The sequence below is a fragment of the Schistocerca nitens genome, chromosome 7 (assembly GCF_023898315.1).
Source record: "Schistocerca nitens isolate TAMUIC-IGC-003100 chromosome 7, iqSchNite1.1, whole genome shotgun sequence".
NCBI lineage: Eukaryota > Metazoa > Arthropoda > Insecta > Orthoptera > Acrididae > Schistocerca > Schistocerca nitens.
In genome coordinates, this window is record NC_064620.1 from 312,478,962 (window position 1) to 312,551,050 (window position 72,089).

The window sequence follows — 72,089 nt, forward strand, 5'->3', positions numbered from 1 at the left end:
GCAGCTGGTTGAGATGCCGGCTCACCTCACCAGAGGCCCCCAAAACCAGATACATAGCGCGGCCGAGGCAGCGAAGAATGCGCCCTTCAAGCCAACGCCGTGAAACTCGATAGTGGCGGTAGCAGACAACGTCGCCTGGGGCAAAAGCAGGTGTCTGCCGCTGCACAGGAACCTGATGCGGCGAATGTAGCAAAGACATCAATGTTCGATGATGACGACCGTGGAGCAACTTAGCCGGCGAGCGACCATCTCGGGGCTGAGAGCGATACGAGGACAAAAAGAGAAATAACGCGTCCTCCCGAGAATGCGACTCTTTCAACTTACACATCTGTGTCTTGAGAGTCCTGACCAATCGTTCAGCGGCACCGTTGACTGTGGCGAAAACGGCGCGGACGTCAGATGTTGAATACCATTGGCCTTGCAAAATGACTGCAATTCTGCGGACATGACTTGTGGGCCATTGTCGGAAACAATAGTCTGTGGCAGACCTTCAATGCAAAAGATAGCAGATAATGCTTGGATGGTGGCAGATGACGTCTTGGAAGACATCCGGACAACAAAAGGAAAATTACTGAATGAATCGACCAGAACCAACCATCGAGCATTCCAGAATGGACCAGCAAAATCGATGTGTAAGCGTTGCCAAGGGGAAGTGCTTTTGGCCATGCAAAGAATTTCCGCGGTGGTGCGGATTGTTGTTCGGCACACGCCATGCAAGAAGAGCACATATTCGTAATCGCAGCATCGATTCCGAACCAAGTACAGTGCTGACGAGCAAGTTGTTTCGTTCTCACTATACCCCAATGTCCTTGGTGGAGAAGCTTTAAGACAGAGGACTGTAACGAACGTGGGACCACGACCCTGGACTGATCATTATCAGAACGCAACAGCAAAACACCACGTCGAACAAAAAGTCTCTCCTTGTGAGCAAAAAATCGGCGAACCAACAGATCCCCGATCCGTGACTTTGACAAGGGCCATTGCGTAGCAACAAAACACAGAACGGTAGCAAGGACAGGGTCAGCAGCTGTGGCTACACGACGAAAATCAATCGGAAACGATTCGACCACATCATCGGTTTCCGCATCAATGAACATGCAAGCAAGTTCGGACGAATCAAATGCTCTATCCTCAGCAACAGGCAAACGGGACAACGCATCGGCGTTTCCGCGCTTAGCAGTGGACCGATACAAGATATCGTAGCGGTACTGCGAGAGGAAAATAGACCAGCGAATGAATTTCTGCGCTGTACGTCGAGGTACAGGCTTGTTCGGATGAAAAAGCGATGTCAAAGGTTTGTGGTCTGTGATGATGGTAAAGTGACGACCATACAAGAAATCATGAAACTTAGTAACACCAAATACGAGAGCCAATGCTTCTTTTTCGATCTGTGAATAATTTCTTTGCGCAGACGAGAGCAATTTCGACGCAAAGGCAATAGGGCGATCATGCGATCCATCTGTGTGCGCAAGCACAGCACCGATCCCGAAATCCGATGCATCCACCATCAACAAAAGGGGTTTCTGGGGATCGAATAGCGTAAGGCAAGTATTGGAAAGCAACGCCGATTTCAACTGACGAAAGGCGCGTTCGCATTCCGTCGTCCAGACGAACGGAACACCTTTACGGCGTAAGTGATGAAGCGGAGCTGAAATGGAAGAGGCGTGCGGCACATATTTGTTATAATAATTAATTTTTCCCAGCACACTCTGTAGCTGCTTCAAATTCTGCGGCGAAGGCAAGTCTTGTATGGCACGGAGGTGCTTGGTACTGGGATGTATGCCTTGGGCATTGAGTACATGTCCCAGATAGGGTAAGTCACAAGCAAAAAACACACATTTGTCCTTCCGCAAGCGAAGACCATTTTGTCGCAAGACCTGAAATAATGTTCTGAGATTGGCACGCAGGCTGGCGTGAGGTCTGGAACAGGACAAGGAATTTAGACTAGAAAAAAAAGGATGTAGCTGGTGGAATACTAAACTTTAATCCATTAATGTTGAACGTAGCTCTTGTCTGTACATTATTTACAATATCAATAGTAACTGAACATGGCGCCTTGCTAGGTCGTAGCAAATGACGTAGCTGAAGGCTATGCTAACTATCGTCTTGGCAAATGAGAGCGTATTTTGTCAGTGAACCATCGCTAGCAAAGTCGGTTGTACAACTGGGGCGAGTGCTAGGAAGTCTCTCTAGACCTGCCGTGTGGCGGCGCTCGGTCTGCAATCACTGATAGTGGCGACACGCGGGTCCGACGTATACTAACGGACCGCGGCCGATTTAAATGCTACCACCTAGCAAGTGTCGTGTCTGGCGGTGACACCACAATCATAATATAGTTCGCAGACCAAATCGCTATTGGTAGTGGTTAAATGAGTACTAACAGTTCGTAAAGCTTCATCAAAGTTCAGTACATGCCTAAACACTGATGTGAAAAACAATCAGTCGATATCTTCACAATAATAACTGTCAGAGATACTGATATGCTACTCATCCTATACAACGTGTAAGAACATTTACTGACATTTAAACCTCAATTTAAACATCAGTTCATTCATCTGAGCTATACGAATCCCCATTTAAAGTTGCTCGGATAATCTTGCTTCAAGCCAAAACTATCCAAATTAAAATGTACTTCTCCTAACTGAGATATCATAATATATCTTCTGAACATTAACTTTATATAATCAATCATCTACATACCCTTATCTGACAGAACAGAATTTTTATGTTCATATTCGGACTTCAGATACAATAGTAATAGTACTGACACTACATTTATTAGCAAGACTTTTTAATAATTAAATTTCACTCGTGACAATGAATTTCCATGTCACCTGTCGCCCACCAACCGTTGATTGGACTTGAATAGCGCCTGGTACAACATTACTGTGTCATCCAAACAGCACCAGAATCCTTGCTGAACTCAACTGCAAAATTGAGCAAAACGAATGTGGCAACTTATAAGACTACAATCTGAGGAGCCTCACATCTAATTATTTTGCCATCTACTGCCAAAAAAACGTAATCATAGTGATTGAGACAATCGAGAGGCCACCAACATGAATTGTGATGCTGGATACAGGCATCCAAAATCTTGGCTGCCAGCAGTAATCAGTATATGGCCAGAGTGAATTAGTTTACATTGTGAAGTGTGCAAGTGACTGTTGTAGTTTATGCAGGTTAACGCAGCTAAATGACAGGTAACACGATTTAAGGGACAAAATAAACTTATGCTTTATTCGCACAACACATATTAATACATCTGACTACCAAATTATATTACGTTGCCCCAACAACAAACACGGAACATGTATATTCCATAGTGTCTAATGCACACTGCGCATCATAACTTGTGCGCCACTATGCATGCTGGAAAATGTTTGTTCACATGTCCCCAACATTCTCCCTTGAACAAATATTTTTCGGCTACTCAACAGTATACATCCCAGGTTAAACCATAATGTTTCACCAGCTTCTGAAATTTGTCCTTACTGAGTGGCTTGGTTAGGAGATCAGATAACATTTCTTCTGTGCATAGATAACTGAGGATTACATTCCTCTATTCCACATGATGTCTCATAAAGTGATGCCTTATGTCAATACGTTTGGATCTTACACAGGTGACATTATTTTTTGCTAGTTTAATAGCTCCCATATTGTAACAAAATATCACAGTTGGCTTCAATATAGGAGGAGATTCTATTTCTCTCATCAGCGTACGGATCCAAAGAGCTTCTTGGATAGTGGAGGACAAGGCCTTATATTCAGCTTCTACAGTACTCAAAGCAACAGTTCTTTGTCTCTTACATGACCATGATATCAATCCTCCCATTAGTCTAAAACAACTTCCAGTAATGGAGTGTCTGCTTTCCAAGTCATTTCCCCAGTCTGCATCACTGTATCCTTCCAAATTTATGTTTCCAGTTTTAGAATATTTTAACTTATAATCAGCAGTTCCATTTAAATAACTGAATATTCTCTTGACTGTCATCCAGTGCTTTACTCTTGGATCACTACAAAACTTGCTTACTGCATTTGTGGAAAATGCAATGTCTGGTCTGGAAGTCTGTGCTAAGTACAGTAGACTTCCTACAGCTTCCAAATAGTGTACATTTTCCTTACATTTCTTGTCATCATCAGTTATTAGAAGTTTTGCATTGTTTTCCATAGGAGTAGAAATAGATTTACAATTTTCCATATTGAACTTTTCTAAGATCTTACTTGTGTACAGAGACTGATCAATCCATAATTCTTCTCTGTTGGCACTTCTTAGAGTCTTCATGCCTAAGTATTGATAATTTCTGCTAAATCATGCATATTAAATTCTGACCATAACTATTCTTTAAAAAAGTCCATCTGGCTTTCACTATTGGTTAAAATAAAAAAATCATCTACCCATATGGCCATGATTGAAATTTCTTCATTACTCCTTTTATGACATATTCTGGGATCTGCCTTTGACTGTAACATGCCTAGTTTTATAAACTATTTTGCAAACATTTATTCCAGCAATGGCCACTTTGCTTTAATCCATATATGCCTTTCTTCAAACGCCAAATTCTCCTTTTCCCTTGATAAGGTCGCTTAACTTCATCAGGTGGACTCACATATATTTCCACTTCCAGTCTTCAATTCAGGTAGGCTGTTTTCACATCCATTTTATGAATTAATAAGTCTTCCTTTACAGCCAGAGCTAAAAGGTATATTAATGATGAATACTTCACCACTGGTGAGAAAGTTTCATTGTAATCTATTCCTTCTTTCTGGGAACATCCTTTAACTGCCAATCTGGCTTCGTATTTTGGTATTGCACTCTAAGGATTTTTAATACTAAACACCCATTTTGTTCTTAGTGGCTTTTTATTTTCAGGCATGTCAACCCATTCATATGTATGCAAAAGATTGCAGTTCCTTTTCAATAGCTTTTTTCCGATCTTGGGCATTTTAACTTGCTAAAGCTTCCTCAACTGTGACTGGTTAATTTTTGATTGTTTGGGGAGCATACATTTCATAATCTGGATATTCTTTCGGTTTTGCTATATGTGAGGACCACCTTAAACTGACTTCCTCTGTTGAATCTTCTTCCTCAATTTGATTCTCGGGTAGCACATCAGCTTCCTCTTTATTCTCGTCTTCCACTATTTCAGTTTCCATCTCTGTTTCAGCACTATCACACAATATGCTTGGCTGCATAACAGTGTCATTTTGACTACTTTCCTTTATTTTACGTCTATAATCCTCCAAAAATACTACATCTCTACTACTTATTATCTTCTTATTCACAGGATTATAAAATCTGTAGCCTTTTGAATCCTCACAGTAGCCAACAAAAATATATTTTTGAGATTTTGCATCCCACTTTCCTCTTAATGGTTTTGGAATCTGAACCATGGCTTCACATCCGATGACTTTTAAGTGCTTTAGATCCGGTTTCTTCCCGGTCCATACTTCATAAGGTGTCTTGTGTCTCACAGCTTTGGTAGGTGATCTGTTAATTAAATATACTGCTGTTGACACAGCCTCTGCCCAAAAACACATCGCTTAACATACTTCTTGCCTTTTCTACAATGGTTCTGTTGGCTCGTTCTGCAACTCCCTTCTGAGGAGCACTGTAGCGAATGCTAGTCTGATGCCTGACACCCATTCCATTCAACTGTTCCTTAAACCGTCTGTTTACATATTCTGATCCATTGTCTGATCTAATTATTTTAATTTTCTTCCCAGTCTGTCTTTGAACCATTTTGCAATAAACAACAAATACGTCATTCGCTTGATCCTTGCTACTTATAAAATAAACATGCATGTATCTAGAAAAATCATCTATGAACGTCAGGAAATAGAAGCTACCTCCTAAGGATTCATTCTCCCTAGGTCCACAGAGATCTGAATGCATGAGTTGCAAGATTTCAGTAGATCTGCTCTGACTCGATTTAAATGGCAATCTAGCCTCCTTCCCTTGCAAACACACCTCACATTGAACATTATTCATTCCATAATTTTCCACCCCAGTTGCCATATTCTTCAGTAAAGTCATACTTTTCCTATTCAAATGTCCAAGTCTCCTATGCCACAAGAAACCTTTTGCAGCATAAACAGAGTGATTTCCTGTTTCAGCAGTATTTTGAACTGTATTCACTTTGTAAATACCTCTAACATTAGTTGCAGTAGCTACAATGTCACCATAAGAGTCTATCACTTTGGCGATATTCTTTACATAATGTACATCATGAGCAGTAACAATTTCCTTTTCCCCATTCACAAGCAAATTAAGATCCACTCTCCCTGCGGTTTCACACCTTAACTTAGATCTGTCAACTGTAGAAATTCCAATGTCAGTCCTTGACTGAACATCATACAAACCAGACGCAGCTTTGGTAATGTGCACAGATGCTCCTGAATCTAGGAACCTTTCTGCATGACCGTCACTCGCTTCATTAAAAAAGTAAAAAACAGAAAATGCCTTACCTTTATCGGTAGTCTTTCTCTCAGGACTACTAGAATTAACATGCTTTTTTTCTTTTATACTTAACTTTTCGTTACACTTTGAAGCAATATGTCCAATTTTCTGGCATCTGAAACATCTTATTGGCTTCTTCTTCTTGTACTTAGAGTATAAAGCCGACGCTGTTTCTTTTTCTGAAGCATTAGAATCTGGTTCATTCTTCACGTCCTGTAGAATCTTCACTTTAATACTAATGGATATTCCCGAACTTTCCAAACTCATAATCATTGGCGAATATTTCTCAGGTAGTCCAGCTAACAATAAAGTACCAATCCATTCATCCGCAATTTCAAAACCAGTATTCCTCAGACGATTGGAGGTTCAAATTATTTTATTCACATAATCATCGACGCTTTTACACTTATTCAGTCTTGTGGGTATCAGCTCATGAAGTAATCCTAATTTTCTGACTAAACCACCATCTTCAAATGCGTTTTTCAGTTTGTCCCTACCTCCTTTGCCGACTTAGCCTCTTCTATGTGAACATAATTCACTGGATCAATTAAAAGGATTAGTTTTGATTTCGCCTTCCGATTCTTAGTAGCAAAACTTGGTTCCGTAGGTGCCAATTTACCGTTTACGACGTCCCATAAGATATCCAGGTGCAAATGCGCCTCAATGGCAAATTTCCAGGTCGTGTAATTTTCGCACCCTACAAGTCGCTCTATTTGCGGTATCTGTGTTGTACTCATTTTACAGTTATTTTCTTCTTCGCATAGCGTACACCATCCAAGTTTATACGAACTTCCGCGGACATTTTGCGCAAATACACGTCACCTTAAAGCTTATTAGTTCTTTAATCCACTACCTGGGCCCATAACCTGTTGTAGTTTATGCAGGTTAACGCAGCTAAATGACAGGTAACACGATTTAAGGGACAAAATAAACTTATGCTTTATTCGCACAACACATATTAATACATCTAACTACCAAATTATATCACGGTGCCCCAACAACAAACACGGAACATGTATATTCCATAGAGTCTAATGCACTCTGCACATCGTATGTTGTGCGCCACTATGCACGCTGGAAAATGTTTTTTCGCATATCCCCAACGCTGACACATTATTAAATGTTTTCTGTGCTTGTCTTAGTTTCCCATGTAATCTATTATATTTGCAAACTATGCTGTTTAATCCAAACATGTGGTGATGTGGTGATCTTGATCGAATCTGATAGTTAAGCTAAAATTGTCGATTAAGAAACAGTATACATATACTACACAAATACTTGACTCTATATTTCTTAATTGGGCGTGATTTCTGAGGGTAAGTTTAGGTAGGGACTTCAGAGCAGAAGTTAAATTACTGTGCCTGAAATGATTACTAACTATAAATATTATGCTGTTTTTTACAATTATTTGGCTGTTTTTGCAAGTTTTTTCAGGCTAGGTTTAGCCAGGAATGTAAGTACATTGCTAATATGCTCAAGACTGAAATAAGTTGTAATGCTATTGATAACTTCAGTTTTTTCGAATAATTTGCTTCCGTTTTCAATTGTGACATCGTCTAGGTCTTGTATATATGAAATCGATTCCTGTGTTACACGTAATGTTGTTTTTTGTGGTTGGTCGCACTTGCAGTGGATATGTATTTTTTGTGATGTGTTTAGAAGTAATGATTTAATTGTGTGGGACTGAGTCCTTGGTTACTTTTTTCCTTTGCGGTTACTGACTTGTTAATTATCGTTTGCATAGCGATTTCAATTTTAATATGTATTTTTGTTCTGTTTATTGTGGAGGAGCTGATGTTTTCTCAGGTTAATTCATTGTTTTCTGGGGATGTGAGTGGTGTCCCTGTTTTAGTTTGAGTTATACACATCAAGGGACGAATACAATTGCAATTGTCTAATTTTTTCGATATATTTTAGAGGCATTTGTTTGAGCATTTTTTCCTTTGTGTGTTTATTTTGCAGTGAGGTACCTTTTATTGCTGTCATCCATCAAGGTATATAGGATTAGCATACATTATCATCTATTTTGTATTTTCGTTTGCTTTTTTTTGTATGAAGTTGTGTGCATTATTTGATTTTTTCGTTTCTTGGTGGAATGTGTATGTTATTCTTGTCTCCATTTGAGCTATATAACTCAAGAGAATTATTCGATTCCAATTTCGAATTTTATGCATATTTTCGCTTCATTTATTCCAGATGATTTCGCGCAATCTATTTTTCAAGGTCTTGGTAGCACTTGAATAATCTCATCTTTATAAACCTTTTTTAAGTTTGTCTGGATCCAAAATACCATCATTTTCGTGGTTGTACCATTAATTTCATTTTATTTGCTGATTGAAACACTTTGCGACTGCGTGTTTTTTTTATGGGTAACACCAAAGACTTTCTACAAATGTTATGTCATTTTGTCATCACAAACAATATCGACTATCGATGCGGGAGGCACCATATTCATTTTGTCTTATTCAAATGTTTTGTTTTACAATTGGCATTGTACCATTTAGAACCAATGGCGCATTGAAAACTGTATTATAATTGAATATCAGTTAATAACGCATCAATGATATAAGCTTTCAAGATATACTATAATAATCAAGGCAGGAGACCAAAATATAATGTCCAAGTGCTATTGCAATGGATAGTATGGTGGCTTATGGAGGTGAGAGGTATAGGTTTATTTACCACTTACAAGGGAACCTCCCCATCGCACCCCCCTCAGATTTAGTTATAAGTTGGCACAGTGGATAGACCTTGATAAACTGAACACAGATCAATTGAGAAAACAGGAAGAAGTTGTGTGGAACTGTGAAAAAATAAGCAAAATATACAAACTGAGTAGTCCATGGGTCGCATAGGCAACATCATGGACAAAACGAGCTCAGGAGCGTCGTGGTCCCGTGGTAGCGTGAGCAGCTGCTGAAAGAGAGGTCCTTGGTTCAAGTCTTCCCTCAAGTGAAAATTTTATTTTCTTTATTTTTGCATAGTTACTATCTGTCCGTTCGTTCATTGACGTCTTTGTTCACTGTAATAAGTTTAGTGTCTGTGTTTTGCGACCGCATCGCAAAACCGTGCGATCAGTAGACGAAAGGACGTGCCTCTCCAATGGGAACCGAAAACATTTGATCGCAAGGTCATAGGTCAACCGATTCCTCCACAGGAAAACACATCTGATATATTCTATATGACACTGGTGACGGCATGTGCGTCACATGACAGGAATATGTTGTCAACCCACCTAACTTGTACACTTGGCGAAGGGGTGAAAAGATTCTTCTACCTTGCCCGATTTAGGTTTTCTTGTGGATGCGATAATCACTCCCAAAAAAGTGATGAAAACATAAGAGTTTGTCACATAAACTGAAAATAAAAAATTAAAGTTTTCACTCGACGGTAGACTTGAATGTAGGACCTTTCGTTCCGCAGCTGCTCACGTTACCACGAGACCACGGCGCTCCTGCGTTCTCAGTCTCCTTGACATTGCATATCTTCCCATGAACTACTCAGTTCGTATATTTTGCTTATTTTTTCACAGTTGCACACAACTTCTTCCTGTTTTCTCAGTTGATCTGTTTTCAGTTTTTCAAGGTCTTTCCACTGTGCCAACTTATAACTAAATCTGAGGGGGGTGCGATGGGGAGGTTCCCTTGTTAGCATTGTTAACACATTCTGGTACTTTCGCATGAATGTAATATAATGATGTTTTGCAATATTCCATGTTATTTATATTTCTGACTGATTCAAGAATGATGGATGAAATAAATATTTTGCAATTTTTAATGTTTGGTTAGGCAGGAATATAAGAGGGCAGCTTAAATTACTCTGTCTGAAATGAGGAACAATAAAATTTAGAATCTTCTGTTTTGCAAATATTTCATTGTTCATTTCCGAATATGTGGATGATTCTGAGTGCATTGTTAGGCAGGAACCTAAGAGAACAGCTTCATTAGCTGAAACTAAAATGAGTAACAATAAAATTCATATTCTTACTTTTCAAAAATATTTAGCTCTTTATTTCTGAATTTAATTATTATTTTGAAAATAGTTGAATGTAGTGAAATTAGAGACAGGACAACCAGCCACAGAACAGGATAACATCACTACTGAACCAAATGGAAAGGGTATAAATGATGAGTCACAAGTGGCAAATATATTTAATAATCATTTGTTCAGCATAGTAGAAATTACAGGAACAAACAGTTCAAGAGAAATATCACAGCAGTATGTTGAAAAAGTAGCTCTAATAGAACTCAGTGAAATAAATATATCACCAATTTCTCTTTCTGATATTAAGAAAATCATACATTTTCTCAAACACAAAAGCTCATCTGGTTTTGATGATGTTTTCAATAGAGTACTAAAAATGTGTTCCCATATAATAATCCCTGTCTTATCTGAAATATTTAATGCATTACTAAAACAAGGAATTTTTCCAGAGAGACTCGATTGTCAAACCCCTCCATAAGAAAGATGATTGGAGATATGTCAATAACTACTGACCAGTTTCACTGCTGACATCATTTTCCCAAATTTTTGAGGAGGTGATGTATTCGAGAGTAGTACCTCACCTGAGCAACAATAACATCCTCAGCAAATTATAGTTTTAATTTCAGAAGAGTTTCTTTACTGAGAATGCCTTTTACATGTTCACCAACCAAATTTTGCAAGCATTAAATAATAAACCAGTGTCGGTAGCTATTTTCTGTGACCTGTGTAAGGAATCTGATGGTGTGAATCACAATACTGTCATAGATAAACTGAAGTTTTGTGGGATTTGTGGTATGCCCAAGAAGTGGATTATGTCACCCCTAAGCAAAAGAATGGGGAAAGTTGTACTTAGTAATCCAGTCAATGTAGTATAGAGACAGTATTCTGACTGGGGAGAAATCACATATGAGGTTCCCCAAGGCTCAGTCTTAGGTTCACTCTTGTTCCTTGTATATGTAAACAGTCTCCCATCTAATATACAACAAGTGCAGTTAGTTATTTTTGTAGATGACCCTAATATTGTAATCAGTGCAAGTATATACACAGAAACAGAAGAAATGGTTTTTTGCGAAAGATCTCACTATCAGTTTTAAAAGACACAACATATTCAGTTCTGCATATCTGGGAGTTCTACAGAAATGATAACCATAACACATGTTGAGGTAATAATAAATAGGATGGAAACTTCAAAATTGTTTACTGTTCATAGTCTAGACAAATTAAACTGGAAAACACACATTTTAGAACTCTAAAACATCTTAATTCAGCCACATTTGCAATTAGAACCGTTTCAAATCTTGGGAACAGTCAAATCAGTAAGTTGACATGTTTTGTGTATTTGTAAATGAAATTCATATTGTAATCAACGCAAGTATACACACAGAAACAGAAGAAACGTTAAACAATGTTCTTAAAAGTATCGTTGACTAGTATTTTGTGATGGGTCTCACCCTCAACTTTAAAAAGTCACAACATATTCAATTCTGCATATGTGGACATTCTACAGTAATGATAATCATAACACAAGGTGAGGAAATAATAAACAGTGTATAAAATTCAAAATACTTAAATGTTCATATGGACGAGAATTTAAACTGGAAAAGACACATTTTGGAACTCCTAAAACAACTTAATTCAACAATGTCATACGGAATAATGTTTTGAAATAGCTCATCGTCAAGAAGGAAAGTCTTCATTTCTCAAACAATTGCTGTAGGATTAATATGTGATGCACATAAATGATCATTTTGTAGACATCTGCTTAAAGGGTATATAAAATGTCTGACAGAAACTGAAGGAAAATTTTAAAACAAACTAACAATTCCTTCTGTTTTGTAGAGGAATTTCTACTACTGTGATGTGTAAAAGGTGGTGGAGACGAAATACTAACTCACATCTGAAGACATCAAAAAAAGTTTAAACATTCAGGATGTACTAATACTTAAAAATTTAGTTGTGATGTGTACGTGAAATTATTCGTTCCACACCATTACGAATTATCATGCAAATGGTCAATGGAACGTGAAACTAAATTAATAACTAACTGGCTATTTCCAAGAATATGGTTTGGCAGGACAGCTTAAATTGCTGTAAATGAAATGAGGAACAGTAACATTCAAATTCTTCCTTGTTCCAGAACCAATATCATTTCCTGCGGCTGTTGATATTGCATGTGACTTGCAGAACGTCTTGTGAGGTAAATACTATCCGTTTTTTAGGTTTAGTCATTAACTTAATCATCTGTCTTGTTGTCGCCATCTTGAAGAGTGTAATCAGCCTGTTGTTAAAATCCTTTATGATTTCCTTACTAACTAAGGCAAACGATCGCTTTTTGCGTATTATAACGTCATTGGTCAAAGCAGACAGCTGGAATCGGACGTTAATTTATTCTCGACAAAGCTGTCCCACAAGGTGTGGCGGTATGCTCTTCTGCTGAAGGCACATAACGTACTGGCCGGTCCTAACCGCTGCCAAACACCGTGGGAGCAAAACCATGTCACAAATACAGTTCGCCTCTAATTCGTCAATGGGGGTTTGTAAAATTCAGCCTTAAATTACGGTCAATAAAGAATATCATCTCCCTTCCATTCCACTTGTGGCATCCACTCATTTGATGAATCTTAAGTACACTCATTTTAAGTAAATATACTGCAGTAGTGAAGGCAGTATTAAGTGTTAAACTTTGCGACGTGCCTCTAGTTTACGCACAACAGTGAAGACTACTTGTAATAGTGGCTTAAACATTGGTAAATTTACAACATGATGCGGTTTACAGCCCAGAAAAAATTTATGGAATTTGATTGCGGTCACCAAGCCTATTAACTTAAATAACTATGTTTGCTTTTCATATTTGATCAGATTCATCAGGATTTAGCAACCGAAGTGCCGTGCCATCAGCACATTTTGCTTTTCTTGTAAGTTATTAGGCTCATTACAACTTGACACTTGCTTTCTTTTTGAACTGCTTTATTTACCGAAGTATCGCTAAACTTCCAGCCTAAGTGTACATAGGATGTATTGTTCTGTGAATTAATTTTTATTTAGAGCGGTAGCGTCACAAAATTTTCTTTACTTGCGTACAGCAGTGATCTTTCGCGGCACCCTCCAAAGATTGCACTAGCGCAATGTAAACCAGTGATAAACATCATGGAATTAGACACCGAGAGTACGACAACTTCAATTGATGACAAAACAGAAGATTTCTGCGAAAATCCTACCCGCGATACTTTGGCTGAAGGATTGATGTGTTTATTGAAGCCAACGATTGATCAACTGGATGAAAGAGTTCGCGCAACTCGGTACTGTAATAGAGATGATGGTTAATTCATAAGTGTCATAATAGCCTATCCGAAACGAACCACTTGTTTCTTTTGCCAACAGAATAAGCCAAGTTGAGTTGAAACAACAGATTGAAGGCCTCGCGGAGGAATTAAGAAAAATTTCAGATTCCCAGCAGTGCCCCTTGGATTTGGACGCCTATGTGAAAAAACTCATGACAGCGAAACAAAAAGTAACTGTCGTTAGTAACATCCTGCAGACGGCACAAGTAAGAGAAGATCGGTTTATGAATCAATCATATGTCACAATAGCATCACAGGCGCAGCTTTACTGTAGGGTACTAGATAGTATTTTGTGAAATATGAGAGGGAACGCTCAGTACAACAGATTGCAGAGGAATGGATGAAAAAGAATTTAAATTACGGTATTATTTTTTAGCAACCAATATTAAATAATTTCATATAATACAGAAACATTTTACACATCAACCGAAAGCCTAAGCTGCATAAATACGTTATAAGTAGAGCAGTTACTTCCCCCTTGGTACACACAGATGTGGCAGAATGAGCCTAGTTAATTAACGAAGTGGCTACCAGAAGTATTTTCTTTGAGCCACAAGTGACTGATTTGTTATATCCAGACACTGCCAGTTTGGTAGGCATGTTTGTAAGACATAAATTGTTGGCATTATTTAACTCTTGGGGTGATCATCAGGCCAGCAGTGTATTGTCTGTCAGTGTTGCTGATTTTTTTAAAAATATCACTCCCCTTCGTGATGGCTGGTACAGCTCAAGGACAGCTTTAAGTGTATTGGGCAATTTATATATTTTACTGCATTTTTACAACAATCTTTTATCTGAAAGTTGGTCTCTTGCAGATATTTATAAATGTACAATGTAATTCTAATCATGATGCTCATCCTTTAGTTAGTTCATTTATTAGACATTTTTCAATTATTACTAGCTCAAATTTATTTACAGTTGTTTGTTTGTAGTATGTTTGATTAAGCTTATGGTTTTACATGTATGATGTGAAATCATTCTTGATTTGTAACATGGCATTAACTTTGTGTACCGTATCATGAGCCATGAAGGTAGGCCGTTACTTGAGTGGTTGTTCCTAGAACTCAGTTGCAGGAATGGAAGTATTCTCTCTCTCTCTCTCTCTCTCTCTCTCTCTCTCTCTCTAACTTTAATTAAATTTAGTCAGATGTCAATCAGTATTTATTAAAGAGTCCTTCTGATGATGTCTGTGAATGAGATGGATCTGTCTTTGGTTTTCCTAGTATGGGAATCATTGTTTTGGTCAGTTTTAATGTCAAAGCTGTTGAGCCAGTCTTTATGCAGAAGTTGCTGAGTTGTTAGAAATATGTTCTTTTGAGGGGGTTTGTGGAGATGGGGTCCTTTTATGTTGGTGTTGTCAGGTGTATTTTTCTGTTTCCACATATTGTGTGCCGGTCACAGTCTGATTATTTTTGTGATTAAGATCAGCTTTGTCTGCAAATATTTGGAGCATTTACTTCAACATCTATGATTTGTTCTTATTTTTTGCAGGCAGATGCTACATAGTGTTTGATAGCCTGTTTGGAGGACAGAAGGGCAGGGAGAGGTTATGGTTGTTGACAAAGTAAGGGGAAGATGATTGGAGGTCTCCAATGTTTGTGTCACCTAAGCTGTCAATGATGTTAGGACTATGGGACCTGTGGTTTGAGAGCAAGTGTTCTGTTGTCCAGTAAATAGTGGTGTGGAGAGAGAAAGGCTGTTTACATTTTTGGTTGCCAGTAATTTGAATAATGCTTCACCACTAGGGTTCATATATGTGCCTTCCAGCATGTCATGTTGATCATGAAAGTCTCCCATGAACATGAACTCTGGTATTGCCATTGTACCCCTGATTGATTTGACTGGTAGGCTTTGATTGGGCAAATCATAAATGCAAGCAATTATTAGTCTACATCATGTAGGCCATATTGCTACTGCCATTAGTGTCTGTGTCATGATATTATGTGATCTCTCTCTCTCTCTCTCTCTCTCTCTCTCTCTCTCTCTCTCTGTCTGTGTGTGTGTGTGTGTGTGTGTGTGTGTGTGTGTGTGTGTGTCACTCTTGTATTTTTATATTGATTCCCAGCACTAATTACAAAGCAAATGTATAATACCAGCAAAGCATGAAATGGGAGAAGCCCATGTGCTGCATAGAGCTTAATTCTTCTGCTTCTCACACATCCCTCAGTAACTGATCAAGGAATGTTTGCTGAATAGTATTTACATTATAGAAAGTTGTTCAGACTAATTTTTAGTTATGTTTCTGGCATAAATGCGCAAACAATTTTACAACTGTTTGTGAATTTCGTTGTTAGCAAATATTTTTAAAAAATTAGCTAGCTGTGATACTTGATGGCAGATTAAAACTGTGTGTCTGGCTGAGACTTGAGCTCAGAACCTTTGCCTATTGCGGACATGTGCTCTACTGACGGAGCTACCCAAGCATGACTCGCAACCTATTCCTACAGGAGAGCTGCTCTGACCTTTGGACTGTAGGAGATGAGCTACTGGTGGAAATAAAGATGCAAGGATGGGCTGTGAGTCGTGCTTGGGGGAGCTTAGTTGTTAGAGTACTTGGCAAAGGTTAAGTGCTGGAGTCTTGGTCCAGCGCACAGTTTGAATCTACCGGGAAACACACTCCGCTGCAGAGTGAAAAACTCATTGTAATTACTAGCAGCCTTCAATGTGTCGCCTTATAGTAAATAAACAAACACTATTTTTTCCCTTGTTTCATGAATTTTGCTATGGTTACTGTACAACTCGTGTTTTGGGTCATAATCCCATTTTCAAGTACACGACTGACTCCAAAGATGATAAAACAAAGATAAACATGATGATAAGGTAAAGATAAAAATATCAACTTCTTAACGTATCAATCCTTCGCTTAATGTGAAATTACTTCAGTGATGATTTTTTGACAAATTACATATGGAATTACTGTATTCAACACTAACATGACTAAACATACCTAGGAATAAAGTTATGCATCAGCCTAAAACTTTTTATGCACTCGCAGATTGTGTCCCAAAGTTTTACTTCTGTCTAGTTGTGGTAGCATAATTGAATAATTGAATTGGGATTGCTCATTTAATAATAGGTGCAGGGATATACTCATCTGTCTTTCAATTTCTAACTGGCCAAGTTTTGCCCTGTTTTTCTCTGTGTGTAAGACTTCATCAGTTATGTATTTGGGGTGTTTGTTGAGGCAGTAGCTTGAAGATAGAATACAGCAACCATAAATTTAAAAATTATTGTAAAGTCTCCTTCACTGACACATTCATCCCGGCTTCCTCCCAACATCCTAGAATCTGTAAACATGCAGCAATCCACGACATAATCAACTGTCTCCTTCCTACCCCCCATGTTCCAAGAAGACTTTGGCCAGGAACTTAATACAGAAAAAAAAAAGCTACAAATAATGAATCATTGACAGAATTCTATGTAAAAAGATGAAGAAACAAGCCAGGTTCCTACTGTCCCCAATGAACAACAAAGACAAACTGGAAAAGAACTGGTGCAGATTACTTCTTATAGGACAAGTAACGTTTTGAAGGCAGAGGGTTTCTGTGTGCTTTTTTTATGTCCCTCAGACAATAGGTAGTGGCTTATTCAATGCAAAAGTCAACCAGCTAGCCATCATAAAAAGTGGGGTTTGTAAGATCATATTCCAGAAGTGTCAGCCTTGCTACGTGGAACAGATGGGAGGCCATCTGCACTAGGCTTGAAGAAAATCGTAGATGATGGAGACTGAGGAAGCCTGATTCAGCTTTTGTGGAACACTGCCTTAACAGAAACCACAAATACATAATAGATGTTGGGTCAATGGAAATGTCCAATTCTGTCTGCTTTGACCCGCGACATAAGGGTGTTGTGGTGTGTGATGTCATTACGGGGCAGAGTTTGAGTTGGTTGTGCTTGTAGATGTCTTATTGTGTTTGATGGTGCTTTTTTTATGTCCCTCAGACAATAGGTAGTGGCTTATTCAATGCAAAAGTCAACCAGCTAGCCATCATAAAAAGTGGGGTTTGTAAGATCATATTCCAGAAGTGTCAGCCTTGCTACGTGGAACAGATGGGAGGCCATCTGCACTAGGCTTGAAGAAAATCGTAGATGATGGAGACTGAGGAAGCCTGATTCAGCTTTTGTGGAACACTGCCTTAACAGAAACCACAAATACATAATAGATGTTGGGTCAATGGAAATGTCCAATTCTGTCTGCTTTGACCCGCGACATAAGGGTGTTGTGGTGTGTGATGTCATTACGGGGCAGAGTTTGAGTTGGTTGTGCTTGTAGATGTCTTATTGTGTTTGATGGTGCCCTCTGCTGTTTTGTGTGTATGTACTGGGTGTAATATGTTGAATTGGGTTCATTTGAGCCTTGGTTTTGGATTTGTGAAATCATTGGCAGTGTTTGTAGTTAGGGACGTAAGGTCTGGAAGCTTTTTCAGTGAGTTATCAATTTAATATTTTTTTTTTTTTTTCCCCTCACTGGTTTGCTGTTTGTGGTGCAGTAAGATGTTTAATTTATTGTGTAGCTTCTGTTGTTAGGTATGAATATGACATTTGAAATATAACAGTCCTATGTTGCAGTTGGAGATGGGGGAGGACATGTTGTCCGTTATTAAATTCCCCCAGTTATTTGGACTGATTATTGAGATTGCAAAGTGTAATATTTGTTGCGAGGACATGAGGTTGATCAGAGTTCAGTCGTCTCAGACCAGGGACGGGAAAATGTGGCGGTGTCAGCATGCATTGTGTGTGTGTGTGTGTGTGTGTGTGTGTGTGTGTGTGTGTGTGTGTGTGTGTGTCTTGCCATCTTAATCAGAATTAGATCGAAATTATTGTTCAAAATTTTGTATTTCCTATGTGTGTATTTTCTTTGATTCTGTTGGTAATGTGAAGTAAGTGAAAATAATCTATATGGCATATGCACCCCTCCGGAGGTGTCTAGGGTGCCAGAAGATATAAGCCTGTAAATTTGAAGTCCTCAGATACTTAAAAGCAAAATAAATAAGTGCTTTATGAATTGTTTCTCCTGTAATTTAATGAGAACAATTGGACTCTTGTGATGTAAATATCTGTTAATACTAGAGTTCACATTAAAGAGGCTTTCAGTTTCACTGGAACATAGACAGCCATAGTTTCTTTGAAACCATTAGAGTTAAATAAATGCTTAGTATGATGCAGTTGATAAAATCAGCAATTGAGAGAAGGTACAGTGTTGGACTTTTTTTAGCTATTGGCCAGAATCCTTTATCAGACTGAGAAACAAATATATACGCATGTGTGCATGCCTTCGTGTGCATGTGTTTGTGCTTGTTTCTCAGTCTGTTGAATGATTATTTTGTCTGACTGTTAAAAAATCTCATAGTCTACTTTTAAAAGTGCCTTCTCTAAGTGGCCAGTAGTAATTTATCCGTATTCATAGTGTTATTCCAGCCTATATTTTGTGTTAAGTAATGCGTCTAGTCATCATTAATTAGGTTAGTACTAGTTACACTTTGTTGTGAGTGTATTTACAGATGTACCCTACAGTGGCTGCTGCTGCTTATTAATTTATAACTTGACTCATTCCACAGCCCTGAAGGCTCTCATTGATAGTAGGATTTACAGAACATGGGGTGTGAATGAAATAATGAATGGTGGGATACAGGCTGCACCATGTGTGATACATTCTTGGGGGCTATAATTTATTAGTGTGTCTTGTGTTTCTGTCAATTGTTTTGTGCTTCTATGTAGTTAAAACTGATGGGCAGCGGTAACATGTGTAGAGCTTTTAGATGTAATTGAGTTCGCCACTATTTGTGGAGCTGTGAAAACATCTGCCAGTTCAGGACCAAGATACTGAGAGATAAAGTAGTGTGCAAATATTACTTACAGCTCTAGGAAAATAATTGACATTTTATTATCTTCCTGTGTTATAGATAAAATTAATTCCATCATGTCTTGCGTGCAGATAGTCAATTTTGTTTGGCTGCCAGTTATTTGTGGAAGATAATTTTACATGAAGAAAAGGTCACTATATTTCTTGCACTGGTGGGATGTGTTTACTGTAATAATACCTTTGACTTGTCGTGATTTAAAGTTAGAGCTGAACCACAGTGCCTCCAATTTCTCGGCTGATTAGTGCTACTTTCATATACGAGGTCTGTTCAGAAAATTCTGGAACTTTGACCTCAAAATTTTTCTATGCTTTCCTTTTACTTACTGTGCATGGTATCCTTCAAAACACTCTCTTCCACAATTGTTATCCTGCTCCCAATGCCATTTCCACTTTTGGAATCAGCCTTGGTACACCTCTTGCTGGATTGTGCAAAGTGCTATCTTGAATATTCTTTTATCTCATCTATCATTGCACATCTTCATCCTTTCATCAGGATTTCAACTCTAGAAATAAATAAAAGTCCACAGGGGCCAGATCTGGAGAGTGTGGAGGATGAGGCAGCACAGTGATTTCATATTCTGTGCAATAGTCGCGCACCGACAGTGAGTTGGCTGAAACCAGATGTAAACAATAATGAAATTCTAAACTCAGATTGGAATGTATACCACAGATACAAGCTGGACAGTGAAGGGGGAGGCGTGTTTATAGCAATAAAAAGTGCAACAGTATCGAAGGAAATTGTTGGAGATCCGAAATGTGAAATAATTTGGGTGAAGGTCACGGTTAAAGCAGGCGCAAACATGGGAATTGGGTGTCTCTATAGGCCCCCTGGCTCAGCAGCTGTGGTGGCAGAGCACCTGAGGGAAAATTTGGAAAATATTTTGAGTAGATTTCCCACCATGTTATAGTTCTGGGTGGAAATTTTAATTTGCCGGATATAGACTGGGAGACTCAAACGTTTATAACGGGTGGCAGGGACAAAGAATCCAGTGAAATTTTTTTAAGTGCATTATCTGAAAACTACCTTGAGTAGTTAAACAGAGAACCAACTCGTCGAAACAGTTAACGCAGAACAGGGAATCAGCGATCATAAAGCGGTTACTGCATCGATGATTTCAGCTGTAAATAGAATTATTAAAAAAGGTAGGAAGATTTTTCTGGCTATCAGAAGTGACAAAAAGCAGATTTCAGAGTACTTGACGGCTCAACGCAAAAGTTTTGTCTCAAGTACAGCTAGTGTTGAGGATCAGTGGACAAAGTTCAAAACCATTGTACAATATGCATTAGATGAGTATGTGCCAAGCAAGATCATAAGAGATGGAAAAGAGCCACTGTGGTACAACAACTGAGTTAGAAAACTGCTGCGGAAGCAAAGGGAACTTCACACCAAACATAAATATAGCCAAAACCTTGCAGACAAACAAAAATTACGCGAAGCGAAATGTAGTGTGAGGAGGGCTATGCGAGAGGCGTTCAATGAATTCGAAAGTAAAGTTCTATGTACTGACTTGGCAGAAAATCCTAAGAAATTTTGGTCTTATGTTAAAACGGTAGGTGGATCAAAGCAAAATGTCCAGACACTCTGTGACCAAAATGGTACTGAAACCGAGGATGACAGACTAAAGGCCGAAATACTAAATGTCTTCTTCCAAAGCTGTTTCACAGAGGAAGACTGCACTGTAGTTCCTTCTCTAGAATTTCGCACAGATGACAAAATGGTAGATATTGAAATAGACGACAGAGGGATAGAGGAACAATTAAAATCGCTCAAAAGAGGAAAGGCCGCTGGACCTGATGGGATACCAGTTCGATTTTACACAGAGTACGCGAAGGAACTTGCCCCCCCCCCCCCCCCCTTCTTGCAGCGCTGTACCATTGATCTCTAGAAGAGCGTAGCGTTCCAAAGGATTGGAATTTCATTATTGTTTACATTTGGTTTCAGCCAACTCACTGTTGGTGTGCGACTATAGCACAGGTCATCCCCATTTTTAAGAAGGGACGTTGAATAGATGTGCAGAACTATAGACCTATATCTCTAACGTCGATCAGTTGTAGAATTTTGGAGCAAGTATTATGTTCGAGCATAATGACTTTTCTGGAGACTAGAAATCTACTCTGTAGAAATCAGCATGGGTTTCGAAAAAGACGATCGTGTGAAACCCAGCTCGCACTATTCGTCCACGAGACTCAGAGGGCCATAGACACGGGTTCCCAGGTAGCTGCCGTGTTTCTTGACTTCCGCTAGTCATTCGATACAGTTCCCCCCAGTCATTTAATGAACAAAATAAGAGCATATGGACTATCAGACCAATTGTGTGATTGGATTGAAGAGTTCCTATATAACAGAATGCAGCATGCCATTCTCAATAGAGAGAAGTCTTCCGAAGTAAGAGTGGTTTCAGGTGTGCCGCAGGGGAGTGTCGTAGGACCGTTGCTATTCACAATATGCATAAATGACCTTGTGGATAACATCGGAAGTTCACTGAGGCTTTTTGCGGAAGATGCTGTGGTATATCGAGAGGTTGTAACAATGGAAAATTGTAGTGAAATGCAGGAAGATCTGCAGCGAATTGACACATGGTGCAGGGAATGGCAATTGAATCTCAATGTAGACAAGTGTAATGTGCTGCGAATACATAGAAAGAAAGATCCCTTATCATTTAGCTACAGTATAGCAGGTCAGCAACTGGAAGCAGTTAATTCCATAAATTATCTGGGAGTACTCATTAGGAGTGATTTAAAACTGAATAATCTTATAAAGTTGATCGTCGGTAAAGCAGATGCCAGGCCGAGATCCATTGGAAGAATCCTAAGGAAATGCAATCCGAAAACAAAGGAAGTAGATTACAGTACACTTGATCGCCCACTGCTTGAATACTGCTCACCAGTGTGGGATCCGTACCAGGTAGGGTTGATAGAAGAGATAGAGAAGATCCAATGGAGAGCAGCGCACTTGATAGATAAACTCCAGTGGAAGACTATACAGGAGAGATGCTCAGTAGCTTGGTATGGGCTTTTGTTGAAGTTTCGAGAACATACCTTCACCGAGGAGTCAAGCAGTGTATTGCTCCCTCCTATGTATATCTCACGAAGAGACCATGAGGATAAAATCAGAGAGATTAAAGCCCACACCGAGGCATACCGACAATCCTTCTTTCCACAAACAATACAAGACTGGAATAGAAGGGAGAACCGATAGAGGTACTCAAGGTACCCTCCGCCACACACCGTCAGGTGGCTTGCGGAGTATGGATGTAGATGTAGATAGGTGTAGATAAATGTGCAGGTGCATTATTGTGAGATCAAGAGCCATGAATTGTCGCCACATTCAGGCCGTTTCCCTCTCACATTTTCTTGCAGGCATCACAATACCTCTCATTAGTACACACACACACACACACACACACACACACACACACACACACACACACAGACAGAGAGTGAGTTCCGTAGGACCAAATTGAGGAGCAAATCTCCAAGGTCATGGAACGTGTCAGTTCATGAAATTGCAGCATAAAAGTAATAACAGATATAAAAGTCCATGAACCCCCCCTCCCCCCCCCCCCCAAAAAAAAAAACAAGCTATAAGTTTATGTAAATGTAGTCAACAATATAGCACAGGAATTAGCTTAATTTTTCAGGGAACTTCTCAACAGAATAGAAGGAGTGACACATGAAGAAACTCTTCATGTAGATTTGAAAGTGCTTGGATTACTGCCAAGATTTTTGAATTCTTGTAGCAGCTTATTGAAAATGGAAGCAGCAGTATTTTTTTCTGCACAAGAGTCAAGGAAGTGTGATCCAAATGCAGATTGGATTTCTGCCTAGTATTAACTGAGTGAAAGCTGCTAATTCTTTGAATAAGCTGATATTCCAAACACCTTGAAATTTGAACTGTTCAGTTTTACTAAGCATATGCCCATTCTGTGAAATTAAAACATTGGGTTTTCTTGAATTGTTTGTTAGAAACTGCAAAAATTGAGTCTTACTGTGATTTAGCATTAGATTACTTTCTACAGACCATGAACTTATGTCGTGAACTGCACTATTTGAAATAGTGCCAACATTTCACACAACACCCTTTGCTACCAAGCTATTATCATCTGCAAACAGAAGTACTTTAGAATCAGCTGTAATACTAAAGGGCATATTATTTATATAAATAAGGAACAGGAGTGGCCCCAACAGTGACCCCGGGGGCATCTCCCCGCCCCCATTTAACCATGCCCCACTCCAACCCCACATCACAGCCATTTTCAACACTGTGGATAATGACTTTCTGCTGTTGTTAAAGTAAGAGGTGAACCAATTGTGAGCTACCCCCTTACTCCATAGTAGTCCTACTTCTGAAGCAATATTTTGTGATCAACACAGTCAAATACCATGGTTAAATAAAAAAAAGAAGCTTAGTGTTCTTAAATCTTTTGTTTAATCCATTTAGTACCTCACAGAGAAAAGAGAAATAGCATTTTCAGTTGTTAAACCATTTCTAAAACTGAACTTTATATTTGATAGTAAATTATGTGAAATAAAATAATCAATTATCCTTACGTACACAGTTTTTCCAATAACTTTAGCAATCACTAATGGCACATAGAAATAGGTCTAAAATTGTCTACATTATCCCTTTCTTCCTTTTTATAAAGATACTTTACTACTGAGAGCTTTAATCGTTCAGGAAACATACCATTCTTAAAGGAAAAATTACAAATGTAGCTAGGTACAGGGCAAACATGTGCAGCATGTTACTTCAATACTCTGTTAGGTATGCCGTCATATCCATGAGCCCTCTTGTAAATATCACAGACGATGATTTCAGACATTAGTCTCAGAAAGGTATTTCCCAAGAGAGTTATATGATTCCCTATAGAAACTAAGATTTTATTTAATCCACAAGCAGTGCTCAAAAAGTGATTGTTAAATACTGTACATATATCTGACATGTCAGTAACAGAAATATTTTTACTATGAACTGACTTAATGTCGTTGACCATGTGCTGCTGACCAAACACTTCCTGCATGACTGACCATATGGTTTTAATTTTATCCTGTGAATTAGCTATTCTATTTGTGTAATTAGCTATTCTATTTGTGTACCATATACTCTTTGCCTTCCTAATAATATTTTTAAGCATCTTAGAATACTGTTTGCAATGGGATACTGTAGCTTGTTTGTGACTATTTCTAACATTTTGACATAATTCCCACTTTGTGCCAGTAGTCAGCCACCTAGGCTTCCTTTTACTGCTATTACCCTTTTTAGAACATCCTAATGGAAAGCAGCTTTTAAAGAGCATGAGATCCACCAGGGGGCTCGCCACTCTTTGGTGGGTTCGTGCTTGGCTACCACTGGGCCCCAGCCTTTGCAGCATCTTTTCCCTTCTGCGCTGCATGTCTATCCTCTTGCTATTCTTTTTCCCCTCCCTTGGGGAATACGTCTTGGGTGTTATTGAAAATGTTCCACATTGTCTGTCGCTGACATAAGAACAATCTCACCACTGTTTTTCATTCCCTTTTCCTTTCTTTGTTTCCCTTCTCCTTTCATTTCTCCACTTTGGCATTTGAGGTTCCTCTTTTTCTTCTTCCTCCCTCTGTGCTCCTGAAGGATGGCCCACGCGTCTGACGCATAACAGGAGACTGGGTAACGCGTAATTCTCCCTCTCTGGTCGACAGGTAGGGTTTGCACATACCCCTTGGTACAGGCCAGGGCCAGGGAGGGATGACTGCCTGAGCTGCTACCTTCCCAAATTGCCAATTGGTCCCTCTGTCAGGTGTTCATGAGGTGTGACCTGAGGTGTGAACAATAACTGATAGCAGGTGCGCCTCCTTGTGAAGGGGGCCCCCAGTTGGAAGGAGCGCGCCATCAGAGATGCTGGCAATTGTGGGGGATTTTCTCTCAATGAGCCAATCATCTTCAAAATCAACATATACGAAACGTAAATGGAATGAGGCTAACAATTCAAAGACCCTTCCACATTCACCACGGTTCCTCGTGATCTTTCTTACTGAAGACTGCCAGTCCTTCGCCACAGTAAATCCGTTCATTATTCAGAAAGGTGTTGATGCAATTGTCCGCCCTGTGAAATCCTGCTCTCGTTTAGGGAATGGCACTTTGCTTTTGGAGACTACTTCTGACTCTCAAGCACAACAACTGCTTGCTGTCTCACTTCTACCCTATTTGTGTCGAGGCCCATAGAACTCTGAATTCTTCCTGTGCTGTTTCTTACGCTAGGCTGCTCGATGGTCTGACTGAGGCCAAAATCCAATCTTGCCTCTCTGATCAGGGTGTCATTGCCATCAATCAGCTGATGAAAAAGGTAGATTCCTCCTTAATGCCCACCCGCACTCTTTTTCTCACCTTTGATAGTGTAGTGCTTCTGTCCAAGATCAAAGCAGGTTATGAAATTATCACAGTCTGACCGTACATTCCAAACCCAATGTACTGCTATCAGTGTCATCATTTCAACCATACTAGAACATCTTGTCGACACCCAGCCAAATGTGTAACCTGTGATAGGGATGCGCACGAGGGCGATTATCCGCCTCCTTCTCCCCACAGTATCAACTGCAATGGCGGCCATGCCGCCACCTCTCGGGATTGTCCTGTGTATCTTGATGAGTGAGCTGTCCAGGAGATACGGGTAAAGGAAAAAGTGCCTTACCCAATCACTCGCAAGTTATTGGATAGTCACAAACCCTGCATTTTCCCATCTGTTACTGTAGTTCTGTTCTTGTTACCCCTCGCTCCATGAAGGACGTGGCCACGCAGACATGCGACCTCTAATTCAGCTCTGAAGTTGTGAAAGCACCCAGTGTCAAGGCAGCATCACCATTCCCCCCTTCCAGCTGTGCAACAAGCCATCAAACTCTCGCCTCTAGGGGTGAAGCCACCAGCTACACAACCACCAGGCAGGGAAGGACAAAAGGCGTACTCCAGTGAAGACTTCCTAGGTCCCTCCAGCCAAACAACACCCAAGTCTTTCTTTGCTAACCGGAAAGTCTCGAAGAAGTCCACCTAAGGCCAATGGTCTTCTCCTTTGCCGACTCGAAGATTGTCTTCGACGGTGTTGCCACATGATATCTTAGCCCGGCCAGCCTCCATGTCACCGGTGTGCACCACCAACTGTTTATCTGCGTTGGACTCCACAGACCAACAGCACAAGCCAGCTGATGCTTCTGTGGACCTCATGGAGTAGGATCCTCCTGCTTCTGTTCCCTGTAGCAGCAACTCTAGTGTCTATGGTGTGGATTCCTCTCCCCCCTTCCTTCCTCGCTGTAGCCCACTCCATCTTGCTAAGTCACCAGCACATGCAGCTAGTAGCTAGTCCATGTGGTGGGGCTGTTGTGCACCCATCTGGCTGAGACCCTGACAACACAGGGATCACACTACTGATACCAGAGCTGTTCCTTCTTCATGTATACCAAGGAGCGGTTGCTTCCTGGAGCATCAGAACTCCCAGCGACAGCTGCTGTGCCAGGCAGTCCCGTGCTCTGACTGGGTGGCACCCATGGGGAGAGCGTTGATCAGGGTGGGTGGTATCAGGGTGGATGCTTGGTGCATGAAGCATATCAAGCTGCAAAAATCTGCCTGTTCTCAAATTGCCATCTCTTAGAATGGTGAAGGATCATTGGATGTTGCTTTGTATGATCCGGCAGCCTTCTCTTCCTGGCTACACCATGGGAGGATGGCCAGGATTGACATCTTGGGATGAAACACTTTCGCCACTGCCTCATCTGTACTAGGACAGATGGGGACACATTCACTACCACAGAGCCATTGTTTTTTGTGGAGAATATCAAGGACAAGTTTGGTGAAGTAGAGTCTCTCAGTAAGATGTGGTCAGGCTTCCTGTTGACCAAAGCTTCTTCTCTCACCCAGTCTACAGCTCTTCATGCTTGTGATCATCCTGGCAATGTCCCAGTGTCTGTTACCCCTCACCAATCTGTGAATGTGGCCCAGGGTTATTTTTCATAGGGACCTCATCGTGCAAACTGATCAGGAACTCTGTGCTAATCGGGAGTGACGATGTGTTCATTTTGTTTGGTATGTGCAGAAGAGTCACAAAGATAACCACACCAATACCATGGTCATCATTCTAGATTTCGAGGGGGATACCCACCCAGAGAAGGTCAAGGTTATGTGCTACAGATGAGACATGAAGCCGCACGTCCCACCACCCACGAGGTGCTTTTGGTGCTTGCATTTTGGACATATGTCTTCCTGCTGTACTGCGGACCCTCTGTGTGGTTATTGTAGACACCCACTCTATGAGAGAAGCCCCTGCATTCTGCCACCTTTGTGTGTCAACTGTCATGAGCGCCACTCCCCTCGATCGCCGGATTGCCCAGCTAACAAGAGAGAAGAGAAGATCCAAGAGTACAAATCCCTGGATCCCTGTCTTATGCTGAGGCTCGCAAAAAATATGAGACACTCCAACCAGTGTCACTTTCTTCAACTTGTGCCTCTGTTACAGTCTTTCCCACTCCCTCTTCCTTACCCCAGCTTGTCCCCCTCCCCCTCCCCTGTAGTTCCCACGACCTCCCATCCAGGAGTCGCTCCCCCTCTTTGGCCAAAGAAGTGCCCCCCCCCCCACCCTTCTTCGGCACCTGCCGGCTGTGGGGCTTCCCCGCACCCCCCTCCCACACCACCCTCCCTGGTACCCCTCTCCCAGACGTCTCTCAGGCCGGAAGCCTCCTACCACAACTCGGCCATGAAACACACCACCTGTGCCCACCAAGGTTGCCCACTCTCTTTCCTGGAGGCACCATCTGCCCCCTCGCAACCCGTGGCTGACATCTTATTTATGGATGTCACCCCATCTTTGTCGGTGACAACCACTGACTGAGTGACATGACCACCTCTTGGCTTCTTTGTCTAACCTGGACTCTTGCAACATGATCATCCAGTGGAATTGCAACAGATACTATCTTCACGTACTAGAAATAAAACATCTTGTTTCCTCCCATTCTGCGTTCTGTCTTGCTCTTCAAGAAATACACTTCTGTGGTGACCACTCTCCAATATTTCATGGTTATCGGGAGTTCTGTCAGAACCATGCCATCCCCAGGATAGCATCTGGCGGGTACTGCACTTTGATTCACTCCAATGTCATTAGTGACTGGATCCCCCTTCATACCAACCTGGAAACAATAGTGAACAGCGAGCAAATGACTACGGCAATTACTGTTTGTAATGTCTACCTCCCTTCAGGTAGGCCACTTCCTTATGTTGAGCTGTCTACCTTAATATAGCAACTTCTGCTTCCGTTTCTCCTCCTTGGGGACTTCAATGCATACCATACCCTGTGGGGGAGTGCCTAATTCACCATCTTATCAGAGACTTTGATTTGCATCTCGTCAATGATGGTTCCTCTACCCACTTCAGTGCCGCTCATGGCACCTTTACTGCTGTTTATTTCACGATCTCCTCCCGTGCTCTCGTGGCTTCCCTGTATTGGTCATCCCATGATGATCTTTGTGACGGTGGCCACTTTCCGCTTCAACACCTCCCTCTTGAATTGCATTGATGCAGTCATGCAAGGCATCTCTGCCATTATTCTCCATGCTGCTGTCACTGCTGTCCCTGTATCCATGGGTCCCCCTCATTATCGACAGGTACTGTGGTGGACCAAAAATAGAAAGCTGGCAGGTTGCCCCATATTTACCACTTAAAGACTAAATGCATGCGGAAGCTTAATGCTCTCTGCCTCTGGCCCACACAACTTGGAGTTTAGACTGTACCAGTCTTTTCCACCTTTACCATGCTCTGGTCTTGTCCAGACTAGATTGTGGTACTCAGGTTAATGGCTCAGCAGCTCCTTACACTGTGCAAATACTTGACATGCACCACTGTGGGGTGCGTCTGGCTATTGGTGCCTTTCCCACTAGCCCTGTTGACAGTCTCTTCACAGAAATGGGGTTTCCCCCTCTACAGATACAATGGAGCCAACTCCTGGTTTCTTATACAATCACCATTCACCAATTCCCTGACCATCCTGTGTACCCTGTCCTCTCTGCAAACGAGGGATGTCTCCCTCATGACTGCCCACGAGTGGGATTGCCAGTAGGAATGCATATCACTTCTCTCTGTCAGGATCTCCATCTCCACTCACTACCCCCTCTTGGATGGTGCCTAGACCACAGATTAGGACTGAACTATTCCAGGGTCCTTAAGGTCTCTGTCACTCCTATGGTTTTTCGGCTTCTTGTACTTGCCATCCTTGCAGAGTTCCAGGCTGCAATCATCTTCTACACTGATGGTTCTAAGACAATAGATAAGGTGGGATATGCTTTCATGTCTCCTACTGGCTTAGAACACCATTTATTGCCAGGATCATGTAGTTGTTCACAGCAGAGTTTTTAGCCATCTACAGAAACTGCCATTTTGTTTCTTCCCCATCACCCTCCTCAGCCTATCTAGTTCCTCCTTTGCATTTTGTAACTGCACCTGAAGGGCACAGATTTTATGCTCCTGCTCCTCTGTCAACTTATTTCTACTACAAATTCTGCATTTCCAGGAGAGGATCTCACTAGAATGCTTGCTGGCTTCCCCACTGCATTCCCCCCCCCCCCCCCCCAGTGAAAATACTTTGAACAAATCTCACATCGTACTCTACTACTTACCAACCTACGACAAGGCCCCCACTTCTCACTCATGGTAAAATGTTAACAGTTACTGAAAAAACTAAATTTCTGTGGTATCTAAATTCAATTACAATAGTAGAACTGTTTAAAGAATTAATAACAGTGATCTCAAATTTCTCTCTCTACTAAAAAAGCAACTACTGTTATTAATTCTACTAAACCATAACTAATATGAATAGCACAAAAAAATTCTCATAATTTCATATCTCAAAACAAAAATTCAAGTGACCACTGGAACACTCAATGAAATTAAACATGTTGAATGAAAGTTTTACTGAAATATTTCACTACAAACAATAAGAAACATCGGCTGAAAACTACCATACTAAATTTAATAAATGACTTCAACGCGCAAACAGCTCTATAAAAAACAGTGGGCAAAAGTTTATTAAACCATTATTCCACCAGAAACAGCATTGGACACTGTTAAAAACTACTAAATTTAATAACTGACTAACAGTGCACAAACAACCTTGTCAGAACTTAAGAACCGCTACATCCGCAACAGCATGCTGAGAAATGTAAGCACACTGCTAATATTTGGATGTTCGATTGGAAACTACTAAATTTAATATTAGAATACAGTGCATAAAAAACATTGTCAGCACTTAGCTTTAGAACCGCCACAACTGCAACCATATGCCACGAAATCTAAACACACTGCTCATCAGTTATGATTCTCTTAAGGGACATCTCATTCTCATTTGCGCAATTCAAAAGCTCTTCACATATTGTGAGGCGAAGGCCTTTCTGGTCTTGACTCTTGAACTGTGGGACAAATTTGGTAGCAAGACAACACATCCAAAGATGCTGTGTCAGGATTTGAAGACATGATCCAACCAAAATGTTACATTCTTCTGCAATTTCTCAGATAGTCAGTCTTTGACTGACAAGCACAATTTTGTTGACATTCTGGCATGAGCATTGTCGGTAGATGTCAAAGGGCATCCTAAGCGAGGGTCCTCTTTAACTTCCATCTGCCCATTTGTAAACTGTGTGAACCATTTGTAACACCAAGTACGGCTCAAGCACTTATCACCGTAGGCTTTCTGCATCGTTTAATGTGTCGGTGTAAAGGTTTTTTTGAGTTTCATGCAAAATTTAATGTAGACGCACTGCTCCTATAATCGTACCATCTCGAAATTCACAAACTGTATGATTCAGTACTCTACTCAATACACCACTGAACAATAACTAACAGACATACAACAGTGAAACTTCCGGCAGTTACACATTGAACACAGCCGTGTGCAGGGATGCCAACTGCGTTTCGCTCCAATAAACCACTGGTGCTAAATTGTGAATGTTCCGTAATTTCTTGAACAGACCTCTACAATAACAAGAAAAAGTATTCATTCACTGTTGTTGATGAAGAATAACTTTAAAGGTCAAAAACATAAATGTTTTTGGTAAACTAACAGTGTGGTGTTTCCTTCCTAATTTGCACATATGAAAGGATTGGCCTTTTGCATAATTAAACAAATATTGCGTACCAGTTGGCTTCACACTATGGAGGAAAAACTATTTGTACACTACTTGATACGTAAACATAGGAATGACTAACAAACCACTTACAGCAAAGAATGCCTTCAGCAGCAAGCTGCGCCTCATGCATGTTGGTTCTAGTAACGCGGTGAATGTCGTGCACAGCAAAATGGGCCACAAACAGATGGAAACAACTTCAGAGGAAGGGCAGATAGCTATCTCCCAATATGAAAAGGGAAGATCATTTTCAGAAATAGGTGATATTATTAGAAGAAGCCAGGCAACTATGCAGTCCATAATATTGAGGAAGAAATTTTCTCATTAATAATGAGAGAAGAGATTGACCATAGTAGCTAACACAAAGAGAATGAAATATTCAAGATAGGCAACAGGAGTAATCCAGAAAATTACAGGCCCATATCATTAGCGTCAATATGCAACAGGTTTTTGGAACATATATAGTGTTTGAACATTATGAATTACCTTAACGAGAATGCTCTATTGACACACAGTCAACACAGTTTTAGAAAACATCAGTCTTTTGAAACACAAGTAGCTCGTTACTCACATGAAATATTGAGTGCTATTGACAAGGAATTTCAAATTGATTCAGTATTTCAAGATTTCCAATAGGCTTTTGACACTGTAGCTCACAAGCAGCTTGTAATTTTGTTTCAGTTATCTGACTGGATTCATGATTTCCTGTCAAAGAGATCACAGTTTGTAATAAGTGGTCATCGAGTAAAACAGAAGTGATTTCTGATGTTCCCGGGGATAGTGTTATAGGCCCTCTTCTGCTCCTCATCTGTATAAATGATATAGTAGACAATCTGAGCAGCCGTCGTCAGTTGTTTGCAAATGATGCTGTCATTTGTCTTCTAGTATAGTCATCAGAAGATCAAAACAAATCACAGAATGATTTAGAAAAAATCTCTGCATGGTGCGAAAATTGGCACTTAACCCTAAGCAGTGAAAAGCGTGAGGTCATCCACGAGTGCTAAAACAAATTCCTTAAATTTTGGTTACACAATAAATCATTCTAATCTAAAGGTCTTAAATTCGACTAAATACTTAGGGATTACAATTACAAACAACTTAAATTGGAAATAACATACAGAAAATGTTGGGGGAAAGCTAACAAAAAACTGTTTTATTGGCAAAATACTTCAAAGACGCAACAGATCTGCTAAAGAGACTGGCTACACAACACTTGTCCACCATCTTTTGTAGTACTGCTGTGTGGTATTGGATCCTTATCAGATAGGATTAGTGGAGTACATCGAGAAAGTTCAAAGAAGAGTAGTACATTTTGTGTTACTGAGAAATAGGGGAGAGAGTGTGTTACAGACATGATACAGGATTTGGGGTAGGCATAATTAAAACAAGGGCATTTCTCATTGTAGCAGGATCTTCTCATGAAATTTCAATCACCAACTTTCGCCTCCAAATACGAAAATATTTTGTTGATGCCGAACTACATAGCTAGAAATGATCATTATAATAAAATAAGGGAAATTAGAACTCACACGGAATGAAATATGTGTTTTTTGCACACTGTTCAAGAGTAGAATAACATAAATTTATTGTGAAGGGGTTCAATGCACCCCCTGCCAGGCACTTAAACGTGATTTGCAGAGCATCTGTATAGATGTAGACGTTAATAAGGATGGTCAAAAAGACCATACATTGTCAGCTTCTGCATTGTCTGCATGTGTTAATGATCTGTTCAAGAAGGAAGTCATACCAAGACCTGTTCACTATATCTTAACTACTGCAGGTTATATATCTAGAGTATTTAGAAGAAAACCTCAGCAAGAACAATAAGAAATTGAGACTTGATTTTGTTCGAGAGCATATAAGCAAGAACACAAGTTTCTGGGACAAAGAACTGTTTGCAGACGAAAGTAAATTGTGGTCTTCAGTCCAGAGACTGGTTTGATGCAGCTCTCCGTGCTACCCTATCCTGTGCAAGCTTCTTCATCTCAAAGTAACTACTGCACCCTACATCCTTCTGAATCTGCTTAGTGTATTCATCTCTTGGTCTCTCTCTGCAATTTTTACCCTCCACGCTGGCCTCTGATATAAATTGCTGATTGCTTGATGCCTCAGAACATGTCCTACCAGCCAATCTCTCCTTCTAATCAAGTTGTGCCACAAATTCCTCTTCTCCCCAATTCTATTCAGTACCTCCTCATTAGCTATGAGTATGTGATCTATCCATCTAATCTTCAGCATTCTTCTGTAGCACCACATTTCAAAAGCTTCTATTCTCTTCTTGTCCAAACTATTTATCGGCCATGTTTCACTTCCATACATGGCTACACTCCATACAAATACTTTCAGAAACGACTTCCTGACACTTAAATCGATACTTGATGTCAACAAATTTCTCTTTTTTAGAAACACTTTCCTTGCCATTGCCAGTCTACATTTTATATCCTCCCTACTACTTTGACCATTAGTTATTTTGCTCCCCAAATAGTAAAACTCATCTACTGCTTTAAGTGTTTCATTTCCTAACCTAATTCCCTCAGCATCACCTGATTTAATTCGACTGTATTACATTATCCTCATTTTGCTTATGTTGATGTTCATCTTTTATCCTCCTTTCAAGACACTGTCCATTCCATTCAACTGCTCTTCCAAGTCCTTTGCTGTCTCTGACAGAATTACAATGTCATCAGCAAACCTCAAAGTTTTTATTTCTTCTACATGGTTTTTAATTCCTACTCCAAATTTTTCTTTTATTTCCTTTACTACTTGCTTAATATACAGACTGAATAACAGCGGGGATAGGCTACAACCCTGTCTCACTCCCTTCCCAACCACTGCTTTCCTTTCATGCCCCTCTTATAACTGCCGTCTGGTTTCTGTACAAATTGTAAATAGCCTTTTGCTCCCTGTATTTGATCCCTGCCACCTTCAAAATTTGAAAGAGAGTACTCTAGTCAACATTGTCAAAAGTTTTCTCTAAATCTACAAATGCCAGAAATGTAGGTTTGCCTTTCCTTAATCTATCTTCTAAAATAAGTCGTAGGGTCAGTATTGCCTCACGTGCTGCAACATTTCTATGGAATCCAAACTGATATTCCCCAAGGTCGGCTTCTACCAGTTTTTCCATTCGTCTGTAAAGAACTCGTGTTAGTATTTTGCAGCTATGACTTATTAAACTGATAGTTCAGTAATTTTCACACCTGTCAACACCTGCTTTCTTTGAGATTGGAGTTATTATATTCTTCTTGAAGTCTGAGGGTATTTCACCTGTCTCATAAATCTTGCTCACCAGATGGTAGAGTTTTGTCAGGTCTGTCTCTCCCAAGACTATGAGTAGTTCTAATGGAATGTTGTCTACTCCCAGGGCCTTGCTTTGACTCAGGTCTTTCAGTGCTCTGGCAACTCGTCACGCAGTATCATATCTCCCATTTCATCTTCATCTACATCCTCTTCCATTTCCATAATATTGCCCTCCTGTACATCACCCTTGTATAGACCCTCTACGTACTCCTTCCACCTTTCTGCTTTCCCTTCTTTGCTTAGAACTAACTGGTTTTCCATCTGAGCTCTTGATATTCATACAAGTGGTTCTCTTTTCCTGTAGGCAGCATCTATCTTACACCTAGTGATAATAAATTTAATTAAATTGAATGTATATGTAAATGATTGCAGAATTTTGGTGTAGAGATGACCAAATACTGAGCTGAATCACAATCACATTCAACCCATTGTGAAGCAAGGTGGTGTAAGAATGATGATATGGGGATGTATGGTTATATCTGGTAACATGGATAGATTTCAGGATTTAAATATCCTAAAGGAAAATCTGCAAAAAAATTTTGATAGCATGGGTTTAGGCACAGTTTACTACTTTCAACAAGACACTGGCATTAAGCATACTGTGGAAAGTGTTCATCTGTGTTGTTGTACCAAACTTCCCATGTCCTCAAGTTTCTAATGCAGTCCTTAATCCGACTGAATGTCTCTTTGGAGTACGCTTGAAGGAACTGTCAGAAAACATGAATTACAAAGAAAGACTTGTCTGAAACAATGTCTACAACAAGAATGGCAAAGTATCACTTCAGAGGCTACTAAAAATCTGTTTCATTCTATGCCAAAGAGGTTAACAGAAGTGATACACAGGGGAGGAATGCGTACGAAGTATTGTCTTTATATTTATGTAAATTATAATTTTCTTTGCATTATAATTTTCTTTGTATGACTACTTTTCCCATACTGTGTGAAGCCACTTGGTACAGAATTTTTATTTACTTTTTGCAGAAGGCTAATTTAGTTAACCCTTTTATAGGTACAGGTTAGGGAGGATACCCCATACTGTTAGTTTGCCAAAGCACATCCCTGGCTGTGATTTTTAACTCTAGTAAATAAAGTTAGTCTACATGAGTAATGGTATACGAATCCTTTTTCCCATGACTGTAGCTTGGCATAGTTTTCAACTTGAAAGGAGAATAAAAGATGAACATCAACATAAGCAAAACGAGGATAATGTAATACAGTCGAATTAAATCAGGTGATGCTGAGGGAATTAGGTTAGGAAATGAAACACTTAAAGCAGTAGATGAGTTTTACTATTTGGGGAGCAAATATGATACAGAACTTGTAAAACATATAAATAGTGTTGGTTTTGTTTGTTAATACAAACATATTCGTCTTGTTTACAGGATCGACTGAACAAAGTTCATTTGCTGATAGAGAAAGAGTCAGCACGGCGACGAGCTTTACTTGAGCCAACGCCAAGTACTTCACCACTGGAGGCAACAAACCCGTCAATACAGTGAAGGATATCTTATATCAGATGCAGATGCATCTTTTATTTGTTGTGATTATTTGTTTGTGATAGGACTTTCTTGCTTTGTTAAAATATTTTGAATTGTCCAACTGGGAATTTCAGCATGGTGTAATTGTGGACATTTACCTTCTGCACATAGCATTTTTATTAGGAAACTGGGGAACTGATTTTCTGCTTGCTGTTCTAAAATGAGCAAGTATGAATTCAAAATTATCACACCATCACTTTCACATATGTCAAGTTGTGATTTTGATGCTGTTTATGAACCAGCTGAGGATACATTTTTGCTTATTGATGCCTTGGAAGATGATCTACAGTTAATCAGTACACTCAAACCCTCAGTGTGCTTGGAAGTTGGAAGTGGTTCTGGGGCTGTAATTACAGCTATATCTATGTTTCTTGGTAACAGCTGTCACTGCATGGCTACAGATATCAGTTTTGTGGCTTGTAAAGCAACACAGAAAACAAGTCTCTATAACAGCGCAAATGTTGATACAATAAATACTGATTTGGTCAGTGCTGTAGTACTTCGGGGAGTAGTGGACATATTGATATTTAATCCTCCATATGTTGTAACTCCTTCAGAAGAGATAAACTTATGTGGCAGAAGTGATGACATAACACGCTCTTGGGCTGGCGGATTGAAAGGAAGGGAGGTTAGTATTTATTTTATTATGCAAACTTTGTTCCCTTTTCTGTAAATACATAAAAGTTGTAAGGCAGATTTTTAGATTCAGTCACAGTAAGAGTTTTTGAGACATTTGAAGCCATTGTATATACTGATGATATCATTTTTTTCTACAGCTCAGTCACAACAGTGAGAATAGCCAACAAGAAAAGAAAATCTACTTAACTAGTTGCAGCCATAGTTAAAATATAATGCAGTACTAAAATAACATCTTTTATTTAGTTGATGTGGAATATGTGAATTGATTTATATAAATAATTCATTTTTTCGGTTAGTATATGGCACAATTTACTGTAGTGGCTTGGATTTATGTTTTCATGTTTCCAGTGGATGTAATCTGTTGCAGATTTATATTTATTGAACAAAACACACTCATGAGTTGAGGGGGGGGGGGGGGGGCACGGTGAGCAGCAGACACCCCCCCCCCCCTCTTTCCCCAGCGAATCAAATTTATATCTCTACATTACCTGCATCACAAAATTAAAGATTGTGACATATCATTTGTAAGACTATACAGATGCTAACAAATTTATGTATGTAATACAGGGTGTCCCTTATAAAAGTCATCAGGCACATTTTGTGTGATGTTTTGGAAGTACTTGCAATTTTAGTTTTGCAATGTGTAACTGGAGTCAGCCCAAACAAATACTGCTCATCGCATCTTTCATGCAATGCCCAGCATTGATTGAGAGTGTCAGTTTGTTCCCCATTACAAAAAAATGATTTTTAAAAGCAGGATTTTACATGCCCATTTGACAGAGCAATTCAAAGTAGTCTAGCACGATATTAATTTTACCAACATGTATCAACAGGACAGGAAAATACGAGGAATAATGAGTTCTCCAGCAGTGACAGCACTGCCCTGTTGTGCACTGAATGCTACCACCATATAGAAGCATGCTGCTAAGTTGCTGCTGGAGTACCAGTTATTCCTTGTGTCTTAGTATACCTGGTAATATGTATCAGTAAAATGAATGTCAAATGAGCACATAAAATTTCAAATTAAAAATGATTTTGTTTGAAATGGGAAACAAACTAGTGCAGTCCATTGATCCTGGTTGTTGTGTGAAACATATGATCATCAGTATTTGTTTGGACTGACACCAGCTACACATTCGAAAAATGAAATTGAAAAATCTGCAAAACACCATGGAAAATACGTCTGACAACTCTTAGGAGAGACACGATATGTATGGTGTTAGCTTACATTAAGGGCCAGTAGAAGCGGGTGACTAAATTAGTGGATACATTCAGATTAGCTTGTGCAAAATAACTTTGCATCTGTGCAGAAATACATTCTCGTTCTCGCTCCATCCATTAGAAAAGACTGTTGCAGTTGTTTACACTCCGATTTTCTTATTTGGTACTCTAGTCAGAGATTGCTGACTTGTCAAAGTATTGGTCTTACTGACATAAACTGTAATATGATCATTTCCAGACTCACTGTAAGACTGCACGATGACAGTTGCTCTTCATGTTGAAAAATCTCATCGCATACTTTTGGATGTTTTTGTCCTTCCCATGAGTCAATTAATAAAGGAAACTTGTTCCCCCACACGTAAAGTTCAGTCATGTAAATATATTATATCGAGCATTATCTCAGTTTACTTGCATTATAAGTAACACAAAAATTGAAAATCAGAAAGAAAAAGCATAGGGGCTCAATCCCGTGACTATCGGGTTACTGTTACACTCACTTTCTGCTGTGCCAGTCATTACCTCGAGTCATGCCTTACCTGACCCACGCCAAATCTGCTAATTCTTTTCCAAACTTTCATCCATCTGGAGCTCCCAGTGTTGTCATTTTCATTTCTGGCCAAATTTGGACGAAATCAGTGGTGACAAGTAGGTGTCGTTCCTTTGTAAGTGAGATATGTTGAGTATTCTTGAAAACACAGATGTTGAATCAGAGAGTGACTGATCAGATTCAGACAATGATTTTTTGTCAGATACAGCTTTATGACAAAGATAGTATGGTTGAGGGGGAGCTATTGTCAGCAGACATTGCTCTATCTCGATTCTCTCCACAATAGTCTCGGGAGTCAACTGCCACACAACAGTGGAGTTGACTGCTAAAGATGAAATGGAATGGAAAATAACTAACAAGCCATTGCCAGGAAGAGGTGCTGCTTTGAATGTCCTGAAGAAAAGATAGCCCACTCCCTATGTGTGCTACTGAGAGGACAGTTCCATCACCGATGCTTTCTGACTTAGTTAAGATATTCTATGCTGTGTATCTTAGAAAACATACTACACATAATCAAATGCTCAGAAAGAAATGAAAACCATAGTTTGGACTGTGTTGTTGCAGGAATTGAAGGCAATGATTGCTGTCATGTGCTTCAGAGGTGTTCTTTGTGCCACAGATGTTTCCTTAGATGACCTTTAGTTGTATTTTTGGGAACCTAAAAGGGCAGGGATTCCGCCAACTTGTCAGATTTGTTTTCTTTGAAAAGAAGCCATTGTGAGCTCAATACAGTCCAGCAAATAAGTTCAATCTATTTTTGAAAAGTGGAACAAGCTTATGGAAAACTGTTTCCGCAGTTACAATTCTGGTGAAAATATTGCAATTGATGAGCAGTTACAGATAAGTGCAGGTTTACCCAGTTTAATCCAAACTGACCTAATAATTATGGACTTAAATTTTGCTTAGCTGCAGACATCAAAGTACATTTGCAGTGCATTCCTATAAGTCAGTAAGAAGGAAAGCCAAGCATACAACTATCCATTGGGAGAGTAGTCATTCTTTGCCTTGTGGAGCTATTTCTAAACCAGGGAAGGAATGTAACAACAGACAACTTTTTCACATCCTTTCATCTTGCAAAGAATCTTCAAAACAAGAAAGTATCATTAGTGGAACAATGAACAAGATTTTCAATCCCCAGTTGCTCGATAAACAACTGTTCCGATTTATTCGTCCATCTTGGGAAACACTGATAAAGCATAATGCACCCTGGCAGTATGCCAAGGGAAGAAGAGTAAGATGTTGAGTCACAGATAGGCACAATGAAAAGACTGTCAAACAAGCAAGCAGTATGCCAAGGGAAGAAGAGTAAGATGTTGAGTCACAGATAGGCACAATGAAAAGACTGTCAAACAAGCAAGCAGTATGCCAAGGGAAGAAGAGTAAGATGTTGAGTCACAGATAGGCACAATGAAAAGACTGTCAAACAAGCAAGCCTTTGGCCAAATGGCCTTCTTCCCAACTAGACAGTACACACTCACACATGCAAATGCAAGTCACATACACATGACCACTATCTCCAGCTGCAGAGGCTCATCAGCCAGAGAGTGTGGTCGTGTGTGTGAGAGAGATGCACATTCGTGTGTGTGTGTGTGTGTGTGTGTGTGTGTGTGTGTGTGTGTGTGGTGTGTGTCTTTGTTGTTGGTTCCCCCCCCCCCCCTCCCCCGCTCTCCTAATTTGGAAGGAGGTCTTTTTTGTGGGCCTGTCTGACTCAACGTCTCCACTATATTGTGAGTAGCAATCTATCCTTTTTATCATATTGTCATTATTCCATCCCAGATTTTCCTTTGTTTGCAGAAGAATAATAATAATGCTATTATCATAACTCTACATCCTGAAGTGTCAGGGAGTAAAGAAAGAAACAAGAAACTGTTTCCTTCTGTAATACCATGGAATTTGATGTGGTTTCATTGATCAAATGATTCATAAACCCTCAACTGTGGTTGCTTGCAGGAGATACAATAACATAGACAAGGCGCACTAAATGTATGTATCATCCACAACCAAATGACCAAAACTAATCTGAAAAGGCAAGGATACATTCTTGAGCTTGTAGATGAATTCATGGGCAGTAAAGAACAAAGAGCAGGACAACAACAAGAAATTGAAGAAGTGACTGTATGCGTGGTTTAATGCATCCTTTGTCTGGCAGCAAAGAGCAGATGACAAGGTTAAAGATAAATGAATCTGCTCAACAGTACTTACTTAGTTAGATATTCTATGAATCATTGTACATTATAAATTGTAATGATATGGAACAAGTCATTTTACATTCATATTACAAATTAATTTGTTAATATGACTACATGCTGAACATTCATAGGGTACTTAAAAAATACGCAGATGTGAGTTAGTAGTTCCTACCCACCAAATTTTAGAAATTACAATAACAGAAAATCTTCTGTGGTACAGAAGGAGTTGTCAAGGAGAAACTTTTTCAAGTTGTTTTAAAATTTTTCTTGTACTAAAGACAATCTTAATGTGTAGTAATGAGTGTCATTCTTCCTTCTGTTATTGCAATTATGTACATCATTGTTCCTTTTGAACTGTAGTGGCTAATTTACAACCGACTTCATGAGGGAGTAAATATACCGTGAAGTAGCAGTTAGAATGTTCAACTCCTTAAACAGATGTCTTCAAGATATCATGGGTGAGCACTACATATTATTCTTACAGTACGTTTTTGAGCAACAAAGACTTTCTTTTGTAAAGACGAGTTACTACAGAACATTATTCCATATGACATTATTTAATGAAAGTATGCAAAATATGTCAACTTACTGATTTTTCTCTCCCCAAGATTTACAATGATTCTAAGTGCAAAGTTGTTTTAGAAGTTCCAAAATGTGCTTTTTCTTGTTTAGATCCTGATCAGTATGGTAGCTTAAGAATTTTGAAGTTTCCACCCTATTTATTATTTCCTCGCTATGTGTTACATTTATCATTGGTGTAGTATAGATGTACAGCACTGAATGAATGTCTTGTGTCTTTTTAAAATTGATGGCGAGACCAATCGTAGAAAAACAACAGTACACAGTGCGCAAATAAAGGATTGCTGTCTTAATGACACATCACAAAAGTGATGATATGGCATACTGAATTTAAATCCACATATCAAATATTTAATTACTGACTTCCTTCCCTGAAAAATAAAATAGCCACCGTTTGTCTGATTGATGAGTTTATCAGGCTGTGGGTGTTGCTGTGCATACCATTCTTCGATAAACGAATTGACCTTGAAAAGTATTAATTTAGTTTCCACCTTAAGTAGTGGTAGTAACACTGATTCAGACTTCATTTTAAAAGATGCTGGACCTGTTTGAAATGAAATGCTTAAAACAGCAAGACACAATATATGATCGATCTGATAGCTTTTGAACAATGTATGGCACCCATCCTGAAACACCTTTTTCTGTAACAGAAAATATATAATATAAAAACATATGTGAGAAATCTGTAAGGTGCAACATTGATTGTACTCACAGTTGCAAATAATTAATTGTTGTTCAGAGTAAATCAGAAGGAACAAGCAAAATTGAAAAGTAAACAGGAAATCTTTCTAGTGTTTTGACAACTGATAGTAGCTTCTCCTTATGTATTGATACAATTATCATAAATTGTTTTAATGATTTATGTTATCATTGCTTTTACTTAGTTGTCAGAATGTAAACATTTTTATCTTCAATTTGTACAAATATATTTCATTATCATAGAAAGAATAAAATAAAAAAATATACATTGTATCATTTTACCTTGTATGCTCTACCGGACAAATCAAGAAGCAAAAGAAGTGTCATAGTGGAATACGCAAAGGTAATAACAACAAAGACATCTGTGAGAAATGTGAAAAAGCTGTCGATCGAATATATATATAAAGAGTACTGTACCAATAATCTGTTCAAAGTTAGACTTTGGTATTTCAAACAAATGTGAAATAAATTAAGAAATATTAGGAACTTTAGAAATAGGTAACATTTCTGTTTATAAATTTTGATATTTTGAATCCAAAGCAGTAATCTACAAATTCTAGATCTTAAACTACATTCACACTCTGGAGACCACTACAAAGTGTGTGGCAGAAGTATGTGCATGACATACTGAAGAATGGAAAAATGAGTCTCACTAACTATTTCATGGGCAAAATAGATGGGGAGGGGAACTGAATTATGATAGATTTGAAATAATATTACAATTAATAGGTAATTATAATTTTGTGACTTGTTTTAGTTTACAATCTACAGTTGACTAATACCAGCAAATGGGAAATATTTTTCCCACTGGCACTTTTCATCATGAAGAAATATGATGACAATATCTATTTTTTAAATTATTTATTGATGTGTTCTCATAAAATATTAGGAAGAGTTGTAAATAACACACTACTGAGTAAAAACAAATTATTTCCCAAGAAACTAACAAAAACATTAATCATACACAGTGGGACATTACTAGCTGTGGATGAAGGTATTTTGCCCCTACGTTTCATATTAGAATATCCAGCAATGAGCTGTCACACTAATTTGGGACAAAATGTTATCTGATCCTGGTTTGGCGTAGAGCACTTTTGAATCTTCCACAACAAAAAGCTGTTTACTATAGTGAGATCAGTCAAGAAATAAAGAATTCAATGCCACCAATTGACAGAATGTCTACCTAGAGCATATCTTTTTCTGTTCCTCAAATCTGTCGACCCTACCCATGATTTTGTTATAATCAGCCACAACTAATTGGTAGAGTACATGTGACTATGTCTCATCTTCATTCTTGCAAGTGACTGTTGTTGTCTCTCATGGATCATGAAATGTGGACAGCAATGTGACAGCACAGTTGTCCATTCACTTTGCAGCTGAGATGGCACCTTTTATTTGAAACTGAAAGTCTCCACTTGATAACCTACTTTAGTAGGGACACCTTTGTGATTCAGTTTGGCAGTTCCACAGGAGTAAACACCTTTCTTCAGTAAGATGGACATCAGCCATGGTGATCTAAAAAAGTTGTCAAACGCCACATGTGCAGCTCTCTGATGCACACATTGTGTTAGTTTTAGGACTACTCTTACCTCTAGTGAGTAACCATCATTGTTTTCTTTTGATTTTCCACTATAGATATCGAAATTCAGTATGTATCCTGTCTCTGCGTCACATAAAGGCCGCACTTTACCGAGCGAGGTGGCGCAGTGGTTAGACACTGGACTCGCATTCGGGAGGACGACGGTTCAATCCCGCGTCCGGCCATCCTGATTTGGGTTTTCCGTGATTTCCCTAAATCACTCCAGGCAAATGCCGGGATGGTTCCTCTGAAAGGGCACAGCCGACTTCCTTCCCCATCCTTCCCTAATCCGATTAGACCGATGACCACGCTGTCTGGTCTCCTTCCCCAAAACCAACCAACCAACCACACTTTATATCCCCTCTTGACAAGTTTCCTCAGCTTCATACTGGAGCAGCCTTTGAAAGCAGTTGTGCTCTTGTCAACAGACAGGAAAGAGGAGTGGTTGTAATTTGCTTTGAAATTCTCTAAAAGTTTTGTTGAAAGAGGTCGCAGTTTGTGAAGCTCGTAATGCTCTGGGTGGCTTCGAAATTTCTGATCCTCGTTGTTGCAGTGGATGTTCTCAACATTTTTTTTTTTTTTTTTTAAATGTCTTACTGCTCGTTACTTCTGCTACAGCATCAGCTCTTAGAATTGGATCTGAACTCCAAATATTTGACAATGCTGGAAGTTCATGAATGAATGCCAATAATAATAATAATAATAATAAGGCATCCAATAAATGCCTGCATCTCCCTTATGTTTGTAGGACTCCATCCTTTTGTTTTACCAACATTCCCCTATTACAAAGGTCTATTTTGAGTAGCATACCTATTTTATTTCATTTACGATTATGCTGAAAATATCATTATTAAAAAGTTTTGAAAAATAGCATAGTTCTTGTCACTTTACTGAAAACATGTTTTGAAGCAGCACTTTTTACTGAATGACACCTCTCCCCTTCACTGATAAGAGGTGAACAGTCATCACCCCAATCTTCAACACTATGTTGATCTGAGTCGTCTTGAGTCCCTCCTCCTTCAGCCAGGTCATCTACACATTCCTCATGCACATAATCACATAGTATGTGCGACTATACTGATGTGGCACAAAACGATTCATCCGAGCTGTTAAAATGGCCACGGGCTCCAAAGTCACATTCTGTTTCAGAATCGCTGTCATGCTCTGGCAAAGAAAACAGAATATTCAGAGTCTCTTCCACATGCTTTAGGTTACTGAAATCTAGTTTTTCAGACATCTGTAAAGGTAATGCTATGTTCAGATATAAGTAACTACAATATCTAAGTATATCATCAGAATTTGAAATAAATCAGTACAACAATATGCTGTATTTGTGTAAACACATGTCAGTAAGTAATACTCACTGAAAACTTACTTTTCAGTGTGAATTTGCTCATGAATTTAGCCCATGAAGACATTAGGTTACAGTTATTCCAAGGAAAAGATCTGACTGACAGGGTCATGAAAAAGTCAGTGGGAAGCATGCTACACACCAAAAGATATTGTCATAACTTTTTGGAATAGCATCACAATTACCCAGTAATCAGTTATGAACGTCAAAGAAATATATTAAGATGTTTCTGTAATGAATATATTGTTAAAACTTACCTTTAACACAAAATATAATGAAAAGAAACCTAACTTTTCTGACAAAACAGCGCCACGGACAGTCCCCATAACACAACAATCAGAAGTATTGGCGAGAAACGGAAAATGGTGGGTGGTAATAAGTTCATGAGGGACTCCTACAGATGGCAGCATGTCATTATCCATGGAAATCTGCATTTCATAGAAGCTTTTTTGGTACTTTTAAGCTGGGAAGTATAATTCCCAGTGTCTACGAAAGGGTTCAGATATTGTGTACTTTTAAGGCATATTTCATTAGGGCTCAAAATGACCCATTCCTACTGTTCTAGGGGTATCACAATTTTCACTCATCTAATTTTAAAGAATCGCTGTGTCATAAGGAGCAACCCACAACAATAGCGAATTGGTGGTGATATATGAAACAATAGTTAATACGTAATCCTGGCGCTGTCTTCTGCAATTTAATTTTATCTATATCTGTACTCTACAAATTACTGTGAAGTGTGTGGTACCCATTGCACAAGTTAATAGGGCTTTTTACTCATTCCATTAAAATAAGCAGTGCAGGAAGAATGATTGCTTAAATGCATCAATGCATGCTGTAATTAGTGTAAATTTGTCTTTGCAGTTCTTAGGAGTGATAGATATGAAGGTCCAGTGTAGTCTTAGATTCATCACTTAAAGCTGGATCTTGAAACCTTGTAAGCAGGCGTCCTTGGTATAGTTTGTGTCCATCTTCAGCTGTATGCCAGTTCAATTTCTTCAGCATCTCCACGACACTCTCCCATGGACGAAACAAACCTTTAACTGTTTGTGCTGCCCTTGTTTGTATACATTTAATATTCCCTGTTAGCTCAAACTGGAACTGTCTTAAAAAAACATGATAATTTTAGAATCAATAAATTGTTTAGATTTTACACAGTGGAGTTGTAAACATGCTCCACAGTCAGCATGAGCAGAAAATAATACATTGAAAATCTGCACTAGTATTAAATAAACTACTATTTATCAAAGAAGATGGCATACTTCTAATTAGTAGGATGCAATCATGTACTGCTACAATACTTCACCAATATTGTCAATGAATGAACATTTCTAAACAAGGCAACATACAACAGATCCAGCTTCAGATGATTAACTAACAAGCTTTAGTTTTAGAACACGAAAATATTGAGACAGTGCTGGATAAACTAAAATATCTCAAATTGATATAGCATATATGTCAGGTACGAATGTAGTGCTTCTACAAACAGCTGCACCATTGGTAGTGACCCTCATGAAAAATATGTTGCTTAGAGTGTGTGTCATATAATTCAAAAATATCTAATTTAAGTCTGCGGATTGGACATATTTGCACAAATACGGACCATGGACACTCCCTAATGATGAACATGTCTAGTTTTGATAAGCTCCTAATTCAGTCCAATTATGCTTCATTGAAATTTGCTAGATGATGAAATGCAGCTATGTTACCAAGTAGTCTGATATTTTCTAAGAAACAAGAATACTGACCTGACATGTTCAGAAAGTCTGTAAACCTACATCGGTCCTACACACGAGCAATATCCAAAGATGAGTTCACAAGTGTTTTGTAAGCAATCTCCTTTGGAAACTGGTTGCTTTTTTTCTGTTAGACTACCTATGAATTGAAGTTTGCTATGCGCTTTAACTGTCATTGAGCCTTTGTGTCCTTCCATTTTATACCACAACAAGCTTGTCACACTAGGTACTTGTGAGTGGCCATGTGCAGTTCTGACTTATTAATATTGTAGTAAAATGACATGTTTTACATTTCATGAGTTACACATTACATTTCTGAACATTTAAAATGAGTAGCAAATCTTTGCACCTTTTTAAAATCTGACTGAAGATTTGTGTAGCTCTTTTCAGACAGTACTTTATTATAGGTAGCCACATCATTCGTGGAAAATCTGGGGTTAATGTTAATATTGTCTGCAAGGTCATTAATATACAACATGAACAGTAGTTATCCCAACACCCTTCCCTGGGGCATGCCTAAAAGTACATCTCTCGATAAATCGTCATCCGTGCTGCATCCACCCTACCAAGAAAAATATCCTCAATCCAGTCACAAATTTCAGTTGATACCCCATGTGATTGTACTTCCAATAAGTGTACGTGTGGTACTGATAGTGAGTCAAATGGCTTTATACTTCATCTATCGGACTGCTTGATACAAGACTTTCACCATGTCAAGTCAGAAAAGCATGAGGTGCATCTCATATGATTGATGTTTTCAAAACCCATCCTGACTGGAATGGAAATTATTCTATTTGAGATACGTCATTACATTTGAGCTCAAACATATCGGTGTCAGTGATATTTGACAGTAGTTTTGCGCATCACTTTTTCTTCCCTTCTTGAAGATGTCTGTGTCTGTGCTTTCTTCCAATGCTGGGCATGGCACATGTCTGTCTACTTATTCACATTGTTCATTTCCTAGCTACTCAAAGAACCTAAATGGGCCATACTCAACATAGCCAATCGCTCTCAGGGATAACTGACTAACACCAGCTTCAGACAAGCTAAGAGAGTTTGAGGCTGCAACCCTAATGACATTTCACTCAACATGCAGTGCTGGACTGTGTCAAAAAAATTCTGTTAAATCAAAAGAAAGAAATTGATCACTTAGAAAACTGTTACCAGTCTGTATTTATATGGTGCTAAAGAGCATTACAGGGAATGTAAAACAGTTTAAGAAACTTTATACTGGATCCTTTCTTGAAAATGGAATCTCTTTGGATCAGGGCATCAGTTATTTAATTAAACTGTTACAGATACAGATACGCTAAAAATCACAGTAAATGTTTACATGGTTACAATTATGTCACATTGTATTTCATATATTTACTCTGTACTTTTGTAATATTCTATTTAAACTGTTATTTATTTATTTTTTCACAGGTGATGGATCGTATTTTCTCACAAGTGCCATTACTGTTGTCAGAGACAGGTGTCTTCTATCTTCTGGTTATTTCTGATAACTGTCCCTCTGAAATTGAAAAAATTATGAACAGTGTGGGATTTTCAATGCATATTCTGATGCAAAGAAAAATCAGAGGTGAACATCTTTTGGTTCTACGTTTCAGAAGGGCTGCAGCTTAGGGAGAGTGAAGTTGATGTTTTTCAAAAAATATTTTGTATGTTTTCCAGTATGCTGTTCTTGGTTACAGGAATTTCTTAATTTCTTGTTTTTGTCAAAAGATTAGTAACTGATACATTCCTTCTGCAACCAAGCAGAAAACACAGAATTATATTTTACTCAGAAATGAGAAAAAATACTACCTGGCTGTCATGAAGTGTTTGTTAAAGTAATAAAGAATATGTAAGACAAAGTTGTTTCATTTCTAACCTTTTGCATTTATCTCTTTCTTTCATCCTCTTAACATGAATTGGGTGTCTGAACAAAAAGAAATCTTAATCCCAAAGAATGTAAAATGTTGTCTAAACTGCCTTTTGACAGATGATGTACCTGTTCTCTCTGTTACAGACATCTGGCACAGCTTTATGTAAATATTGTTACTTAGCTGATTATTATTTTATTCAGTTCATTCAACTGTGTTACAGTATTATACTGCTCATAGTTAAATTCTGATAATTTTAGTGGAGTGCAAATACGATAGCAGGTATGTACGTGTTCCGAATGGAGCGTACTTTGTGGTGTTCCTGGTAAGCAACGCAATGGGCCAATGTTTCTGCTTTCTGTAGATAAATATAAAAGCTAAGAAAACAATTGCTATCACTTCTTAAATAATACTTATCATGTTTGCGAAGTGCTGTCCTAAATGAATGCTACAAAGACTGAGTATCTTTGTCATACCTGTACCGACATGGAAATTAACACCAAATGACCTTCATGCACCCTGATTTACATGCTTAAGGCAGAGGCAGCAAGATAATACTATTGGGTGAAGCATCACATGGTACTCAATCCCTTTTCACTGCAAATCACTTCACTATCTGCCTTTTTACATGCACACTAATATAACTTTAAAATATCTAAAAGGTTTTCATGTGCATTGATTGATACTGAAGTATAACAAATGCATAAAGTCATTTTGTAAGATTTTTACACCAAATTTTGCTATGAAAATGATAACTTATAAAAAGTTTAATCTTGTTAACTAGAATAATGAACATCAGTTATGGAGAGAATGGGTGCACCGGGTGTATATGATGCAGAAGATCCGGGAAAAACCCGGGAATTTTTTCATCCGGGAGAAAACCGGGAAAAACCCGGGAATTGTTTAGAATTCTGGGAATTTTCCATTGTTTTAGTTTTCAGTTAAATTTTTGTGATTTTGACTGGTAAGAACCAATACTCTAACAAAGGATATTATATCCCGCTACTGCAGAATAATACTGCAGCAACAAAACATGAACGAGAGGAAAAAAACGAAAATAAAACTTAAGTTGCAAAGGAAATGCGCCGTATACAACTGCAAAACAGTGCTCATACAAACGTCTGCCAACAGCAAAGTGTGACAAAGGCTTTAGGAACACTATGCAATTCTTTATAACAACAAATTGCCTCCGATGAGCGTCACGTGACAACTGTTTAAATTAGATTTGTTTGATCAGTTGCGCGCGGGATCTTGTGCACACGCAGTTGAGTCGCGTATGAGTAGTGCCTCCTCCCGCTTCTGGTTACAGAAGTGTGGCTGGGCGCCACTACATAGAACTACTTAAACCTAACTAATCTAAGGACATCACACACATCGATGCCCGAGGCAGGAGTTGAACCTGCGACCGCAGTGGCTGTGCAGTTCCAGACTGTAGCACCCAGAACCGCTCGGCCACTGCGGCCGTCTGCACAGAGCAGTCAGAGTTGTTGTGGGGAGGTGGGTCGTCTCCACGTGACCTGTGATTACGTTCAGTCATTTTGTTGTTTCCTCTTCATTTATTGCTCTCACGTTAAATGATAACAAAACAGATTTTTGTGGCCGGGAGCTATCAGATTAATTAAAATACATTTGCATAATTACGGCAGGCTAAAATGTTAATAGTTTGATTTTTTTCCACCTTTCTGACAGTAAACCATTAATCGCCTTATAGAACAATGAAGTTATTTTTGCCGGTTTGCTAAAGAGATTTGGCTTTTATTAATCCTTTCTACTGAGGCAGTCAATTTATATGAAACAAGGTGTTTAATTTCACTCTATTGACTAGTTTCAACTGTTCGCTGCATTTCAAGTGCACGTATGGCATTATGCCATAATAAAGAACCAAACATGAGTACTGGTACTCTAAGAAAATTTACATATGGATGTGCATTTTAAGCCGAATTATGCATTTCAGTATGGTTCGCGAAATCCCGACGCTCTTGAAGTATTGTCTCATGTCTTGTTTCTTTTATAGCATATGTAAGATCTTTTAATGTTTTACACGTATGAACACGTGGGCTTCCAGCGTCATCGTAGCTGCGCAAGCGCGGTGAGCCTGTTATCTGGCGCTTTCTTGCAACTGCTGAAACGAACCTATTTCTAACAGGCCGCGAATGGTGGTTTGAAAAGCGTTACATAAGTAGATTTCCTTTTATGCAAGATGAACTATGTGCGAGAACGTATGATGAGTTTCTTAAATCACAAAGCGTCAGACTCTCATTTAAAAATCAACGCTTTGAGGGCGACCATTTAGAAGAATTTCCAGCCCAGAAGATCAGACATTTGCGTCGTTATTAAAAATTTTACTGGCACATTTGTGTGATGTATCTTAAAGATGTCCTATGCTGTCATCAGCTGGCGAGATCACGTGAATGAGCTATGACTGGCTTACAAAAGCGCATCGCAATCTCAATTTCAATGCTTTGGAAAGTGACATGCGTTGTTTGGTGGAATTCAAATTTATGCCTTCGTAATACGAAAATATGCAGCGTACATGTTGCTCCTCATCAAAGGTCTTTCAAAACGTGTTTTACCCCCTGAGTTTTGTTTTCTAAAGTGCCAGGAAATTCTACGTCGGTATATAAAACCATAAACATTCAAAGGATTTGATGAGTTTTACAGTGCCAAGGAAGAGTATACTGTCACTTAACACGGAAAAAGTGTATTTTCACCCGAGGGAAAGTGTATTTTTAACCGGGAAATCCGGGAGTTTTTTTCCTTGTCCACGTATACACCCTGGTGCAGGAGCAGGCCAAAGCTGCTTTGATTTAGATTTTGAATTATGAACAACTGAGGTGTGTGAATAATTAAACACAAGGAAGAACAATGACGCCTCTATAGTTGATTGATGTTGGAAACTTACACACTTAACAGCACAAAAAGTCACTATCTGTCAAGCTATTTCTCCTTTTCTAGTTTTAGTATGCATTCTCCCATACACAACCACACAGATATCCAAATCCCTTCATACAAATCCAACAACCCGTCCCCCTCCCCTCCCCCCTCCCCTCTCCACAGTTTTGTTAATGTCACTTTTTTCAGTCCTCATTTTTGTGCTGCCACTAAGAGCCAACTGTTGCCATTACCTCCCCACACCATCCTTGCTCCCACACATTTTATCCCCATCCAGTCAACAATTAGTGTCACTGTTGCCATGAATGGGTGCATTTGGGAGTCAGTCTGGTTGTATATGTAAGAGTTTACACTTACTCTGTGATGAACGGTAGCTCAAAATAAATAATTTAAGAAGTATAGGAAACAACTTTCCAAAGAGTAGAAGCTCTATTGTAGAAAGACATGTATACAAGACTGAGAACTTTGCTACCCTCCAGATGAATTCTTTTTCAGAGCTACGGAGTACATTTAACACGTTGACTGTCAGAGGCAGCCATAGGCCACAGCAGAACCTGATACCTGACACTGTGTGCCCACCAGCACCCACAGCAGAGCCTCACGCCTGGTGCTGTAGCCTGGTAATGAAACGTCTGTCACCTTGTGTGTGGCAGTCAGTGTATTAACATGGAACTCTCACACTCACCATCTCCTTTTTCCCCTCATCCTCAGTATAACCAGCCAGCACAATGTGTAGTCATATTGCTAGGTGTTTACATCAATTAAAATAATAATAATTGCTTGCCTGAATTCAGCTTTCTTGCTTCTTGGTAATCACCCATATCTCACTTCCATAGAGCAGTGTGGGAACTGCAACAGTTTTGTAAAATTTAATTTGCGTGTCTTTCCTGGTCTTGTTTTTTAGGTTCCTGTTGATTGTGCCACATACCCGACTGAATTTACTAAGCATAATTTCAATATCTGTGCTGTAGCCATATGTCATTTCACATCTGAGGTAACTGAAATGGTTTACTTGCTCTAAAATCTTCTGATCTATCACTATTTTGGTTCTGGTTGGTTCTTTCCCCATGAAGGCCGTTGTCTTAGTTTTTTCTTTAGAAATTTCCATGTTAAATTTTGTACTTATTGGTTTTAGCAAGTAGATTCCTTTCTGAATGTCATCTTCCTTATCCGCTAGGATCACTGCATCATCAGCATATAGTAAATTATTTAAAAGAATGTTCCTGTCTAGATAGATGCCTTTCTGAAATTCTGATTTCCATATATGTATTATTTCATTAAAGTAGATGTTGAACGAAGTTGGAGAGATGCAGCAGCCTTGTCATACCGCTTTGTTAGTTGGTACCTCAGTTGTTTTACCATTGAGATCTAGAGTGATATTTGTGTCTTGATATAAACTTTTTATCGCATTTATTAGATGCTTTGGATATCCACAATGTGTCATTATTTCCAAAGTTTCTGTCTATTAACATTTTCAAAAGCTTTTTTAAAGTGAATAAAAGCAATGTGTGTTTCTTTATTATACTCTCTCCGCTTTTCTATTATTTGCTGTAGAATAAAAACTGCATCTATTGTGGAGTGTCCTTTCCTAAAACCCATTTGTTCCTCATTCAGTACTGCTTCTGCTATGTTTTTAAGTCTAGTATTCAAAATCTTAGCATACATCTTGTGTGCTGAGTCCAGTAAACTTATTCCTCTGTAATTACTGCAAAGGCTTTTATCTCCTTTTTTAAAAATTGATATCACTCTAGCTGTTTTCCAGTCTTTGGGAATCCTCTTCTTCTTCCAACATTAATTGAAGAGATTTAGCAGTCGTTGGTGTAGCATCATTCCTCCATATTTTAATAATTCAGCATTAATGCCGTCTTTTCCTGTTGCTTTTCTGTTCTTAAGTGATGTTAGTGCAGATGTTAATTTGCCAGACTGTATTTCGTCTAATCCTTTCTCGTCTAGTTGTTCAATTTCAGTTTTTTGTGCTGTATGATCATACCACAATTCGCTGTAATGATTAATCCACTTTTCTTCTTCAATACTATTTATTTGTATCTTCTCTCTTTCTGTTTTGTTTAAGGTTTCTAAAACCTTATATGCAATTTGTTGCCTTCCATGGATATCATGTTCAATATTAGAAATAAACCTATCCCAGTGATTTTGATGTGCTTTCCTTACTACCCATTTAGCGTTATTTCTTTTCTCCTTATAGTATTGTTTTTTCTCAATAGTGGGGTTGCTTAAGTGTTTTATATATGCATATTGTTTTTCTTTGACAGCTTTCATTATATCCTCATTCCAAATTTTTACGCCTTTTCTTTTCTGTATTCTTTTCTTTTTACCAAGGGCTTCTCCTGCTACTCTGCATACAGTATTCTTCAGAGTTTGCCATTCCTCTTCTATATTGTCTTTATTTTGTAAGTTTGCTAGTTCTTCATTTAATCTCCTTTGGTACAGTTGTCTGATACTGTCCTCTTCAAACAAGTATACCTTATAAATGTTTTGATCTTGTTGGTTTGTTACATGTTTAGTTATTTTCTTCCATTTTGTAAAAAGATCTATTCTGGAGACAGGTAAGAAATGATCTGATCCTATATCTTGTCCTCTATAAACTCTTGTATCCCTTACTTGGCCCGCTGGCTTATCATTTACTAAGATGTAGTCAGATATTGATCTAAGACATCTGCTGGCCCAAGTATACCCCTTGTATATTCTGTTTCTTAAAAAGTGAATTTGTGAGTTTTAAATTGTTGTAAGTAGCAAAATCTCATAGTAATTTTCTATTTTCATTACATATTGGTTCTCCAAACACACCTATAGTGTTTGTTACTGGGATATTTCCTTATTCTGGCATTGAAATCACCCATCATAATAATCTGATCAGTAGCACTGTATTTACTCAGTCTTCTGTAGTTCTTCATAGAAGCTTTCAGACATCTTTTTTCCCTTCTTCAGGTGCATATACACTTATGTGGCGTTACCCCTTATCAGTTTCAGACCGACTGTAAGTATTCTTTCACTTACGTATGTACAATCTTGAATGTCTTTTTCCCATTTTTTTATGCAGGAGTAGTGCTACATCCTTGCTTGCTCTTTTATGTTGTTCCAATACCACTGTAGAATATATTGTAATCCCCTACATATTTATTTCCTCTTAATTTCTTTTTAGTTTCTGTGAATGCTACAGCATCGATATTCGTGTCGCTTAGTATATTTACTAATTCTACCTCCTTTTGGGAAATTCCTCTCACATTCCAGATTGCTACTTTGATGTGTCCATTTATCCATTTTCATTTGTCCTTTTTCATAGCCTTGTCATTTACCTTTGAGACCATCCTGTTTACGAGGCTCGTTTGGGTACTGGGAGTTGTCTGTGTTTTCTCAGAGTTGGTTACCAGCCATTTGCTCAACCCCCTTGCAGGAGGACAGGGGGTTATCTCCCTTAGCTGATATATTCCAGTTATATAAAGGCAATAGAAATAAGTTCGCCTTTTATCCTCTCCCATTGGCTTTGTAGCCTGTATCCACTATGTGTCATACATTGTATAGGGGTCTCACGACTCCTGCCTTCTAGGATGTGGGAGTAGGGTTTGTTGGCAGAGCTACATTGAAATCCTTGGGTCTGATTGATTTCTCAAATTTCAGAGGACATTTCCCAGACTTTTGTTCTGCAAACAAGTATCGGCAGTCTGAGCAGACTCCAGGGTCCTTTGCCAACCTTTGATTGTTGGAGAATAGAAAAGAGAAATGAAAGACACCCTCAGGCCTCGAAACCTAATACCATAGGGATCGAAAGAGTAAAAGTTGGTGAAGGGCGGCTAATAGGAAAGAAAACAGAAGGAGCCTGACACGAGTAAGTGGAAGTAATGTCAGACTCAGCTAAGGGCCCATGTGGTTGCCACCAACATACTACCAAGACAGGAACCCCCTGTGGGGCCTACTCTTTGTCTGGAATCTCACCAACTAACCTTATAGTGCTTCAAGAATTTCGGTGTAAATTCTAGAAACACTCGGCCTTCAACCATTTTGAACACCCCGATTTTTTAGGTACGAGTGTGTGAGTGAGAATGTTTCTACCGATCCACCTATTTCTGTGTGCAGGTGAGAAGTTGGTTATTAGAAGACTAAGAGGGGTGAGTCACTGATGATGACAACTGATGATGACAAGTGTTTGCCGCCAGCACCATGGCGTTAGGAGAATTCAAGGAATAATTATGTCGTATTCTTTGATGTGTTAGTGTCCGTGGTGATTGTAAAAAAGACCAATGAACATTTGAATATGGATTGCTATGCACATTTATGTCTTGGCTATGAATGAAACAAGACACAGATATGCTATTTGAATATGTGTAAATGAGTCTAATGTGTAAGGAATAAGTTAGCTTGCAGAAGTTATTATCTGTGAAAGTTGGAAATATAAAGTGATGGAACTGAAGAGTATTATACGAGTACCAAAATTATTTCAAGGATAGAGAAGTATTTTAATAAATTGCCTTAACCACCTATAGTCTTCAGAGAAGAAGCTTGTGGGAGATCGACGTAGCTGATTACCCAGAGAAGAGGATCAGCTACACACAATGTCCAAGTTAACTGAAATGAGAGACGTGTGTGCCTTGCAACCCAACACCACACTGTCTTGTCGTCCGAAAAACGTTAGAACCTCTCTGGCATGGGTGACCCTACCGGGAGCACAGCTCCTGCCAGCATAGCTCAGTGGGTCACTGATACACACAAACCTCCCCACCAATGTTAAGGTGGTAGTCCTTGAGGACTTTGTTACCTTTGCTGCTAAAATTGTTTGCTTTCCACAAGGATTTACCATTACCAATTGTAGCTCAAAAGTTAGTTTAGTCTCTTTGTTGTTGTGTGTGACTGTGTGTCATTATAAGTAAGCAGTTTCCTTTCCTCACTTTTGATTTGTTGCTTCCTGTAGTCAATATGCTAATATTACACTATTTGGCTGCAACATGTTTTGCTCGTACATTGTCAGAATAAAAAAAATGCAATGCCTGGATTCTTTCTGTTGTTTGGGCACTCAGGTTTCAGTGTAGAGCTATCTCATTGCTTGTCCTACACTCATCCATTCAGCAAGGGAACAGAAAAGCTACACAATTTGTAGTAGTTCCAAAATCAGCAAATATTTTGAGGATTGAGCTATTCTGACTACCAAAGAATCGAATGGGGAATGCCTTGAAGACAATAAAGTTTTACTTGGACTACAGCTCTTCAGTCACCAAACTGATCTGCACGTGTGGCAAGTCATTTCTGGGACCAAAAACACTATGCATTCTCACAATAGAAAAATTTCTGTATTGTCGATCTTTTTGTTTAAGGAATAAGTGAAGACTGACTGAAGGAAAAACATTGAACATTAATCTTGGTCATCTTAGCTTCTTGCACGTAAGTTGACTGTAACTGTCTGCTTAATCCCTCACTAAATGAAGGTGATATGCTCGGCTTTCACATTCAAGGAACATGACAGTAATGGATAAATGAAATAATGATTACTGAGTGTAGTATAGGGTGGTGTCGTGGAATGAAATTACAAGTTGCAGTTTTGTATAAGTATTGGAAGGTAGGAAAATTACATAAAGGATCATTTACACACATGCAACAATTAGTCAAATTATCAAATAAATTGATGTTAAATGTAAAACTTGAAGGAAATGGCAGGTGTTATATAAATCATACAGAAGAGTGACTAAGAAGTTAAAAAGAGTTAAAACACATGTGAAGGATTAGAAATAAGGGTGCCCTGTTACTCAGAAGTGCAGGTTACTTCTTGGAGGTCTCAAATACCATTTAGTGACAGTCACTCAATAAACTCATTCATCAATTGAAATTGTTCATTTACAAATTGAACATACAATATAACTAAAGAAAATGTGCACAATCCATTTATAATTTTGTGTGCATACCCCATTAATTTATTCAGGCTCACATTTCTCTAGGACATGAAGCAATTAAAAATATATATTTTGTAACATAACAAATGTATTTCAAACCGTGAAATCAGATCAGAATAAAACTCTCAAATAGAATAATACAAATGTAAAAGTAAAAGAATAATCAGAAGGAAAAGCCTGTAAAAATATGCAGTTCAACAAATCAAAAACTGGCTGTTGCAAACAGCTTGTGCGGATGGATATGTGTGTGTGTGCGAGTGTATACCCGTCCTTTTTTCCCCCCAAGGTAAGTCTTTCCGCTCCCGGGATTGGAATGACTCCTTACCCTCTCCCTTAAAACCCACATCCTTTCGTCTTTCCCTCTCCTTCCCTCTTTCCTGATGAGGCAACAGTTTGTTGCGAAAGCTTGAATTTTGTGTGTATGTTTGTGTTTGTTTGTGTGTCTGTCGACCTGCCAGAACTTTCATTTGGTAAGTCACATCATCTTTGTTTTTAGATATATTTTTCCTACGTGGAATGTTTCCCTCTACTATATATATATATATATATATATATATATATATATATATAATCCTACTCCCAACATCACCACTGCTGAATCCCAGGCTATCCGTGATCTGAAGGCTGGCCGGTCCATCGTCATTCTTCCGGCGGACAAGGGTTCCACGACTGTGGTGCTTGATCGTCGGGAGTATGTGGCTGAGGGACTGCGTCAGCTTTCAGACAACACCACATACAAAGTTTGCCAAGGTAATCCCATTACTGATGTCCAGGCGGAGCTTCAAGGAATCCTCAGAACCTTAGGCCCCCTACAAAACCTTTCACCTGACTCCATCAACCTCCTGACCCCACCGACACCCCGCACCCCTACCTTCTACCTTCTTCCTAAAATTCACAAACCCAATCATCCCGGCCGCCCCATTGTAGCTGGTTACCAAGCCCCCACAGAACGTATCTCTGCCTACGTAGATCAACACCTTCAACCCATTACATGCAGTCTCCCATCCTTCATCAAAGACACCAACCACCTTCTCGAACGCCTGGAATCCTTACCCAATCCGTTACCCCCAGAAACCATCCTTGTAACCATTGATGCCGCTTCCTTATACACAAATATCCCGCACGTCCAGGGCCTCACTGCGATGGAGCACTTCCTTTCACGCCGATCACCTGCCACCCTACCTAAAACCTCTTTCCTCATTACCTTAGCCAGCTTCATCCTGACCCACAACTTCTTCACTTTTGAAGGCCAGACATACCAACAATTAAAGGGAACAGCCATGGGTACCAGGATGGCCCCTTCGTACGCCAACCTATTCATGGGTCGCTTAGAGGAAGACTTCTTGGTTACCCAGGCCTGCCAACCCAAAGTTTGGTACAGATTTATTGATGACATCTTCATGATCTGGACTCACAGTGAAGAAGAACTCCAGAATTTCCTCTCCAACCTCAACTCCTTTGGTTCCATCAGATTCACCTGGTCCTACTCCAAATCCCATGCCACTTTCCTTGATGTTGACCTCCACCTGTCCAATGGCCAGCTTCACACGTCCGTCCACATCAAACCCACCAACAAGCAACAGTACCTCCATTACGACAGCTGCCACCCATTCCACATCAAACGGTCCCTTCCCTACAGCCTAGGTCTTCGTGGCAAACGAATCTGCTCCAGTCCGGAATCCCTGAAGCATTACACCAACAACCTGACAACAGCTTTCGCATCCCGCAACTACCCTCCCGACCTGGTACAGAAGCAAATAACCAGAGCCACTTCCTCACCCTCTCAAACCCAGAACCTCCCACAGAAGAACCACAAAAGTGCCCCACTTGTGACAGGATACTTTCCGGGACTGGATCAGATTCTGAATGTGGCTCTCCAGCAGGGATACGACTTCCTCAAATCCTGCCCTGAAATGAGATCCATCCTTCATGAAATCCTCCCCACTCCACCAAGAGTGTCTTTCCGCCGTCCAGCTAACCTTCGTAACCTGTTAGTTCATCCCTAAGAAATCCCCAAACCACCTTCCCTATCCTCTGGCTCCTACCCTTGTAACCGCCCCCGGTGTAAAACCTGTCCCATGCACCCTCCCACCACCACCTACTCCAGTCCTGTAACCCGGAGGGTGTACACGATCAAAGGCAGAGCCACGTGTGAAAGCACCCATGTGATCTACCAACTGACCTGCCTACACTGTGATGCATTCTATGTGGGAATGACCAGCAACAAACTGTCCATTCGCATGAATGGACACAGGCAGACAGTGTTTGTTGGTAATGAGGATCACCCTGTGGCTAAACATGCCTTGGTGCACGGCCAGCACATCTTGGCACAGTGTTACACCGTCCGGGTTATCTGGATACTTCCCACCAACACCAACCTATCCGAACTCCGGAGATGGGAACTTGCTCTTCAATATATCCTCTCTTCCCGTTACCCACCAGGCCTCAATCTCCGCTAATTTCAAGTTGCCGCCACTCATACCTCACCTGTCATTCAACATCATCTTTGCCTCTTCACTTCCGCCTCGACTGACATCTCTGCCCAAACTTTAAATATGTCTGCTTGTGTCTGTATATGTGTGGATGGATATGTGCGTGTGTGCGAGTGTATACCTGTCCTTTTTTCCCCCTAGGGTAAGTCTTTCCGCTCCCGGGATTGGAATGACTCCTTACCCTCTCCCTTAAAACCCACATCCTTTCGTCTTTCCCTCTCCTTCCCTCTTTCCTGATGAGGCAACAGTGTGTTGCGAAAGCTTGAATTTTGTGTGTATGTTTGTGTTCGTTTGTGTGTCTGTCGACCTGCCAGCACTTTCATTTGGTAAGTCTCATCATCTTTGTTTTTAGATATATTTTTCCTACGTGGAATGTTTCCCTCTATTATATATATATATATATATATATATATATATATATATATATATATATATATATAATAGAGGGAAACATTCCACGTGGGAAAAATATATGTAAAAACAAAGATGATGTGACTTACCGAACGAAAGCGCTGGCAGGTTGATAGACACACAAACAAACGCAAACACACACACAAAATTCAAGCTTTCGCAACAAACTGTTGCCTCATCAGGAAAGAGGGGAAGGAGAGGGAAAGACGAAAGGATGTGGGTTTTAGGGAGAGGGTAAGGAGTCATTCCAATCCCGGGAGCGGAAAGACTTACCTTAGGGGGAAAAAAGGACAGGTATACACTCGCACACACGCACATATCCATCCACACATATACAGACACAAGCAGAAATATTTAAAGACAAAGGGATTGGGCAGAGATGTCAGTCAAGGCGGAAGTGAAAAGGCAAAGATGATGTTGAATGACAGGTGAGGTATGAGTGGCGGCAACTAGAAATTAGCGGAGATTGAGGCCTGGTGGGTAACGGGAAGAGAGGATATATTGAAGAGCAAGTTCCCATCTCCGGAGTTCGGATAGGTTGGTGTTGGTGGGAAGTATCCAGATAACCCGGACGGTGTAACACTGTGCCAAGATGTGCTGGCCGTGCACCAAGGCATGTTTAGCCACAGGGTGATCCTCATTACCAACAAACACTGTCTGCCTGTGTCCATTCATGCGAATGGACAGTTTGTTGCTGGTCATTCCCACATAGAATGCATCACAGTGTAGGCAGGTCAGTTGGTAAATCACGTGGGTGCTTTCACATGTGGCTCTGCCTTTGATCGTGTACACCTTCCAGGTTACAGGACTGGAGTAGGTGGTGGTGGGAGGGTGCATGGGACAGGTTTTACACCGGGGGCGGTTACAAGGATAGGAGCCAGAGGGTAGGGGAAGGTGGTTTGGGGATTTCATAGGGATGAACTAACAGGTTACGAAGGTTAGGTGGACGGTGGAAAGACACTCTTGGTGGAGTGGGGAGGATTTCATGAAGGATGGATCTCATTTCAGGGCAGGATTTGAGGAAGTCGTATCCCTGCTGGAGAGCCACATTCAGAGTCTGGTCCAGTCCCGGAAAGTATCCTGTCACAAGTGGGGCACTTTTGTGGTTCTTCTGTGGGGGATTCTGGGTTCGAGGGGATGAGGAAGTGGCTCTGGTTATTTGCTTCTGTACCAGGTCGGGAGGGTAGTTGCGAGATGCGAAAGCTGTTGTCAGGTTGTTGGTGTAATGGTTCAGGGATTCCAGACTGGAGCAGATTCGTTTGCCACATCCTTTCGTCTTTCCCTCTCCTTCCCCTCTTTCCTGATGAGGCAACAGTTTGTTGCGAAAGCTTGAATTTTGTGTGTGTGTTTGTGTTTGTTTGTGTGTCTATCGACCTGCCAGCACTTTCGTGCCAAATGTAGCTGAAAAAATTGGCTAATCTTGTGTTATTGACAAGATTTAAATTGTAAGATGCCTCTTTGCAGTCTTCCTTTGTACCAGGCCAAACAAATGCTTTCTTTGCCAACTGTGTGGTGGCTGTGGCTTTGAGTTGTGGTAAGTTGTGAAATGAAGAGTAGCCAACCTATCAAAATTCAGATGTGATGCATCTCCAAACTTTGCCGTACAGTTTAGAATTCATGTTTGGATGGCTGCTTGCCCTTCTGAAACATGCCAAGGATGCTGTGCAGTCCAGCCTTCTCCAGTGACAAGAAACACATGTCTGGTGGCTGTGAATGATGCAACCACACCTCCGACCACCAGCCATCCCCTACTGCATCATGCCAATGTAGCCACACAGCCTCACCTGATACGACAATAAACACATGCAATTGTGGCCACGAATGATGCGGCCCCACTTCTGATGGTCAGCCATACCCCTCTGCGACATGTTGAGGAAGTGATGCAGCCTGACTTGCTACAGTGACAACAAACACAGGTCACAGTGGCCGCAAAGAACACAGTGGCCAGTGATGCACAGCGTGTTCTATGATATCAGAGCATCGTTAAAAATGGCATGATGCACAACAGAAACACAATCAGAGGACCCCCTGTTTGGCACAGAGCAAGTTGCTCTGGCCCTCCTACAGGCAGCTAAGATGGTAATGAATGACATGTTGACCACAAGCATTGTATGCCCATCAGACAGTGCATGGATGTCTCGCATTAAATTAGTAGCTCAGAAAGACAGTTCTGTATGACAGTGTGGAAACTACAGCACACTTAACTCGTGCATGATTTACGGTAGTTACCCTGTACACATGCATTCATGGGGCAACTGTTTTTTTCTGTTACTGATTGTACATAGCACACTACCACATCCATATGCATCCAGCCAATGTTGCTAAAACGGCCATCATCAGGCCATTCAGCTTATTTGAGTTTCTGGTGCTGTTGTACAGCCCAAAAAACGCTATGCAGACCTTACAATGGTTCATCAATGGGGTACTGTTTAAAGTGGACTTTTGCTATGTTTATTTAGATGACATACTAACTTATTCTGATGACAATCAGAGCCATAAAGTTCACCTCAAAAGTATTCTCATGGATTTCTGTGATGCAGGAGCAATGTTACATGAAGACAAGTGACAGTTACATAGGAAGCAATGTCATGTTTCGAGGACACACATTCAATGTAGAGGGAACTAAGCCCACACCAGTATGCACTCAGCCAATTCATCAGCTGTCAACTCCTCGAACATACATGACCTTTGATGATTCCCGGGACTCCTTAATTTTTGTAGATGATATCTCCCACATGCTGCACAGGCCCAAACACCATTGAGAAACACTCTTGCAGACCCTAATATGCAAAGCAAGCATCAACTGTTATGCACACTGTAAATGAAAGCTGCATTTGCCTGTGCAAAGGAGTGCCTACTCATATGTCACGCAGCTGGTGCCAGTACCTCTTTCTTGTAGTGTCATTTTTGCCATCGATTTCGCTTTCGTCGGTCGTGAGTCAGTTGTTCAGAGCAGGTTCAGCTGTTTAAGTCTGCAGCGTGGAGGCAGCAGGTCTCACTGTGTGGTGTGTCAGTTGCGGTTACAACACAGTCGGGAGGCTGTCCCTTACTTGGTGCTCATGCTCATTGCGCGTGGTATTACTGGACTGCTGTGGCCAGAGACAGTGTAAAGGTTTCGGGTTCTGGCACAAGGTGTGGTGTTTGGCTTTTCTCGCCACCCAGTGCATGTTGAGAAGTAGAGCTTGCCAGAGCATCACCTGGCATTAACCGTTTGCCTGGGCATATGGTGTGTGTTTGATTTAAGCAGGTGCAATTGTGTGCTTATCTATATTTTTTAATGGTTAACTAATGTTGTCTTTAGTTTGAATTTGGTGATGAGTCTGGTATGTCATAGTTATGTCACACATGGCATGATAACAGGGCTTGAGCTTTCTGTCTTTGTTAGTTTCCTATCTCTTGATGAAGGATCTGCAGCTATATGTAAGGAAGCTTGGTGAGCTTCTCATTATTAAGTGATGGTATATTTAAAATTGTTGTAACCGTGGTGATTAAGTACCAAAATTTTTACCTTAGTTTACAAGTAACAAAATACTATGCTGTCTCATAAAACTACATCAGATTCCATGAAAGTGTAGTTCTGGTGGGCTCTTGCCCATTTAAAATAATACTCAGCTGTTGTTATCATGTTTCAAGGAACAATCTTATTTACATGTGTATTGTAGTGATTACATGAATTCTTATGTGTTGAGTTAAAAAAAAATTGGTGAGTTTTCCTGTTATAATGTTATGTTTTATTCTTTTATGTAATATGAATGTGCAATTGCAAGTGTGTTGTTGTAGTTGATTGATGTTTCAATCATGCAGAGCACAGTGTATTTTGTCCAGTGTAATGGGAGGTGGTACCAGGGCTTGATGACTCGGCTGTTGCCAGTGGAACTGTGATTCATTTGATTGAGCTCCTTCTTGCTGGTCTTCTGTCTTGATCTCATCTTTATGCTGAGTATTGCTGTTCTCTTTGTTCCTGGTTCTGTCAGGTCGTTAAGGTTCATAGCTTGTTCCTCTGCCGCTTTGGCAAATACACTTTTCACTCGAAATGTGGATTTAAACTTGTAATACTGGATTTCACTCTGTAATTAGTACCTGATCAGATTGCTGGAAGCTCAACCTTAATAATTCTGTATTCCTTTATCAGCCATTTGTTTATGATATTTGTACTTTGTATGCAGGTTGTTAAGTTTCATTTTTATGAAGGAGAGTTTCATGTGTGTACGTTCTCAGGGAATGTTTAAATGCTAAGGCACTGTTTTTTTATTAATTGTTTGTTATTTAATTAGTGCCTCCCTGTACTGGCATTAACTGGATTATTCCTTAGTCAGAAGTTCATGTGCCAGGTGTCTTCATTGCCGAGTGTTGAAGTTTTAGAAGTTGCTTTTGTTATTACTTGTGTGCCTTATGTTATGCCTTTATGTTATACATTGGTATTAATTTACATTTCAAAAGAGAAGTCATTGTACAGAATAGTCTTGTGGGTTCAGAGTTTGGCATGTTTTGATTTGATTGTATTAAGTAGGTACACTAACAGAAATTATGCCAATATTTTATGCGTTTGTTATGCACATTTTAACAGGGCTCTTTGCAAGGTAATAAACATTGTTTAATACAAGCTGTTTTCTTTCCTTTTTTGTGCTATCGATTGTAGTAACTTTGTATATCTTCATCTATACTTTTTCTGTTGTGTTTTGCAGTTACCATGGCCATTGTTAACGCACACACTGTTCCCGGCATTGCTCATTTATGCAAGGAACATCTGATACATGAACTCCAAATCAGAGGATTATCTGCCGAAGGAGGAGTATCCGATTTCGCCACCCGTCTTCGTGCTGCAGCGCAAACACCAATTACCTTCCCTCCACAACTTTTTGCTGCTCTTGGTGAGTGTCTTTTCCATTTCTGAGCAGCAGTTCAGGAACTAACACGAACTGTAGAATTTTTAGAATCATCTCAACCTACCGAGCGTCAGTTGTATTGAGTTCAGACACATTTGGCGCATTACAGTAACTATTCATCTGATATAACAATCGTTAATCCTGTGGGGTTGGATATCTATCTTCATCAGAAATTATGTGATAAAGTGTGCTCATTGCAGATTCACCTGCTGGTTATTGGTATAGAGGGGGGGTCTAAATCTGAGGCAGATACAAACTTTATTGACTGAACAGTCGGCACCAGATAGTTTAGCTGAGTCAGTTGCAAGATCTTGTAGATATGGCGGAAGGTCTCGCATTTGCTGACAAATGGCGCATTGCTTTGAGGGATGGTCAGGACAGTGTTAGTGAGTTCACGTTTAAACAGAAGCAATCACCCGAGATCCGATGTTGTTTTCGCTGTGGTGCTGATGACCATTTTGTTCACTAGCATTTGAAGCAATGAGCTTGCCGTCCTAATAGTAATGTTTAAAGAAAAGGGGGTCAGTTTGTCATAGGAAATGTCCAGTTAATTGTAGGGCGATTGGCTCATTGGCCACCCACTCTCTCCCTTGAATTTGTACATGCATTGACAACAAAGCCATATTTGCCCTGCTCGATTCAGGCAGTTCAGTTTCTCTCATTGATCCGAATTGGCACCTGGAGTATCAACATTTGTGTCGGTTTTCGGTTCCTAGGCCGGTCGCACAAAAATGTAGATTTGTGGATGGCCGAGAGTTGCGTTTGTTAGGCAACGTCCAAGGCAGTTTAGAGGTGCAGGGCTTTTCATGGCCCATGGAATTTATTGTTGCAAAAAACTTGAGCATACCGATCATCCTGGGCTGCGATTTTATGCATTGTACCCAGTTACTACTTGATTATGCTGGCGCTACCTTACACTTTCAGTTCTTGCCTGGAGATTGTTTTGGATTCTGTGTATGCCATAGTGGCAGTGGGGTGCATACTGTGCACAGCTGTGAGGGCAACATTGATCTCAGTCACTTAGATGATATGCAGCATAAGTCTGTGAAGGAATGGTTGAATCGTTAGCCTGATGTTGTGTCGGACAGGCTGGGCATCGCAACCCTTATACAGTATAATATCCAGCTTCTGGATAGAATTCCTGTGCGCCGGATGCCTCACAGACTTTCTCCTCCTTAGATGAAAATCCTGCAGGCTAAAATTGACCGTATGTTGGAGGACAATGTTATCCGTTATTCTACATCCCCTTATACTTCACCGGTCTCCCTTGTGCCTAAAGGGCAGGAAGGCAATTTTCGAACTGTCATTTATTAAAGGGCCCTGAACAAGAAAGTTGTCCTGGAATCAGTTACCTTGCCCGACCTTCACAATTGTTTCTCTTGGTTTTCGGGAGCGTGCTTCTTTACCATTATGGACTTAAATCAGGCATACTACCAAATTACACTGGCTGAAGACTCGGAGGTGGCTATGGCATTTGGGGTTGCCACTGGCGCAGCTGTTCTTTCCCATCTCTTGGATAATGTTCTAGGATGTCTTAAGTACAGCTGTGTATATAACTATCTGGATGATTGGTTATTTTTAGCAAATCTTTCTCTGACCATCTTTAGCATCTTGATTGGGTTTTTCTAGACTCGAAGTGTGGAGCTTACAGTCAAGCCAAGGCTTATTGGCATGGCAAATTTCTTTTGTAAATTCATTGCTAATTTTGTGCCACCGGCCACACCACTTAATGCTCTGCATAAGAAGCATCACCCATTTATTTGGGGGGAAGAGGAGCAGCATGCCTTTGAAGCAATTAAAACCATTATCGCCAATCCTCTGGTTTTTGCAGTACCTAATTTTAATGAGACTTTTATTGTGCAGACTGATGCCTCTCATGCTGGAATTGCTGCTGTTCTTCTTCAAGAACAACAGGGTGAAAGGCATCCTGTAGCTTATGCCTCACGTCAGCTTACTTCAGCCGAGGCTAATTATTCCATCTATGAATGTGAGGCTTGGTGGTGTTGTTCACTCTCGAAAAGTTTAATTTTTATTTGGAATGCCGAGAGTTTCTTCTTGAGACGGACAATCAAGCCCTGAGTTGGGTGTTAGCCAGGCCTCGCAAGACCGGTTGAATAGCTCGTTGGACGGTCCTGATATCTGCCTTCTGCTTTACTGTTAAGCCTGTATGGGGATCTGAGAATGTCATTACCAATGCTCTTAGTTGGATGTTCATGGAAGCGTCAGGGGAAGGCAAGTAGAATTCTCAGCCGGTTCTCAATACGAATAACATACTAACTGAAACACCTGGGCTCTTTTATGATCTGAAGTCTAAGCAGGGGGACGATCCCATAAGGGGACCCATTCGCCAGTGCCTTGAGGTGGGAGAGCAGAGTGCAGAGTACTGCCTGAGTAAGGGTGTTTTATGTAAATGGGTGGGAGCCAGCCAGGAGTTGAGGGTCTGCCTACCCAGTGATTTGGTACCCACGGTGCTGCACTATTTTCATGATTCTGCTGTCGGCAGCCATCTCGGCCTTTATAAAACTCTGAACCGAGTCTGCAAGGGATTTGTGTGGCCACATATGTATCGCGATACTCATCGAATTGTGACGAGCTGCGATCACTGCAAATGCGCCAAGCCCGATTCGGGTGCCTGTTAAGGTCTTCTTCAGTCTCAGAGGGAAATCTATCCACTAGATAGAATCTTCCTGGATTATATAGGTCCTTTGTCTCATACAAGGAGAGGTAACAATTATGTCTTAGTAGTTGTTGACGCATTTTCGCATTTCATGTGGTTGCTCCCTACTCGTGATGTTATGGCCAAGATCACCGTCAACCATTTGTCTTCCCTAGATTTATTCCACTGAAATCTCTTGTGAGTAATAAAGCCCCTGCTGTTGGTTCAAGGCTGTTTAAGAACTTTTGCTTTAACCATGGAATTAAACACTTCACCACCACAACATATTATTCCAACCTCTGTTTTGCAGAATGGGTTAATAGGAACCTTAAGGCTGCTCTTAGTATTTACCATGCCAAGACTCCAACCCACTGGGACGCGACGTTACCAATGCTTAACCAGGCTTTTAATTTGGCCCACCATAATGCTACCGGGGCAATGCCTGTGTCACTTATGTTTGAGTACACTCTCTGTTCTCCATTATCTTATCTCTGGAGTATTAGTGACATTTTGCTTGTGACTATAACTCTGGTGGCCCTAAGAGAAAATTGGGTGCTGACCAGGTGAAATATTAATTTGGCTCCTCATCGCCAGGCTGTTAGATATAATCAGGGATGTCATCCCTTTAAGAGTAAGATCGGCAATCTCATTTTTATCAGGAATCGTGCTGCTAGAACTGGGCAAGATGTTAAGGGGAAAATGAGACCGTCATATAGAGGTCCTAGCAGGATCACTAGAATAATTATTCAGGTTAATCTTGAGGTTAGGGAGATGTAGTCTGGCAAAGTATTTCACGTCCGTGTTAGCCAGGTTAAACATGGAGCTGGGCAAGAGTGAGTCCGGCTGAGAGTGGTTGGCTGCTTGGGGCCAGGTCCGAATATGAGTGGGGGAGGTTGATATGTCGCAAGGCTGGCGCCAGTACCTCTTTCTTGTATTGTAATTTTTTCCATAGATTTTGCTTCAGCTGGCTGCAAGTCAGTTGTTCATCATGGGTTTGTCTATTTAAGTCAGCAGCATCGAGGCCGCAGATCTCACTGAGTGGTCTGTCAGTTGCGATTACAACACCATCAGGAGGTTGGCCCTTACTTGGTGCACATGCTCATTGCACGTGGTATTACTGGATTGCTGCGGCCAGAGATGGTAGAAAGGTTTTGGGTTCTGGCATGAGGTGTGGTGTTCGGCTTTTCTCACCACCCAGTGCATGTTGAGAAGAAGAGCTTGCCGGAGCATCACCTGGCATTAATCGTTTGCCTGGGCATATGGTGTGTTAAGCAGGTGCAATTATGTGCTTATCTATATTTGTTAATGGTTAACTAGTGTTGCCTTTAGTTTGAATTTGGTGATGAGTCTGATATGTCATAGTTATGTCACACATGGCATGATAACAGGGCTTGAGCTTTCCATCTTAGTTTCCTGTCTCTTGATGAAGGATCTGCAGCTATATGTAAGGAAGCTTGGTGAGTTCCTCATTATTGAGTGATGGTATATTTAAAATTGTTGTAACCTTGGTAATTAAGTACCAAAATTTTTACCTTAGTTTACGAGTAACAAAATACTATGCTGTCTCATAAAACTACATCAGATTCCATTAAAGTCTAGTTCTGGTGGGCTCTTGTCCATTTAAAGTAATACTCAGCTGTTACTATCACGTTTCAAGGAACAATCTTATTTATGCATGTATTGTAGTGATTAAATGAATTCTTATGTGTTGAGTTAAAAAAAAGTATTTGGCAAGCTTTCCTGTTATAATGTTGTGTTTTATTCTTTTATGTAATATGAATGTGCAATTAAAAGTGTGCTGTTGTAGTTGATTTATGTTTCAGTTGTGTGGAACGCAGTGTATTCCATCCGGTATGGTGGGGCGTGACACTAGGGCTTGACGACTTGGCCATTGACAGTGGAACTGTGATTCGTTAGACTGGGCTCCATGTTTCTGGCCTTCTGTCTCGATCTTATCTTTAAGTTGAGTATTGCTGTTCACTTTGTTCCTGGCCCTGTCAGGTCGTTAAGGTTTGTAGCTTGTTCCTCTGCCAATTTGGCAAATGCACTTTTCATTCAAAATGTGGATTTAAACCTGTAATACTGGGTTTCACTCTGTAATTAGTACCCGATCAGATTGCTGGAAGCTCAACCTTAATAATTCTGTATTCCTTTATCAGCCATTTGTTTATGATATTTGTACTTTGTATGCAGGTTGTTAAGTTTCATTTTTATGAAGGAGAGTTTCATGTGTGTATGTTCTCAGGGAATGTTTAAATGCTGAGGCACTGTTTTTTTTATTAATTGTTTGTTATTTAATTAGTGCCTCCCTGTACTGGCATTAACTGGATTATTCCTTAGTCAGAAGTTCATGTGCCTGGTGTCTTCATTGCCAAGAGCTGAAGTTTTAGAAGTTGATTTTGTTATTACTTGTGTGCCTTATGTTATGCCTTAATGTTATATCTTGGTATTAATTTATATTGCAAAGTATGATTCTTTGTACAGGATAGTCTTGTGGGTTCAGAGTTTGGCACATTTTGATTGTATTAAGTGTTTACACTAACAGAAATTTTGTTAATGTTTTATGCATTTGCTATGGAGATTTTAACAGGAGTTTAAGAAAAATGTTTATTGTTCTCCTGTGAAGTTGGTAAATTTACATTTTTTATTGTATTTAAATTGTGCAAGATAATAAACATTAATACAAGCTGTGTAAGTTTGGTAATTATGGCCCTGCTGCTTGCTGTCTTATTATTGGACACAAATAGCATGTTCCACCTAGCAGGCGTGGTTGCTGTAGCACCCCTCGTACCAGACACATAGCTTACAATTATAGTGGACACAAGTGACGCGGCACTAGGGGTCGTCCTCCAGCAGGAAGTAGCTAACAATACACAACCTCTATGATTTTTCTCCAGAAATCTTAAAGCCTTGCACAGAAAATAGACAGCTTTTGACTGAGAACAACCCACAATTTTATCTATACAGATCATAGATCTCTGGCACCTGACACAATTTCGAAGGGCACCACATTGCACTCGCACACATGCGCACGCGCACGTGCGCGATCGCGCCTGTTTCATGGTGAGACAATTGGTACATTACACATCAATGCATCAACTAAACTTAAGATTAAACACAACCCAATCCTGGGAAAGAATGCAATTGTTCTCTGTAATGTTTCATAACAATGTATTTGACCTATTATGTCTTTGTTGATGCAACACATGACAATCTCAGCCACCCACGTGTACAGCTTACATGTCTGGTTGTTATTGAACATTTTGTTTGGTCAGCTGTTTAGTGCAGTTATTGGGAATGGGCAAGTTGGTCAGCACACGCATCATCACCCAGGGAAATTAAAAATTCCACGTGGGCAGTTCTGACATGCACACCTCAGTCTAGCAGAACCCTTACCAGAATCAGCAGAATATAGGCACATACTAATGATGATCAACAGCATAACCTGCTGGGTGGAGGCTATCCTGATTGCCTATATAACAGCAGAATCTACAGATTGCGGGGACTGATGACCTCCGCTGTTTAGTCCCCCATAAACATCCCAACAACCACCACCATCTACAGATTGCACTTACGTTATGAACTAGATCGCACAGTTTGGCTGCTCTGACAATTTCACAATTTTGAGCTTTCACTTTTTAATATATTATATGACTTGTATAGAATCGCTCACCATCATTTCTCAGCTTATCACATTGGAAGCAATGGCTTTGTGGAACAATGATGAAAACTGTACTCAGGTGCTGCAGGGATGAATGAATGGAGGCACTCTCATAGGTGCTCCTTGGAGTCCACATGGTACACAAGAATGATTTAAAAGCATCACTAACAGAGATTACATATG

The 72,089-nt window shown here is 39.8% G+C and overlaps 2 protein-coding genes across 2 annotated transcripts; both read left to right on the forward strand.

Moving 5' to 3' along the window:
• The first annotated feature begins 13,570 nt into the window (after nt 1-13,570).
• Nucleotides 13,571-36,588, forward strand: LOC126194905 (SNAPIN protein homolog). Its single transcript, XM_049933266.1, has 3 exons — nt 13,571-13,740; nt 13,823-13,988; nt 36,451-36,588. The coding sequence occupies exons 1-3, from the start codon at nt 13,589-13,591 to the stop codon at nt 36,565-36,567; spliced, it is 435 nt and encodes a 144-aa protein (XP_049789223.1). The 5' UTR covers nt 13,571-13,588; the 3' UTR covers nt 36,568-36,588.
• Nucleotides 36,589-36,766: 178 nt separating this feature from the next.
• Nucleotides 36,767-48,992, forward strand: LOC126194904 (methyltransferase N6AMT1). Its single transcript, XM_049933265.1, has 2 exons — nt 36,767-37,234; nt 48,572-48,992. Exons 1-2 carry the CDS (start codon nt 36,767-36,769, stop codon nt 48,770-48,772), a joined length of 669 nt encoding a protein of 222 aa, XP_049789222.1. The 3' UTR covers nt 48,773-48,992.
• Nucleotides 48,993-72,089: the final 23,097 nt, after the last annotated feature.

Bases quoted from the DNA above. Each gene is read 5' to 3' on its own strand.
- LOC126194905 (XM_049933266.1), top strand. From the start codon at position 13,589: ATGGAATTAGACACCGAGAGTACGACAACTTCAATTGATGACAAAACA. The intron at 13,741-13,822 runs GTACTGTAATAG...TTTTGCCAACAG, and splicing joins GAAAGAGTTCGCGCAACTCG to AATAAGCCAAGTTGAGTTGA. The intron at 13,989-36,450 runs GTAAGAGAAGAT...TCTTGTTTACAG, and splicing joins ACATCCTGCAGACGGCACAA to GATCGACTGAACAAAGTTCA.
- LOC126194904 (XM_049933265.1), top strand. From the start codon at position 36,767: ATGAGCAAGTATGAATTCAAAATTATCACACCATCACTTTCACATATG. The intron at 37,235-48,571 runs GTTAGTATTTAT...ATTTTTTCACAG, and splicing joins GCGGATTGAAAGGAAGGGAG to GTGATGGATCGTATTTTCTC.